The sequence below is a fragment of the Liolophura sinensis genome, chromosome 13 (assembly GCF_032854445.1).
Source record: "Liolophura sinensis isolate JHLJ2023 chromosome 13, CUHK_Ljap_v2, whole genome shotgun sequence".
NCBI lineage: Eukaryota > Metazoa > Mollusca > Polyplacophora > Chitonida > Chitonidae > Liolophura > Liolophura sinensis.
Window position 1 is genome coordinate 7,568,726 of NC_088307.1, and position 72,089 is coordinate 7,640,814.

The following is a 72,089-nucleotide window of genomic DNA, read 5'->3' on the forward strand; positions in this document are numbered from 1 at the left end:
TCTATATGCATGCTGCATACTCACAACGTCGGATACAAACTATACAGAGGTATTTCTCATTAGATTATATGCGACCTTACCCTTTATCTCGATTTTTGGCCGGGAAATGAAGCACGCTGCATGGGATCCCAAAGAGCACAACTGTAGTATAACAAGTCCCATAAGGGAACCCAAACACCAGACCGACGACTTCATGGCCTGGTATCTTGTCTGGTTTGCTCACTGTTGCACGCAGCGGTTTAAATTAACGGAGATCTTGATATTCTATTACCGTTCTGAACACCTGTCCTAGTATATAAGCCAAGGTCATGAGAAGAACACAGCTCGTCTATTCTAGATTTGGTCAGAGCTAATGTGAAGGTCACACCATATACACATGCATCAAGGAGTTGAATGTATTACATTGAGTCTTCAGAAAATGAACAGTTGCCTTAGTTATAACTGGCCGAACGGACTTTAAACTGATTCAGTTTAGAACCAGTTGCCTATAGGTGCAGGTCTAGGTCTTGACAAATCCAGGGTCTTTAGATCGGAGTAGTTTGTATTCTGAATCTGGACACATACGCAACAATCGTGTACATTTATTATACACACCGCGCCTTTCGAATGCAGCATGAAGAAGACACTATGCATGTGACACCCCACTAAGTAGGCGTCACGATATGCACTACACGTCTCGTTCAGTCCTGGTCAGCACCTAAACAAGGACCGGTGGAAACACCATGTACATGACACCTCACGAAGTCGGTGTATACGCTATAATGACACCGTCACGGCCGGTCTTTGACGAGCATCTGTACACGGATAGATGGAGATACCATATACATGACACCTCAAGAAGTCGGAGTCGGTGTATAGACTATACTGACACCGTGTTGGCCCGTCCTTGATGAGCAACCATTCACAGATCGATGGAGACACCATGTACATGAAACGTCACCCAATCGGTGTCGGTGTATACGCTACACTGACACCGTGTTTGTCCGTCCCTGTCGAGCACCTATACAACGATCGATGGAGACACCATGTACGTGGCACCCCACGAAGACACTGTCGGTGTATACGGTATAGTGACATCGTGTCGGTCCGTCCTTAATGAGTACCTATACACGCGGATCAATGGACACATCCCGTAAATGAAAACCCGCGAAGTCGGTGTCGGTGTATGCGCAAAACTGACACAGTGTCGACGTGTCTTTGATGATCAACCATATACAGGAGAAGACACCACATGTAAACATATGATCAACTCTGTCGTAGTCTTCACTACATTGTGCGTTTCGCGAAGTTTTATTGCATTGTCCTTATTAAATACTGCAGCATTTTTCTGCTACATTTCTAATCCCAATTTATCTACCTAAGATGCCTGTGTCAAAACTGATGCTTGTATGACATATGGTATAGTGAGAATTAAAATGAGATTTAAAGGTTTATTTGATTTGATTTATTTGATTGGTGTTTTACGCCGTACTCAAGAATTTTTCACTTATACGACGGCGGTCAGCATTATGGTGGGTGGAAACCGGGCACAGCCCGGGGGAAATCCACGACAATCCGTAGGTTGCTGACAGACCTTCCCACGTACGGCCAGAGAGGAAGCCAGCATGAGCTGGACTTGAACTCACAGCGACCGCATTGGTGAGAGACTCCTGGCTTATTACGAGCTTTAAAGGTAAGTACACAAATGTGTATATATTACGGGGAGTAAATTTACGGGCTGAGTATCAAAGTCTGTGGAATACCAAAGCAACTCGTCGGGTTGACCAAAGTCAACCTGAATTCCAACAAGCGATCTCCATTGTCAAGTGTTTGTGGTCGTGGCATGCTTTATACCACTTTACCCATGGGGATCCTCCAATGGCAGGCTCGAGGACGAGCTACACAGATGGTGTAAATGACAATAGAAGGCATCGTTTTCTTATGTGATGCTACAGTGTATGTGTACTTCATATACGTTTTATGAGCACACATGTTTTATGATAATTGTGGCGCATTAAAAAAGAACAAATGAGTTCACAGCTTTGGGCCGCCTTGATACAGGCGGGAAGTAGTTTTACGAGTTCCCCATTGACAAGATAGAGCGACCAATGACGACAAAATCATTTCTTGCAATTCTTGTCTTTTTTAGAAAACGCTGATGACAAAACGAACAACAAACTTTAATAAGGTGTGAGTATTTATTTCAATAAAAAGTATAAGTTACATAATAAAACAGCTTAATGGTTTTCACACGATGATGGTTTTTCCCGGGCCTTATATGAAGAGGACTAGAGGTCATTGCGTGCAGTCTGAAATGTCCATTATCCGAATATATCATGTATGTAAATAGGAGCCTAAAGCTGAAAAATCATTGGACGAGAAAGGCACTGTTCTCATTGGTCTTGCTACTGATATACCATTCACAAAGGGAATGAAGATGAAAATATGAAAATATTTATAAAACACACCTAAGGAAGATAATCTAACTTAATATCACACGTTTTTGATAGCATGGCGTTTTACATGATCTTCGTAATCGGTCGTGTTACTTTTAATGCTCATCCTAAAACTACATTTACGCACACATCACCCACAGCATGTAAGACAGGGACATAAAGCAATGCCCATGGATCCTATCATAAGTTTTACATGATTTTTACACGTAACAAAAAATTCTTTGCAAGATGTGATTGCTCTAGTAGCCGAGGTTATAAACTGTAAAATAAATAATGACAGACAAATGCAAATTACACTGTAGCACTGGTGACTCACAAAATGTGTTGAAGCACTGAACAGTTATCGAACGTTGACCTAATATACCGATAGGTGTAGCCGAATAGCTCTATTTCCGGCCCGTCGTCGATTCGAGTAAAGACTGTCAGCTGTGCTTCATCCCTTTCCATGATACCAGCTTTTATCAAATAACCCAGAAGTTTAGTGATGACATTTGTTCTAACGGCTCTAGAGCTGTGGTTTGACAGAAAAACTTCCCTGTGGATCGTTATAAAACCATCGCCTGCGTGTTCTGTGCAACCACACACTTCTGATAGTGGTTCTTGCAGTAGAGAATACCGTCAGCCTGGGCATAGTTGTTCAAACTGAAAGTAGAGACACATATATAGTCAATATTTGTTTGTTGGAATCTTTGTTCGGTGTGGGGTGTGGATAAAGTCAATTTTAGCACTATTTCAGCCATATCACGCAAGTGCCTCTTTGTGACAGGTCAGTCCCACTTCCGTTATGTTCATAGTGACTTTAAAGACAAGGCGCACTACACAAAGCGCTACCTTTTCCCGCGCAGTGGCAGCTCGGATCCTAGCCTCACTGAGCCTTGTTCTCTTGTAATATGAACACATTTATTCTAAGTGTTCATGTAAATGTTTTAACAAATAACAGAACCTTACGCGCCCCATAGGGCTATGGCTTAAGCAGGTTTAGGATAAAAAAAGTGCAGTGATGTTAAATGCAACTTATAAGACGTCACTGGTCTCGAAATATTCAATATACTGTTATACATTGCGATGAACATCCATACACCATCATTTACAAACAGAAGGGTATTATCGATCTATCCTTAAAGTAACTACTCAATCTCTGTAATATCTATGCCTGTTTAAGGATTTGTTAATTTACTTGCACGGTGTTGAGCACTGTAATAAAGAATTGTTCTCTTATACAACCAAAGTGTGGTTTATAGTTAGAGGAAACCAAAGTGCCAGGAGGAAACCACCGTCGTTCCTGAAAAACACACTGGCTTAAAACCTCTCCACCAAACAAGCGAGAGCTTGAGGATCGGCTGCGGTGAGATGTATAGATTTATCGTTGCTATACTCAAGAATTTTTCATTTACACGACGGCGGTCAGGTTTATTAGTGGAGTAAACCAGATTGACTTGGCGTAAACCAACGACCTTTGGCAAGTTAGTGACTGAATTACGTGTGACTTTAACAGATACTTTGCCATATTGGGGAAAATGCAAATGGCCTTCAACGAACGTAACACTGTGCAAATACAAGAGCTTCCAAGACCGTTTAATGTTGCAAAAGACCTTTGCGGAAAATTACAGTGGGAAAACGGGAACACATAAAGTAAAAAAAAAGAAAAAAAAACTACCAAAGCACGGGATTGAACTCACTGAGCTACATGAGCAACAGCTGACAACATGGCTGATCTTGAGACACTGGATGGAAATGACAACAAACAGGATGATGAGAACTTACTTCAGAGACATCTTGCACTCCGTACATTTGAAGCAGAGCTTATGGAAGGGCTTCCCTCCGGCTTCAATCCTCTCCTGGGCGTACACGGTCTTCTCACAGATGCCGCACTTTTCTCCACCTCCCTGTAGAAAAGCAGACAGAAAAAAAGTCAACAACTGTTACGGACCTCGGTTTAGCAGCCTACCATATGGTTTGTTATGAAGAATTTGTAATATATTTGATTGGTAACTTTACGCTGTACTTAAGAATTGTGCATGCATATGACCGAGGTTGGAGGAAATCGCAGGGAATCACCGACCTTCGCGTGGTGCCTGATAAGCCTCCTGACCTGAAGCCGTGGCGGAAACTGCAAGAAGTGGATTCGAACTCGCGATCTCAATGGTCAAGTGCCCGATAATACCACGGAAAGATTTAGATTTTGGCAATCTACTAAAAATATTCACATGTCAAAAGGTAAGTCTGCACAAATATATATATATATAATTCAAAGTTTGACCGTTATCTTATAATGACAGCTGCTGTTTATGTCCTTTAGAGTTATCTCCCTTATTCCGCCGAATCATGAGTACCATGTCTCGGCCTACCGCTATAAAATCTTGCTATGCAAAGTTCGCCAGCAGCACTGACAACCCTTACTGATTTGGAAGGCTACTTCACGATATACGACAGAATATAAATTGCAGGCACAGCTTTCACACTGGCCCATTATTAAATCCGCGGATTGAATTAGCAGACAGACGCAGATATGATGACCACACAAATTCATATGGTAATTTATTATCTGTAGAACCATCGTACGTGCCATGGTCTGACAAAGGTAGAATTTTGGTTTTGGCAAATTTAACAACTTTGCTACGCACAGGTAGGACGTTAGTTGGCAAAGATAGCCCTTTTGTTTGACAGTGGTAGGCCTTTCATTTGACAACGACGGGATTCTTTTTGACAGAGGTAGGACTCTTTTTGACAGTGGCAGCACTCTTTTGTACTTTTTATGACAGAGGTAGCACTCTTTTCGACAGAGGTAGGACTCTCTTTGACAGAGGTAGGACTCTCTTTGACAAAGGAGGGACTCTTTTTGTCAAGGGGTAGAACTTTTATTCAGCAATGGTGGATCATTTCTTCGGCAAAGGAAAAAAATTTCTACAAGTGCAAAAAATTTGTTTGACACACGTAGAATTTTTGTCTGACAAAGGTAGCGCGATAGGAATTTCATTAAACAAAGGTAGGACTTCTGTTTGACAGAGGCGAGGGTGCTCGTTACAGAAAGTTAGGGTTTTGTTCTACTAAACGAAAAACTTTCCTTCCCAAAATCATGTCCAACAGCGGAAGAACTTGTTTTGACAGAAACGAGAAAACTTGTTTATGATGTCAAAGGACGCTCGTTGTAAAAACGGAGGTATAATATGCTTCACTGACGTTGAAAATATAATTTCCGCTCGGTGACTTCTACGTCCTCATTTAAATCGTCGAGGTTAAATGTCTAACTGAGAAGCTGTTTTCAACTTTTTTAAGGTGTATATCCAAGAGTTAACCCAGTGTAATAAAATGCAGTTCGTGAAGCGACTGAATCTGTTTCAGCTACAGCTACAAACTGACAAATAAGAGCCGGTCTACTCTCTTCACCTACCTCTGCGCTTCCAACTGATACCACCTACAACATTCTATTATTACTCCCCCTTGGTGAATTGCGAATGCACTCAACAAGAGGGCGTTGTGCACATTTGGTGACCGTCTGTTTGTTCTAGTTCGTGCTCAGAATAATCAAGATATAGAGACATGGTGGGAACTCTTATCATGTATCGATACTTACACATTTACAAAATGCGTATCTATTTCCACGTTAGGATCTTCGTAACAAACATTCTCTCGCTCTGCCTGCCACAAAAAGGGTAAAATTTTCAAGAAAAGTTAAAGCATGGACCATGGCCTGTATGAAAGCCAGATCAGAGCCTCCCTTAAAAAAAATTTTTTTTCGCATCTTTCCTCGTATATCACGCCTTCTTACAACGTCGCTTACGAACAAAAATACAAGAAATCCGATGTTTTGTGAAACTGCAGTACTGATTATTTATTTATTTGATTTGTGTTTTGTTTCGTACTCAAGAATATTTCACTTGGTCATTGTACAGTGCTAGCGCGCTAATCACCTGGCCACGTATGCCCCCAGTAGGGCTACTGCTTAAGCTTTATATGCGGCTTATACTAAATAAATATAGACTATGCAAAGAAAACCAGTAAATGAGGCAAATATGGTCCCGAGTTTCCGAGAGAATCAGTAGAATAAATCCATGAAATATGCATCATTCTTGATGATGGCGAATAAAATGTCAAAATGATGTTTTCGTTTTTCGGTATCATGCTACTGTGTACATGTATTATGAAAAACTTATCTGTAGATCTACTGGAAAGTTGTATACACCAAATTCATCCTTCCATCCTCTGTTTCAATGCTGCTGCCCCTATAGCAGAGTCTTAGAACTGAACACTTCAGATATATAGGGCATACGCTCATGGGTTTTTGCATTTTCCACTGTGATATCAATATCCAGTGCAACAGAATTGGTTACATTGGTTACCATGCCAAGAAAAATATCAGAACCATATGATTTCCTCTCTTGGCTGACATCAGTCTCAGAGTTGGAGCCACAAGCTACATGTAGGTGGACATCTGTACCACAGACATATCTACACTAACAGTGTATAGGTTGGTGAGGTAAATGCTGCCTGCGAAACGTAGACAAATCACCCGTAGGGCAATACGTCACTCTGTGTTACGCTTGATATTTAACGTGCAAAGATCGGCTTCGCTTGGGTTTCCTGGATCAAGTCGATCATTTCCATGGAAAAGGGATGGCATGGAGGCTAAAACGGTCACGGCAAACGCAATCCGGAGTATTTATTTATTTTTTTATTTGATTGGTGTTTTGCGCCGTAGTCAAGGATATTTCAATTATACGACGAAGGCCAGCATTATGGTGGGAGGAAACCGGGCAAAGGCCGGGGGAAACCCACCACAGACGTTCCCACGTACGGCCGGAGGGGAAACCAGCACATGTTGGACTTGAACTCAAGTCGTGAGACGCTATTGTACAGTGCTAGCACGCTAACCACCTCGGCCAATGAGGCCTCGAAATCCAGCATACATTAGATAAACACAATGTGTCAGCGTGACAGAACGAATTGCTTAATTGGCATGTTTGCATATTAAAGTGTTTTTTTTTTCAACAATTTGTTCAACAATTACAATTACAGATAACAACAAACAATTACAGATGACACCAACGATCACAGATTACATCCCGTAGCCATTATCACATTCTTGGACAAGATCTCGAATTGCCATATGTCACTTAATATCAACCCTGAAATTCTATGTGAAGCGTTCGGTTTCATTTGATCATAACATGGCATGAGACTGAGTCAAATAATGATATAATGTAAATGTTGGAAGCCACCTGTAATAAATACCCAGTACTAAGTCGCATGCGAGAAAATAAGTCTCTAAAACGGCATTGGTTGCGTTTATTTGAATTAGGCCCCTATACTCAAAACAGATTTAAACTTTTGTGTTTTAACGTTATTTCAATCTAAACCATTGACATTATGTGGCCCCTTATTTTTGAATCAATTGTGTAGGCCTTGTGGGCTACATTTGCCACTCTGTTATTGATTTAAATTGCATCATAATGTTTCGAATCTCCCCACCCTCACCCCTGAGGATATTGGGTCATAAAAAGGCAAAGGTATTCTGGGGAAGACATTTCCTAAGTGTTATTTAGAAAAATTCAAACCACGATAAGTTTTCAAACAGCTGATTATAGCTGATCCTAATGTGTATACTGTATTCATACAGTTGTTATCATTTAGACTTCATAACGTGTTTAAACATCCAGGCATAGGCCTATATGATTCACATGTCTAACGGACTGTCAGTCGCCATTGAAAAGTGGTCCATTCAACAGCTTATAGGCCTAGGCCTAAGGGCGCCTATGCTTACATATAACTATCGACCCCTATGTCCGCAATCACCCATAAATGTCTATCAGCTATCATTTAATGGTTGAAGTATTTCAATGTTTACTCTGTGTTAACGAATTTGATGCAATGAAGAAAGTGTAGGCTGACACATAACTTCGACCGTGCACCAAATTTTGACAAAAGTTTGAGTACATGTAGGCCTATCTTAAGGTCACAGGTTTAGGAGAACTGAATCAAAAACTATATGTGAGTGCCGTTTGCAGATTCAAGTCATTCAGTTCATTGCCGATTACAGTTTACCAGTACTAAATCACTAACATTGACCCACTGAGTTAATCGATTCGACTACCCAACCTGCGTAAACACTGAAACGGCGGCAGACGACAGCTTGGCAGCATCACGTGACTTGCACGCCAAACATTGCGGAGTGAAAAATAAACAGGTTGTTTTTCCCGACGAGGAAGCGGAGTGACTTTGCGGGATTAAAGAGAGTTGATGATTGTATGCGTGGATTGGTTCCGGGGTTTGCTGCAGGGATCTGTATCGGGAAAACGTTGTCATGGTAACGACTGATGTAAACAAGACGGACGACCCAAGAGATATAGGCCTGTACAGGATCCGTGTATAAATATGATCCCCTTGGCCTTGGGAAGCACCTTAAACTTCACAGGAAGAGCACGAGCTTGAGTACAGACAGGTATATATCAGGGGGCTTCTAGTGAGGAATATAGAACAAAACAATCTCCTGTACATCCCCTGTATAATCCCTGGGGCTCTTTCGGGTGTGGGTGGATAGTGAGTAAAGGCAGTGTGCATGCCCAGGTCTGGTTAGAGACGGTACAGGAATGATACTTAGCTAGACACAAATATATCACCCAGAAACCACCTGCAGGAAACCGGTGAATGCAAAAATGTCCAGCATCATAGGCAGATATTCCGAAACTGTATGGGCACACCCGCTAGCTCTTGGCACATCTACAAAGGCTATACAACACGTCCATGATAAACACAAACTTGGCAACGGCCTGTGAAAGCGATCAGCATACAACCCAGCAATGCTAACACAAACACACAGAAGGGAGGTCATCTCCTCCTCAATCTCCCTATGATGTAATCCCGCACTCCCACAGAGCGCCCCCTGTTCATATAGTGATAAGAAATGGTAAAACAGCTGGACGCAGTCCAACCGATCGGAACTTCAGGGAATGCAGACATTCAGAAATTCAACGCGTGAGCAAATGGACGCCATGAAGAATCTGATCATCTCCATGTCATGTATTTCTGTACTCCACTGAACGCTCACCCTCTGTGTAGTGAAAAGAAATCAAAAAGCAGCTGGACAACCGATCGGATCTTAAAGGAACAACATGAAAAACTGCACAGCTTGCGGGATATAATTGATTTAGGCGAAAAATGTTCTCCATTGCGTTTCAATTTTTTAGGTATTGCCACAGTAGAAAACTACCACTTCAAGATTTGTTGTCAGACATCCATGCATACAGATTTTAGCCATCGATTGGTGAAACAAGCTACCAGTTTCTGAAAATCTCATCATAAGCCTAAACGAGTACCATCTGTTGGTCAGTAAGTGCGGGGGAGGTAAATGAAGATCTGCCTTCTCTCAGCTCTGTCAGACCGGCAAGATACAGCCGTGTGAACTTTGACCTTTCTCTTGTGTAATCCGAGACGCACGCTCGTGAGAGAATGTTGCACAATATAAGCCGGAGCTGTGCTTACAATAGAACAACGCAAGGTTTACCCCTTTTTTGTGTCCACATTCGTGAGGACAATCGGAGACAGACGCAGTAGACATAGCTGAGTGTCATTTTCCTGCCAAATACATGTCGTCACTTGTTTTTCGTTGTTGTTGTTTTTTTTTTTGTTATTTCTTGTTTCAAGCTACACTTGAGATTACTACTCATACGTTTTGGGACACAAAAAGGGATCCAAATGCAACCCAAAACTATGGAAATCCGGTATGAACAACCGAGATATCTTGGCTGTGAGGGTTCTGATATCTGATCACCAAACAGGAATCTACTGACCAGTTGTTCTGGCAACGAATGACCAAAAATCTGACCAACGTTATAACAGAAGGCGATCAACTCCATTCGCAGGTCCTAAGACACACATAGCAGAAACATATGGATATATATGTACATGTATGCATCTTTCAGTGGAAACTGCTCGTAGTGCCGTCTCTAAATGCAAACACCAATACACTTCCTTACGATCACAGTTGACATCATATATACTCTATAAGGTGACAGGCAAATACATTTGTTTACCATCGCAGTTAACATCATATATACTCTATAAGACGACAGGCAAATACATTTGTTCACCATCGCAGTTGACATCATATATACTCTATAAGACGACAGGGAAATACATTTGTTTACCATCGCAGTTGACTTCATATATACTCTATAAGACGACAGGCAAATACATTTGTTTACCATCGCAGTTGACATCATATATACTCTATAAGGCGACAGGCAAATACATTTGTTTACTATGGCAGTTGACATCATATATACTCTATAAGGCGACAGGCAAATACATTTGTTTACCATCGCAGTTGACATCATATATACTCTATAAGGCGACAGGCAAATACATTTGTTTACCATCGCAGTTGACTTCATATATACTCTATAAGGCGACAGGCAAATACATTTGTTTACCATCGCAGTTGACATAATGTATACTCTGAGGAGACATGTAAATGGACTTATATACCAGCGCGGCGCACATAATGTACTCTATGGATGGACACGCAAAAACACTTAGTTACGAACGCTATTTACGTAACATCTAGAAATATCACGTTATTCTAATAATAAATGCCAATCTCCAGCCAAGAGATAATAGGAGTAGCCTAAACATAGAACCTAAAGCATCAGCACTGGCAGTTGTAAAAGTTATCTGAGTAGGTCTGGTCTGATCTAGATAGGCCGAGGCACTGCAGGGAGCAGTTGATTGCATGGTGTCTGACCTTTCTCGTTCTGAGAGGCATCATCTGGTAGCACCGAGCCATTGTAATTATACGGATACATTCACGGATCAGCACTTAAGGTTTTCTCATCACATATATAAATGTGAGTTCCAAAGCTTTGGGCTAACGGTTGATATCTGAGCAGAAGCTCATAAATGTCTTCTGCAGAATGAATGGATTGGTATGACTAAACGGAACGTTTTCAACATTTCCACCGATAAATATTCTTAGCCTAACAAAATGGACTCTTGAAAGTTTACAATTTCATGAACACGCGCAACTGAATGGACGTTCTCCAATAAATCAACTCTCTGAAGTTCACAACCTCATGAACACGTTCTCCTGAATGGAAATCTTCTAAGTCTAGATTCTCAGAAGTTCACAACCTCATGGACACGTACTACTGAATGGAAATTTTCTGAGGCTAAGACTTTCAGAAGTTCACAACCTCATGAACACGTACTACTGAATGGAAATCTTCTCGTCCTAAGACTCTCAGAAGTTCACAACCTCATGGACACGTACTACTGAATGGAAATCTTCTAAGCCTAAGACTCTCAGAAGTTCACAACCTCATGGACACGCACTACTGGATGGAAATCTTCTAAGCCTAAGACTCTCAGAAGTTCACAACCTCATGAACACGTACGACTGAATGGAAATCTTCTGAAGCTAAGACTTTCAGAAGTTCACAACCTCATGGACACGTACTACTGAATGGAAATCTTCTGAGGCTAAGACTCTCAGAAGTTCACAACCTCATGGACACGTACTACTGAATGGAAGTCTTCTGAGGCTAAGACTCTCAGAAGTTCACAACCTCATGAACAGGTACTACTGAATGAAAGTCTCCTGAAGCTAAGACTCTCAGAAGTTCACAACCTCATGAACATGTACTACTGAATGGAAATCTTCTGAAGCTAAGACTCTCAGAAGTTCACAACCTCATGGACACGTACTACTGAATGGAAATCTTCTGAGGCTAACACTCTCAGAAGTTCACAACCTCATGAACAGGTACTACTGAATGGAAATCTTCTCGTCCTAAGACTCTCAGAAGTTCACAACCTCATGGACACGTACTACTGAATGGAAATCTTCTGAAGGTAAGACTCTCAGAAGTTCACAACCTCATGAACACGTACTACTGAATGAAAATCTTCTGAGGCTAAGACTTTCAGAAGTTCACAACCTCATGGACACGTACTACTGAATGGAAATCTTCTGAAGCTAAGACTCTCAGAAGTTCACAACCTCATGGACACGTACTACTGAATGGAAATCTTCTGAGGCTAAGACTTTCAGAAGTTCACAACCTCATGAACACGTACTACTGAATGGAAATCTTCTGAAGCTAAGACTCTCAGAAGTTCACAACCTCATGGACACGTACTACTGAATGGAAATCTTCTGAGGCTAAGACTCTCAGAAGTTCACAACCTCATGAACAGGTACTACTGAATGGAAATCTTCTGAAGCTAAGACTCTCAGAAGTTCACAACCTCATGAACACGTTCTACTGAATGGAAATCTTCTGAAGCTAAGACTCTCAGAAGTTCACAACCTCATGGACACGTACTACTGAATGGAAATCTTCTGAGGCTAAGACTTTCAGAAGTTCACAACCTCATGAACAGGTACTACTGAATGGAAATCTTCTAAGCCTAAGACTCTCAGAAGTTCACAACCTCATGAACACGTACTACTGAATTGAAATCTTCTGACGCTAAGACTCTTAGAAGTTCACAACCTCATGGACACGTACGACTGAATGGAAATCTTCTGAAGCTAAGACTCTCAGAAGTTCACAACCTCATGGACACGTACTACTGGATGGAAATCTTCTAAGCCTAAGACTTTCAGAAGTTCACAACCTCATGAACACGTACTACTGAATGGAAATCTTCTGAAGCTAAGGCTCTTAGAAGTTCACAGCCTCATGAACAGGTACTACTGAATGGAAATCTTCTGACGCTAAGGGTCTTAGAAGTTCACAGCCTCATGAAACTCATATCAACAATTACAGACAGAAGGGCAGCTAGGGTCCTATTTCAGGATGTCTCTGTAGATATTAAGGTATAACTGTATGTTATGTACCGCTTGGGAAAAACCATTGCATGCTCCTGTATTAGTGCTGAGTGTAGTGTCGCAATACAAACAAACAGGCTTGTTTATTGCTATTGTTGTTGTTTTTTTTTTTGGCCGATATAACTTGTCCTCATGAAAACATAGCGAGGTAAAATCGATACGTGCATACCTGGCATAGTTTGTAGGCAACCACGGAATACCTGAGCGGCTGAATGGCGACAAGAGACATGAGCAATATAACACAACACAATTAATATGGGGCAGATGCGTCAACCGTTCAAAAAGTTCGACGAATAATCATGGAAGGGTGATTGGTTGTTTGGACTCGCTAAGTACGCACACATCAGAATGGAGATGACTGAGTAGACGAAGGGGAACTTTCTACCACGTAATAACGCATGCGCAATCTCGGTTATAAGAAGGACGCTGATCAAAAGTTCCATATCCACCATGATCGGTATATTAAAAAAATACGTGTTTTCTCGTGAGACTAAATGTTAACTCTTAATTAGTCAGTTGCGGCCAAGTAATCTTACTTGCTCATTATTTCGTTCAGTTAGCCGTCTTGTGGGACACAATACACTTCACACACAACTTTCGGCTGTTCGCTCTGACTTATTAACATCTAAACTGTTTGTCCCATATGGAAATGAACTTTGTTCCCACACCAGCTATGCTCAATTATACATTTGCTTCACTTCAGTCAATATTTTGCGAGGTGAAGTTCACCTCTAACTGATGTCAACTTTCGGGGCTGATAATTTGGCATACGTAAAGACTCTTAAGCCCAAAACACCGTTACGGCGGCCACTTTTATTTGATTTGTCCATTGAGAGGTAGGATCTTGCTAGAACTTAAAAGCTTTTGGCCTAAAGTTCAATTTGATTCTGAATTCCTAAAGTCAGCAAAACACTTTTCTCTCGTAGGACAAGTGAAACTCCTTCACCGAAGATCGTTTATCAGTCGAACTTCTGAATTTGGACATGAAAAGATAGCTTTTCTGAGGTTCTCTTTAATTTCAAAACGGTAACAGCATGATAAATTTTGGTCACCATCCCAACATAGGCAATAACTGGCGACCTTCTCTTTTGGGCGAGATTTTCTTGCGTACGGGCGCGTGGACATGCGCATTGGAGTGTTGTTGTACAGTGGATAGAAAATCTTTGAGATCCAAAACCCTGCAAGCCTCGGTACAGATGGTTATCAGTCTTGTAGTGGATGGGACACCACCCCATCACCCCGACTACTCACTTCCACCCCACCCTCACACCTATCTTAAACATGGTTCGAGTAGACAAGATCATCAAGGAGCCGTCGTTTGTATTCTGCCTGTAAGCTGTGCCAACTGCAGACAAACCTCCCTCTTCACCAGATGTCGGGCATATCAAATGGCCTGCTGAGAGAAGCTATACCGATTAACAGACAGTGCGCTGGTATCATATCACACGCCTATTCACAACCAAGAGCCACACACCGGAAACAACATGACATACATGTGATCTAGTTTCTCCTAACATTTACGGAGTTTCCCGAGTTTTGCCGACGTCGGTAGAATCAGAGGGTGATGAATTACGGAAGCAGCCGATCTGGAACACCGACATGAAATCCCTAAACCCCATGAGCTATATTTAACATCACTAAGGCAACTTAAAATACGTCTGTATAGGTCTTAGCTTGTTTACATGACGGAGAAATTTGTTGCTCTCTGATGGAGACTAGAGTGGCTGATCATTTACTAAGAGGCAGGAATTAAATTATTGGTTTATTTACTTGTTTGAGGCTTTACGCCATACTCAAGAACGTTTCACTTGTACGACGGTGGAATTAAATCATCATTTAGCTCATGAAAATAAAAACGTTTTTTCCTGACTGGTATTCAGAGAGTTTTTCTTCACAGATAATTCGTCTACACCCTACCTGACAATCCACATTATTGATTCCATTGTCATTGATACCCCGTTCGATTATTTTAACCTGACGTTTCGGCAATTACTTATAATTTGGCTAAACAGGGTTTATCTTTACTGGGAATTCTGGAAAAAGAGACGGTCAGACGACTGCACAGACAGTTCATCACTAGAGGCAAAACAGCACATAATAGTGTGCGAGTGATTGACTGACTTATTTATCGATTTATTAACTGATTCATCAAACAAGTACGTTAAGGTGTAAGTAGTATTGGTTGATACAGGGCTAGGCCTATCCAGAAAGAGTATACATACATGGGGTACAGCTTGAATTTGACCTTTAAACTAGAGATGACATTTATAAATATGCATACACGAAATTTCACATACACTGAATTAAAATCAATGAAATATTGATTTTTTTAGCAACTGCATGAGTAAGCTCTAAACTTAACTCATAATGTGAACTTCATAAGTATATATACGCCAACGATGAGTTTAGCATAAAGTATGTCTTTCGAACCGATATTAAATATCTTGAACGAAGTACAGGTTGAATGAAATGACCTTAATGTGAACTGTGACAGTTCATGTACGTCAATAGCAAATTCAGTAAAGTATGTCAGACTCTTTTCTTGCGGTATAATATTAATATTGAACGAATGGTTTAGGTTGAATGGATTGAGATGGCCCCTCCGTGTGAATGTGGGACCTATGGGGTAGAGGTTTTCACGGACCGTCTCGATTCATTCATGGGACTAGTGTGTTGATGCTGAGCAGGGTGGGGCGGTATGCGTGTTAACTTGGCTCTGTGAGTCATCACCACCGCTGATTCGGACGATCCTGCCTGCAGAGAGCGAAGGAGGCACGGACGAGGGAAAAGCACGGACGTTCAGCTCATTTACAAAGTGGGAGCCTGAAGGTCGCTCGGTGGCTCAGGAAATTGCTGGCACTCCACGCCGCACTCAGCTAGGCGGGGTGCACAATTAATATAACCTATGGTTCTATATAGTATAATTGTTATCATGGTTTGTTGTGAATGCCAGTCTGTTCGCCTGGATTGCCGTATTTTCGCTATGTGTGTACAACCCTCTATCCAACCGCTGATCATAATATGTGTGTTGTTGTGCTTGCCGGTAAACAACCTGGGAATACAGTCGATATATCTGCCTGTGTGACAGCGCTTGACAGTTAAATTGATACAGGTCAAAATAAATGGGAAAAATGGGGGTGGGGGTGTGAGTGTGAGGGTGGGGGTAGTGGGATGGGGGTGGAGGTGTTGAATTTACACCTGTTTCTAAAGGCACCTGTAATCAACGATTCGTCATACCTTACCCATATACGTGTGTATCTATATTTAGGAGAAGAAATTCTTCATAAACGTAATATATAATGCCTATATTTATAGCTTTAATCGCCAATAACGTGTACACGATACAATTAATTCCAGCTATTGTCAGACATCACACAAAACTATTTAATATTTTTTTCTGTTTTGAACCATTACTGTTATGCTTTAATGAGAAAAGAAAGATTGTAACTGTAGTGTTTCTACTGGGCATGTCTACAGAAAGGATGTTAGACATGAATGAACTAAGGATAACAATTACTATACATAAATCCATGTAGTAAATCCAGGATAGATAGCGGTTAAATTAAAAAATATTCCAAATCTATCCCATTTTTTGTTCTCCAAAAATGTAATAAAGAAAACAAAAATATAATTATGGAAAAAACGTGCAAATATAGTGAACTTTAAAAGACTATTGTTACGACCCAAACTGCTTGTATTATAAAGAGATGGCTTGTTCGAAATACACGACAGTTTAGCCGCACAAAAAAGTAACCAAAACCAGCAGGTTTTGTTTTACAACAATTTTTTAGATTTAACAAGAACAGATAACAAGACTTTTACAAAAACTAAAGTACTTAAGTTTAACAAGAAAGGATAGAACTATCTATACAAATACTAAAGTACTTACATGCACAACGGTGTCAAGTCCAAACCGGCGTATATACTCCACAATGCTTAAGAATTGCACAGAGGCAATATTCATAAGAGGGAAAATCCATAGTGTAACTGAGTGTATGACGAAATATACACAAAATTCCACAGACAGGGTCCGTGTACTAATAAGCACTGCATACACAAGAGCACAAATTAAATATACAAGTTCAGACTGAACAAGTGCTCGGTGGAGATAGGATATAACAAAGCCAGAGGCTATAAAGACACCAAAATTCAGCACAAAAGGCCTACTAAGGTAACACACAGCGGAAGCATCCATAATTCCCCTTTCTCCCCTTTTGACCTGCTTTCATAGGTCTCATACAGACTGGTGGAACTGACTAGAATAAGAAAATTCTTGAACACTTGTCGTAAACAAACAGGCACCGAACTGAGGGTATTCTGGAACATTCTAAGGCAGAGGCAGACAGCAGGCCCTGAACTCAGCACATGTAAACAGTGGCAAGCTAAATTTAGAAGCTGACGGCAGTTGTACACACAACACTATATTTGTCAATATACGATGGTGAATTCTCTGGCCAACTTCTTAAAGCTGGTTTAGTGCATATAACTTCTCGTTACAGAAATACTATATCTTGTTTCTGGTATGTACTTTATCAGAGCTTAAAGCGAGATGCGAGGGCTTGGGGGTACATACAGCAAGACTTCAGCTTAGCACACGAAACTGTATGCACTAGAGCGGGTCAAGAGGACCCTCAAGTGCTTGACGCCGGAATGTGTCTTATCGGACAAGATGTTTGGCAAAAATAAATCATCTGATATAGAGCTGTGGTTTAAGAGGGCACAGACACAGGTTTATATGAGATCCTAGGCAATGGAATCTCGCACGTGCTGGGAAGATTTACATGGAGACGTACATTCCAGCAATAAACACGTGAACCACAAATACGTATCCCCCATAAATCTGCGTTATACTTCATCCACCCTCAGGCCAAAAATGTATATCCCCATCTGTACTCGTTGTATAATTTATCAACTGTAGCTTCCATTACGTCACGAATGTATCCCCATCGATTCCAATTGTTATGTCTCAGGTATACATTACAGACAGAAGTATCCCCGTAAATTCACGTTATATACGCTGTATATAAGTTCCCGTTGTAATGTATACTGATGTGTCAGTTACAGGTATAGCATATCCCCAACTTCAGGTTTTCGTTTAGGCATCCAAATTTACCCATGATACTTATCACACATGACGAGGCTGTGATGAACACTACGTGAAGACACCGAAATTATTTCTCTGTAGACACTGCATGACTAAAATAGCGATTGTTGAAAGGAGACAAACAGATTTAGAGATCGGACAAAGTGTTTGATTCAGATCAAATCTTTGTAAATATGTATAGGTATCACGTGCATCATCTCATGGTTAATTCCTTATGCCCCTGGGGCTCATTCTTGGTTATGTTTTTAATTCATAGGCGATTTTTTTTAGCAACAAAAGACCTACGTAAACGTACACTGAAAGGTAGGCTCAAGAAATTAAAAAAAAGTGTAATGATTTTAAGACAAAAATGATGTGACTTCCACGAGTAGATTTAAAGTGGGAATGCCAACAACACAAAAGCTTTGCTATATGTCGAGTATATCAAGTCCATTGCCAGTGGAATGAAACCCTCGTTGTGACGACATTATTGTTTAGAGACCTTTTTTTGTTATATATGCAATCACATAGAGGCGAATAGGTTGTCATTTTTTTTTTTACAGTGTGATACAAACCTTGGTTTAAAATACGAATAGTGATGCTGACAACCAAAAACCTAGCATTGTTGTTTACATGTCTTCTTCATTAAGCAATCGGGTGAATGGGTTATTCTATATTTTTTACAAAAATACGAGGCTTGCCTTCGTGCTTGCGGTTAGACTGACTCCATGTTAACCCACAAGGAACATGCGATAACACTTAGCTTCACTTTCATGCTTCATTGCTGATATATAAATACTTGTTCGGTTATCATGACATATTAAACCCCCAACACTTGTAGGCGGAAATGTATAGTGGCAAGAGATAAGTAGGCCTAGGCTCTATATACGCTACGATGACATGGGCGTTAAAAATTTTAGACACATATGTAAGTTCATATATGGCAATCGAGTAAACTTGCCCTATAGTGGTTTTTATCACGTTAGGTACACAGTGGGCTGAGCGATTTATTACACTGTTAGTATGACCGCATATATCTCCGCGGTCGGTTCACAAAAAGTTACAAGTACAAATCGTTCAGCGCTGTACGCCAACATGTGTATGGGATATAGGCAGATATAATTTATTAATTCTTGGGTTAATTTAGAAATATCAGTTAAAACTTATAACGGTACCATAAGATGATTTACAGTCATGATTTACACTAGTTCTTCAGCATGCATACATGTAAGCCTACACAGCATATGATTTCATCGATCAAAATCACTCGAAGATCAGTGAATGTATCGGCGGCAGCAAACTTCAGCAAGTTGAGAATATCGGTTTCTTGCCTCAACAAGAAGTCTGGTGTGATTCCGTTAATATTTTACCTCCTATACGATATGTATAAAATTCATTAAACATAAAAGTGAACAATACTTACGAATTTCAGTGGCATGATTGAAGAGTTAAAGATATTACACCGGAAAAATGGTCAAAGGTTCGGCAGTATTAGTCCTCTTTGGACAGAGAAGCGAGATGTACGCGCTGACGGAGAAGGCTGAAAGCAGTTACTGTAGGCTGTAACATTGATCCGCTCTCACGGATATGCGATTTTGCACACGACACTTATGAGCTAGGTTGTATTGAATTCTATTGAAGCCGGGATAGGACATTCTGGAAGGTGGCGTTTCCGCTATATGGCCCACACACTTTCGAACAAATGCACACTTACACGGTACCTGAGAGGGGCGAATTGTACACGACCGACCTTTCCCCTTTCACATCAACGAAAAGAATAAAACAGCGTTTGTTGTGAAAAGTATATTTGAACTCTACAGGCCGATGCACTGAGGATAGGCTGTCTCTATCTTACTGTACTTGGGATACATCCAAATATGGCTGGAGTGTGGGCTAGTTATTCGGCATGTCGTATAAATTGTTACTATAAAACCTGGGCTAAATTCTCTCGCGTTCATTCTGTATATTGACAACACTGGAGAAGCGATAGTGGGGAGGCAAGGGAAGTGGGAAGACTGTACAGGAGATCGAGGCGATATTGGAGAGGTGGCGAAAACGTATAGGGGTCGATGGCTAGAAAGAAGGAAAAACCTGCCATTGTGTAGGAGACTTAAGTAAATTGTAAAAGCTGGAGAAACCGTAATGGGATGGAGAGAGGAAGCTGTAGTAATGGCATAACAGATAAAAGAGACACAGATGGAGCAATACAACTGGAGGAAATCTCATTAAAGGAGAGAGCAAGGATCAAATTGGAAAAATCTCAATGGAAAGGTCAGGAAAGCTGGAGCAACCGTCAGAGAGCGAGCAAGACAGATGGAGTACTCGTTAGGGAGAGGGCAAGAAAGATGGAGAAAGTGTAATGAATAGGGCAAGAGATCTGAGGAAACAGTAATGAATATCGAGGGCAAGCGATCCGGAGAAACGGTAATGGATATTGAGGGTAAGACATCTGGAGAAATCGTAATGGATACCGAGGGCAAGAGATCTGGAGAGAATGTAATAAATATCGATGGCAAAAGATCGGCAGAAACCATAATTGATATCGAGAGCAAGAGATCGGAAGAAACTGCAATGGATATCGAGGACAGGAGATTTGGAGAAACGGTTATGGATATAGAGGGCAAGAGATCTGGAGAAACTGTAATGGATATCGAGGGCAGCTATCTGGTGAAACACTAAAGGAGAGGGCAAGACAGCTGGATAGACTTTAAAGGAAAAGACCTCTACAAAGCGAGGTAGGCATCAATAAATAGACCATTTAAAACTATGCATTAATATGCTTTCATTTATTTTTTATATTTTTGTTAAAAAATTTTGAGAAAAAGTAATGGGGAAGGCAAGAGAGCTGGAAACACCATAATGGATATCAGGAACAAGAAAGCTTTAGAAACTGTAATGGATATCGAAGGCAAAAAAACTAGAGAAACCCTGAGGGAGAAGGCAAGAAAGCGGGAGAAACATTAATGGACACGGCAAGAAAGGAGGAGAAACCGCGTGGAGACGCGAAGAGAGCCGGAAAAACCGTAAAGGAGAGGACAAGAGGCATTAGAAATCTCAGTGGAGACGGCAAGCAAACTGGATTTAAAAAGCAAGCGGGCTAGAGAAACCGAAATGTAGAGGGCAAGAGAGCTGGAGGAATCACCTTAATTAAAAAGGCTAGAGAGTAGGGAAAGATGATATGGATAGGACAAGAAAATGGAGTGGACAAGAGAGCAAGAGAAACCGTGATGGAGAGGACAAGAGATCAAGAGAAACCGTAATGGAGAGGACAAGAGAGAAAGGGAAACCGTGATGGAGAGGACAAGAGAGCAAGAGAAACCGTAAATGAAAGAACAAGAGGGCAAGAGAAACCGAAATGGAAAGGACAAGAGAGCAAGAGAAATCGTAATGGAGAGGACAAGAGAGCAGGTACCGCAATGAAGAGGAGAAGAGAGCTGGAGAAACCGTAATGGAGAACACAAGAAAGCGAGATAAACAGTAATGGAGAGGGCATGAGATCAAGAAAAAACGGTAGGCCTACTGAAGAGGACAAGAGAGCCAGATAAACCGTAATGGAGAGGACAAGAGAGCAAGAGAAACCGTAAATGAAAGGACAAGAGGGCAAGAGAAACCGAAATGGAAAGGACAAGAGAGCAAGAGAAATCGTAATGGAGAGGACAAGAGAGCAGGTACCGCAATGAAGAGGAGAAGAGAGCAGGAGAAACCGTAATGGAGAACACAAGAAAGCGAGATAAACAGTAATGGAGAGGGCATGAGATCAAGAAAAAACGGTACTGAAGAGGACAAGAGAGCGAGATAAACCGTAATGGAGAGGACAAGAGAGCAGAAGAAACCGTAATGGAGAGGACAACAGAGCAGGTATCGCAACGAAGAGGAGAAGAGAGGAGGAGAAACCGTAATGGAGAAGACAAGAGAGCAAGGGAGACTGAAATGGAGAGGTCAAGAGAGTAGGAGAAACCGTAATGGAGAGGACAAGAGAGCAGAAGGAACCATAAAGGAGAGGACAAAAGAGCGAGATAAACGGTAATGGAGAGGACAAGAGAGTAGAAGAAACAGTAATAGAGAGGACAAGAGAGTAAGGTAAACCGCAATGGAGAGGACAAGAGAGAGAGATAGAAGCCGTGATGGAGAGGACAAGAGAGTAGGAGAAACTGTAATGGAGAGGGCAAGAGAACAGGGGAAACCGTAGTGGAGATGACAAGAGACGAGATAAACCGTAATGCAGAAAACATAATATAGACCAGAGTACAGCTGAGGGAACCGTGACGGAGAGGACGAAAGAGGATGTTTAACTATAATCGGAAGGACATTAGATGAAAGTGTGAAAAAAAACATTTTTAAGATACACGGAGAAAGCGTAATGGAGATAGGAAGAAAGCAGAAGAAAACGTACGCTGAGTGAGAGGACACGAGAGCAGGAGAAATACAAATGGGTAGGGCAAGAAAATTGAATAAATCATGGTGAATAGAGAAAGAGTATGGAAGCCAGATGAGGATATCTCGCCCCGCGACCCGCGACAGGTACTATTCGCCGTCCTTTTGTACCGTCTTCGTACCACGGCTCATCCGGATTTCGTATAAGAGAGCTGCAGTGGACACGAGAGGAGGATAAACCATAATGGGGAAGACAAAAGAGGAGGATAAACCGGAATACAGAGGACAAAAGAGAAGGATAAACTGTAATGGAGATAGAAGATGAGGATAAACCGTAATGCAGGGGGCACGAGAGGAGGATAAACCATAATGGGGAAGACAAAAGAGGAGGACAAACCGGAATATAGAGGACAAAAGAGAAGGATAAACCTTAATGGAGATAGAAGATGAGGATAAACCGAAATGTAGGGGGCACGAGAGGAGGATAAATCATAATGGGGAAGACAAAAGAGGAGGATAAACCGGAATACAGAGGACAAAAGAGAAGGATAAACCGTAATGGAGAGGACACGAGGGGAGGATCAACCATAATGGGAAAGACAAAAGAGGATAAACCGGAATACAAAGGACAGAGGAGAATAAACTCTAAAAGAGAAAATTTAAAAGAGGAGGAAATATCAGTATTTAAAATGACAACTAAAAGACATTATGGTGATATTCTTAAGAAATAATATATATAAAGAAATTTAATTCAGGATAAAAATTAATTTTGTAGGAAAGTAGGAATAACGAGAGTCGCGCCTTACAAACCAAAGGATGTAACTCATAAACTGTCGAAATCTGAGTTTCTGGGTTGTATCCCTTGTACCAGGCAGACGTGCATTAGCATGTTTTTGGTAACCCAGTTGCAAGTTTCCGGTGCTAGATAGACATATTTTCTCCTCAAGGGATCGGTAGTAACGATTCTGGGATGTTAGTGGACCAGTGGAATTGGCTGGTTTGAAACAATTGCCTTAGCTACATGATTTCTAATATGCAATTTTATATTATAACAAGGGGCCTCCGTGGCTCAGTCGGTTAGCGCGCTAGCGCAGCGTAATGACCCAGGAGCCTCTCACCAATGCGGTCGCTGTGAGTTCAAGTCCAGCTCATGCTGACTTCCTCCCCGGCCTCAAGTGGGAAGGTCTGACAGCAACCTGCGGATGGTCGTGGGTTTCCCCCAGGCTGTGCCCGGTTTCCACCCACCATATTGCTGGCCGCCGTCGTATAAGTGAAATATTCTTGAGTACGGCGTAAAACACCAATCAAATAAATAAATAAATATATTATAACAAATTATCATTATTATAAACGATTATTTATTTATTTGATTGCTGTTTTACGCCATATTCCAGAATATTTTACTTATAGGCCTATAGGGGAATCCCCTTGCATTCTAAGTCGGGTTTCCCTTTAACCAGCACAAGCGACAAAATGTAATCAAAGATGGCGTCGCCCTGTTTAACGCTGTTGGGAAAAAACTTATTTGAGTCTCGTTTCATCGGTTTTGGATAGATTTTGATGGCTGCAGTTCTGTGAAAGTAGATCGCCATGTTAATAGATATATACATCGCAAACAATTCGCCAATGTTTTGTGAACGAAAGTGAGCTTTGGATTGCTTCGTAATCTCGTTGTACAACAACAACATCAGGTTAACGAAACACTTTCCGTGTAACCGGAAACACTAAAACACAGAAGATCCAGGTCTAAAGGTGCGATTATATAGACTTATTGCTAAAGTTACAATCTGAGAGAAAATTTTCGGATTAAAAGGGTATAATTTTATCAGCATTGATCGGGCGAGGTTCATTGTTGCCGAAGACGTCATATTTTGGGATTGAACTGTAGTCTGAATTTTTTGATTAAAATCAGAACTTACGGTAGGCCTATAGCAGATATTGTGATAAGCCTAACAGCATTGTGCAGTTCTAAAAAGAAGTTGGTCCATTTAGATTGAATAAGAGTTTCCATGTGTATGATGCAGATCAGAAAGTTTGGGCCAAGTGAACCTGCACATCTTACGCTACATGTAGTCCTGAAAGATCCCAACTCCTTTTCTCATACCTGTATATTGGCCTCGTGCGATTGGAGTCTCCATGTTAACACTTAATTTCATACTCAAAAAAGGTGCAGGTCGATTGTCTTTCTTATCCAACAAATGTCTTGCAAATAAAAGACACCAATCTAGGGACAACACCCTATGTCCCTACTCGCTGTTGAATAGATAGATAGATAGATAGATAGTCAAAAGGCTGCCACTGCACACATTGCTCAGTCACTGCTGACATCATGAGTTGCTACACACATGTCCTGCTTCATCGTGGAGAAGTGGGAAGATTTCAGCAGCGGCCTAGGACTGTGTGCCGTGAAAGACTCAATGGGCCTTCATTGAGTACAAAATAACACTGTTTAACATTGAAACTCCAGTGATGCTATGAAAAGGTTGTGTTAAAGGGGAATGAAGCTGAACAATTTAAAGCAGATCAGTTATGTTAAATTATTGATTTAGTCAACTGAAGTTTTACATGGTACCTGGTACTCGAGAATATTTCACTTATACAACGGCAGCCATTATTATGGTGTGAGAAAACCAGAAAGAGTTTGGGGAAACCCACAACCATCCACAGGTTGCTGACAGACCTTTCGACACATGCGGTGTGGGAAATTCATAAAAGTGGACACCTTTGCATACTGTTGTGCTCAAGGCCAAAAGCATTACTTTTTTTTTATTAGTAGATGCATAGTCTTAGATGATTATTTTCTAACAACCCTGGCATGTATAGTGAGCTTCCTCAGGTTTCTCATAACTATTACATGTCTCTTGTTATTAGTACCAGTTTCTTGTTTTCTTTCTTAATTTTTTTTTTTTTTTGGACCCTCTTCTGATTAAACTAAGTAGGATCTCTTTGTTGCAGTGATGAGACACTAGATAGTCATCATGGAAGCGTACAACGAAAGCTTAGATGTGGATAGTTTGCGGGTTTCGCATGAGAGTAGGACTGAGTGGGGGATGAGGAGAAGCTTTCTCGAGGCTCACAAGGGCAAATTTCCATTGGATCGCTTAGTTTGCTTGTCGTGCTGTTTCATCAACACTGAAGTGTATGGTAATTGGTACCCATCAGCTGTAATGTCTCAGCTGAAGGAACTGGCCAAGGATCTGCCTCAAGAGTATTGTACATTCAGGCAGAGAAAGTCTGAGGAGTCTATGATTAAGTTTGTGAAATCCATGGATGAAAGCTGCGTAGACAGATCTGCAGATCTTGAGAGCAGATCCCGCAGTGATGATGACAGATTCAAATCTGTCTTGACATTTGTGAAAGCCAACACCGCGTTCCAGAGCACTGATGTGGCTTTCGTGAAATCCGAATTACGGGTTCAGAAACCCATGGAACAGGAGAGAAACCCAAATTATTTTCCCCCAGAAAAGGACATAAATTTTAAGGCCAGTTTGGAAAACTTTCACTCCTCGATGAGAAATTATGAAATTAAATCAGAGTACAGTCAGAAATTTGGTAAAATAACGAAACATTTGCGTGCCATGCAGTCAGATGACAAAAACTCCATATCAAAACTTCATCTGGCTGCAGATAAGGTCAAAGTTTGTATTGATTGCACAATCTCTGACAGTCCAGCTGCTGTTGAGAACGGGCAGGCTATGTTCGTATGCGACCTCAGATTAGACACTGTTCTGACATCATCTGGCCAAGGTCTCAGTAAGAAAGCAGCAAAACATGTGGCTTATAACAAAGCTGTAGACAAACTTAGCATGCCTTACCTGCAAGTAATCGAGTTGGATTCTGGAGAGTTTGAGATGGAAGTTGCGGATAAACCATTCCCTGTGCTGAAGAAAAAGGACAGTAAAATCGCTTTTGTCAAATCAGTGTCGGAAGAAGTAGAAAGTAATGAGGAGTTAATACAAAGCACGCGAAAGCGGAATTATCGTCAATGTTCCCATGGGCTGGCTGAGTTTATCATCATGGAGGCAAGAGAAGTCCAACCTGGCACAAACTCCATGTCCATTCTACGCACCAGCGCCGACTTCAGCAAGATGCTATTAGAGTTTGAGTTCCGCGATGTTGGGTCAGGAGTGCGATGTCGAGTTTTTCTTGAGGGTCAGTTCCTTGAGGAACACTTCGCCCCAACGAAAACCAGTGCCAAGATCGGGGCGTCAGACAAAGCGTTGGAGAAGCTGCGCAGCATCTGCTGGACAATTCTCAGGAAGCAGACAGTGGACGGCGATGAGGGCAATGTCACACGAGAGGAGCTGATGGGAGATATAAGTAAACTGAACCAGGTTATCTCTGGGGATAATATTGGGAACAAGCTGCTTCAGAAGATGGGCTGGACGGGTGGGGGAGTGGGGAAGGAAGGGAACAAGGGGATAGCAGAGCCGGTGACTGTCAATAGCGTCATCAACCGTGAAGGGCTCGGCCTGATGTCAGAGAGAGGCATCCAGATCGACTTCATGTCCAAAGTCAAGACTGTTCTGATGGACTATGCCAGATCGTCCAAACAGGATGATCTTGCGTTCTCTCCGCAGTTTAACAAAGAAGAAAGGGCAATCATCCACAATGAGTGTCGTAAGCTGGGTTTGAAGAGTGGAAGTAAAGGCTCTGGGGATGAACGATTTCTGATAGTGAGCCGCAAACGCACAGCAAATCAGCTGCTGAATCATGTGATACTAAGTGGAGGAACGACAAATAAATATGACCTCTTACCTCCCGGCTGTGACAGACAATCATTGGCTAATAACTCATTGTGAATTTTTTTCTCAATGTGCATTGGAAACAAGATAGATATTTAGGTGAAGGATTATGTTATGTATTGCTACATATGTACAAGAACAACTAAAAAGATGGTTTGTTAAGATGTTTTGCAAATTCTTTATGGAATAATTAATTACAAAATTTTAGAAAGAATTTTAGAAAACTTTTAATTCAGAGAGAGAGAAGTTCAACTTTGTTGTAAGGACTGTTTAAAATTTTAATAATAATATTTTTTGTTTTAGTAAGGAAATATTTCTTGAAATTTGACTCAATGCACAATTTTACCATACGTGTAAGATTACTTCTAAAATGTGCGTTATACATTGAACCACCTCTTGTTTCTCCATTCAGGTGGTCTTCCATGAAATTCATTAGAGATACCTGCCATTCCATGATGTTTGCTGATGTACGTTTGTATGCCACAAAATGACTTCAACCTTTTCACATGTTTGCAAGCTGTGTATTCAAGCATTTTCAGAAGCATTATGCTGTACAAACTAATAGTATTATACTTTTTATGAAGTCCTGAAATTAACCAATCCAACCAATATAATTCTGTCCCAAAAATCAAATTAAAAATGGGCATAAATTGCACTAAAAGTTTTTCCCATTTTTATGCGAAAAGGTTGAGGAATAGGGTTAAATTAAGTTAAATGTTTGTGTGGTATTAAGGCTAAATCAAGGAAATAAATACCGAAATGATTGAAGAATTTAAGTTTGACAACATCCTTGGATGGGATTTGGATTTGATTATCGTCTCTATGTTCAGCACACTCACTACATATTATGAGGGCTAATTCACCTGCAAAGATTATGTCTAGTACCTGGTGAAGTAGAATGGCTTTCCCCAGGTTCAACTCAAGTGTCTTTACCTCACTGCTGTGATATACATGTAAGTGAAATACAGTGTATCTCTGCAGTAATGATACGTGAAAATAAAGGGAAATCCCCTCAGCCGCTGCGTATAGAACCACAGTACAAGTACTGTAATTCTTCAGCCTTTTCGCAAAGTGTTCATTCAAGCATATTCTGAAGGCATTATTCTGTGTAGAACGATAAAATTACTTTTTCTGAAGCCACAAAATTGGCCAATCCAACCAATGTAATTTTGTTTCCAAAATCAACCTAAAAAGGTGTATAAATTGCACTTAAAGTTGCCTTTTCATATGCGAAAAGGGGTTGAATAGATTTGGTATATAGCTTTACTCTTAAATCTACATCACCCTCTGTTCCAAGACAAAGTCATTATGCATAGTGCCCTTTTGTTGTTAAAATACTGGTACCTTATAAGATCTGCATATTAAAATAATAGGAACAATATTGAAACAGATATTGGGATGACAGACCACAAACACATTTTCTGTGTCTGTAGAGTCAATAGGCAGCTACGTCACTAAACTTATGATTGTATAATAAGCTATTAAACTCTTTATACAGTGTTAACGTCAGAGGCAGCCAACTTCATGAAAGGGGAGATAATCCAGGAATTGTCTCCCTTGATGCACACAGGCTTCCATCCACCTGTAAGCCAGACAACCGGTCTATAACGCCACACTCAACAGTTAAATTTCCATTAAGATAATGCATTAAGATACATCTTAGCGTTTTGACTCACAGCACTGTCCCTAAATCTGCAAGGACCGTTCACTCCGGGCCTGATAATCCTCATCAAAACAACCCAAATTATAGGGGATAACCCCATGAAATTTTGTTAAAAGTTCACTAACAGCTGAGTAAGATCAAAATTTCTCAGTCAGAGGCCAGTAAACTTCATCACGACCTTTGCCTGCTGTGCATCTGCTTTTATTTCCTGAAAAACACATAAATTTACTGCTGGGATGAAAGTTTGAAGTGTCTGCTGCAAAATGGCACCACCCAACAAGCAGAAAAGCAAAAAAGGCCAGTCCCAAAAGGCAAAAGAAAATATACTGGTAATAGAAAATATACTGTTAATTAAAAATAGTAGGAGTCGCATTCCTTCCTCGTGTGGCCATATGATAAAGACAAATACTAAAAACGCCGCTGAACCACAGTTAATTGATCTATCAAATAAAATTCATCAAAAGATGTTCATAACAATGGGATAGCCTTTTTACGTTATCTCCACTGGGCTATTTCTTATCTTGCAGCATGCTTCTTTAATTTGTCCCCTGATTAAGAATGTCGACATACAAGAAAAATAATGTATAGGATTGTGTGTAAAAAAAATAAGCGAGTAAACATGAAAATCATGACTTGGTTTATTAAGTCAATCTGACGAGGAAAAATTTCTTGACTTGTTGAAAATATACATAATGTTAGTTCTGTTCATGCTCTTCTTTATTTTTAGATTCTGACATTCACCAGATCAGCAGATAGAAACAATAAACCAAAACAATAAACCCCCCCAAAAAAAAACAACAAAAAAGACGAAGTCATCGACGATGAGCGTGGGTGGGTTGTATCGTAGTTTCAGGGGGGATAACTCTTGGTGCTTTGGTTTAAGCAGTTCTTTATTTATAAATATCATTCTTGATATTTATTGGTCAATAGGATCGATACATACCACCGTATTTCTGTCACGTGTTGGTGATTATTGACTATTAACAGCCATAAAGTGAAGCCTAAATACCATAAATATTGTTCCCGCAGGTGAAAATCGACCAGAAACCGTTAGGCCTTTATAGTTTCTTGACATGCACGGATTACCATTGTGATACGAAAGAGATTCATTTCATTGCAGTTGGGGAGCCTGTCGTGGTCGAGTTGTTTTTCAATCATGGGACAAACAAGGTGAAGGTTCTGCCCTTGCCCCCCACCCCCACTCGCATTGTTGGCGAGGCTTTAGTGACAGTACATGATGGATGACACTCGTGTGGCAGTTTGCACGTATGATTGTCGGTGATATTTCAAACTTCTGCATCTTAAATGTAGACGGCGAGCTCTGTATCTTATTAATTGTCCATTTCTTGAGTTCTAATGGTGGGAGGGGCATCTGTGGCTGACGTGGCTGGCGCGCTAACCCATAAGCCTCTCATGGATGCGGTCATGGGTTTCCCCCGGGCTCTGCTCAGTTTCCTTCCGCCCTGATGCTGGCCACGGTTGTATAAACAATTCTAGAGTACGCCGCAAACTACCAATCATATAAATATATAAGCACCAAGAGCAGGATTTGAGCCTGGGACCTCATGGGCCAAGGACCTATATTGCAGTTGCATCTAGCCAATGGTTTAACAAGACAACGATTTATCGCTTTCTATGATTTGTGACCTATTTACCCTAGCAATTTGCACTTAAAAACAAAATTTAAACGCAAAGAAAGCTAAGAAAAAAATGCTAATGGTGGCGAGGCATTTACATAATATCTTGTTCTCATGTCAAAACACCTGTCTAAGATCAATAGAGAGCTCTGAATCAGGCTTACGGAGTCACTCAGTCTTCGACGTTTTATGCCAATTGCGGTATAATGGACAGTCCTTTGTAGATATTGACAACCATGTATACACTAGTAGTTGTACTCTAGTAGTCTGCCTCCCTGCATGGCTCCAGTGAGCGATAGCAGAGCGGCCGAGCTGTCGCCAGCACGCCTGGAAACCACTGGCCATAATGAAGCTCTTCTCGGCACAAGAGCAGCCAAAGGCACTATATATAGTCAGTGCTAATCGGCTCCCTCCAGGCTGCAGCTAATAAGTAAAAGAAAACCTGGATAGCCGCGAGTCGTCTTCTGCAGAATTTGATTAATAGCTGCATTTACATCCTCAGACCACAGAGCATTGATTACGATGTGAACGGCATTCTGAGCTCTCCGATTTTTTTTGTTTGTATTTTTCGTTCTTGCTGAGGCGCTTAATTTCGGCATGATACTGAACCTGTGGTTGGGACTGGACAGTAACGTAAAATATGGTCTTAGCGTGGAACGGAGATCGAAAGGGACTGTCGGCACCCAAGCTTACTTAACACTTCACACAAAGACGGCTGAATTCTGTTTTTGGTTTTTAAAGTAGCGTGGTAGGTATTTTAGATTTGGCCTGTGATTGTCAGTGAGAGGAAATGATAGACATTACATGCATGATTCAGTGAACCCTTAATGTCAGTGTCGCACTGCGGTTCAGAATGGTCATATTTCGTCTGCACAAGGCTTTACACAGTCACGCATTAAAATATAAAGGGTTTGGCTTCAGTGTTGTAAACAATGACTGTAGAATTTTTTTATTACACAAGTCACATAAAAACTTCTTCAAATTATCGTGTTTATTGCAATACTGTTTACATCTCTGCTAACCGTCTATTGGAGTCTGTTCCCTCCATGATGCGCATACATTGTACTAAAGTAAAGCAAAAGAAGGTTACTCTCGTGGAAATGGACAAATGAGGCGGGAAGTGGGTACGGGTTGGGGGATGGAGGTGAGAGGGGTTCAAAAAAGACTGCAGGACCGCCCTGAAATGGTTTGGTTGTTAAGCTCCAGGCCCCTGGATCATGAAGCAGTCTTTGACTTTAGTCAAAATTTTAAATCACGTTCAAATTGTTATTTCTAATGTAACAAGGTCAAAATATTGCTTGACATCGTAAATTTTTGGTATGTTATTGCACAACAAATTTCAGCTAAAATAACTAAAAGGAACACAACAAATTTAATTTTGTCGTCAGTCCAAGATTGTTTTGTCATCCAGGGTTCAAAACTTTCCGACATCGTTAAAAACTGTTGGCTGCTTTACTTTACAGGACTTAGGTTCTTATTTCTAACACTCTTATAGCTGTTTTGGTGATTTGTATTAAACGGTGTTTTTGGAAATTTGTCTTGCCATTATTGGCCTAAAATGTTCATCATGGCTGGCGATTGGGCCATTGTACGGCTGTCAGTTACGCTTCATCAAACTTGAGTTATGTAATGTCTAAACGTTACAGCAACGGACTCGTCAGTCGAAAATCTGCATTCAAGCCCGAGTTATATCATTTCCAAACGTTACAGCGTCGGCCTTATCAGTCAAATACCTGCATTCAAGATCGAGTTATATGACGTCCAAACGTTACAGAGTCGGCCTTGTCAGCCGACGACCTGTATTCGTTAAACTTGAGTTATGTAATATCTAAACGTTACAGCGCCGGCCTTGTCAACCGAAGATCTGCATTCAAGCCCGAATTATATCGTGTCCAAACGTTACAACGTCGGCCTTATCAGTTAAACACCTGCACTCAAGACCGAATTATACCACGTCAAACCTTACAGCGCAGGCTTTGTCAACCGAAGATCTGCATTCAAGCCCGAGTTACGGTATATCACGTCTGAACGTTACAGCGCAGGCCTAGTCAGCTGATGGCCTGTATTCATTAAGCCCGAATTATATCTCGCCCAGACGTTACGGTATCGGCTTCGTTAGACGAACATCAAACCCGAGTGAATGTCCAAATGTTACAGCGTTCACCTCGTTAACCGAAGACAATCATTCAACCCTGAATTATATCATGTCCAAACGATACAGCGTCCGCCTCATCAGCCTTCATTCATTAAGCCAGAGTTATATCATGTCCAGACGTTACAGCGTTGGCCTTGTCAGGCGAAGATCTGCATTCAAGCCCAAGTCATGTCCACGTTACGTTACAACGTCGGAATCCTCAGAAGAAAACTTCGTAAACGAATTGCTCTTCCAAACATATAAGCCAAATATATTGTATGAAGTATCGACTTTTTGAAGGAAGCCAAGAGTATGTCACGTGATATGAATGTTAATACGCGTGCTATTTGATATGATTGTCATATATGCCATCCCTAAGCGTGATCAAAGAAAAGATAACATGGGAGAACTGAATATACAGTTGTGGTTTCACACTTATCTAGCTTTTAGTTTCCTTCTAGCTTTTGTGTCTTTATCTGCTCCGGAAGCAAAACGCCAATTAGACTGCAGATTGTTAGAATCAGGAAAATTGACCTATTCACGTTCACGTAGTCCACATAGAAAGGTACATCGTCAAGAACTGGCCACAGATGTGACAACTTTGTCTTCATTTTCTCTGACCAGCTTTACAGCTTGATTTGCTGCAAATGACATTGTTGGTGTTTGTCATATATTGTCGGTTTGTATATGTTCGAGAAACTGAACGGTAATATATAACCATCAAGGCGCCAACAGTGTAAAAAAAAGTTGCTCAATTTTGTCTGACAATTTCATCAGTTTTGTTTGCGTCTCCTGCCCTCTCGGGTGTCTGCGATATCGTCCGCCCGCATAGGTCGTAGTAGAAAAGCAAACAGAAAGGTACTTTATCAAGGAGCCAAATATGAGACAAGCTTTCTTTGTGATTTATTTGACAACCTTTACAGTTTGATTTTCTTTTCCTGCCCCCGTTGTTGTCTGGAATATCATCTGTCCGCATAGGTCGCAGTAAAACAGTAAATTAACATGGTGCGGTCACAACTGAAGAAACTTTGCTCTGCTTTCTCTGACAACCTTTACAGCTTGATTTGCCGCGGCTGCCGTCGTTATCATCAAGGTCATCTTCAGTCCCCAAAGGAAGCGCGCAAACGGAAAGTTACGGCATCGCGGGACAATAAACGCCAATTGATTTGTGACGTCTTACTTCACTTGGAGCCGGAGCCTTGGGACCGTGCTAGTTTATCGACCCTAGGAAACGATAAATCTACCACCGGCACCAGTTCAGGGAAAGGATAGTCTGGCATCTGAATCTTCAGTATTTCTGAGCAATGCGGTGAACAAAGGGCCTGTGGATTTAGAATCTTGGCTCGACGTCAGCACGGAAATCTCTGCGGTTTCTGTGTGTTGTATTATAGGACGTATACTTTTCATTGTCATAAACTATAAGAAACGCAATGTTGATGTATAGTTTACTGGCACAGGTCAGAATGGACTCAGTGTACTGTGAATGGGTGTAATGACTGGAGTATTCGGCATCGCATCCCTGTTAAACATCCCTCTGTCAGCAGGTTTTCAAGGTGGAGCCTTTTAGAAACCATTTAGAACTGTGTCAGCAGGTTTTATAGATGAAACCTTTTAGGAACCATTTAGAACTGTGTCGGTTGGTTTTAAAGGTGAAGCCTTTTTGGAACCACTTAGACATGTGTGAGAAGGTTTCACAGATAGAACCTTTTGGGAACCATTTAGAGCTGTCAGCAGGTTTCACAGATAGAACCTTTTGGGAACCATTTAGAGCTGTCAGCAGGTTTCACAGATAGAACCTTTTGGGAACCATTTAGAGCTGTCAGCAGGTTTTATAGATGAAGCCTTTTGGGAACCATTTAGAATTGTGTCAGCAAGTTTTATAAGTGGAGCTTTTTAGAAGCCATTTAGACCTGTGTCAGTATGTTTTATAGGTGTGGCCTTTCAGGAACAGTTTAAATCTGTGTCAGCATATTTTATAGGTGGAACCTTTTATTTACCCTTTAGACCTTTGTCAGCAAAGTTTTATAGGCGGAGCCTTTTGGGAACCATTTATACTTCTGCCAGTCAGTTTTACAGGTGGAGCCTTTTTGGAAACCATTGTTCCCTACTAGTCAGTTTTACAGGTGAAGCCTTGGAGAAACCATTGGCCATCCTCCAGTCTGTTTTACAGGTGGGGCCTTGAAAAAACCATTGGCCATTCTCCAGTCAGTTTTACAGGTGGAGCATTGGAGAAACCATAGGCTATCCTCCAGTCTGTTTTACAGGTGGAGCATTGGAGAAACCATTTGGCCTCTGCCAGTCAGTTTTACAGGTGGAGCATTGGAGAAACCCTTGGTCCTCTGCCAGTCACTTTTATACCCTTGAGTGTTGTTTTTTAAGATCCATTTTGTACACTTTGAAACCATATAACTTGTGTAGCAAATTTATTTGTGAGGCATTGTAAATATTAAATGATAAACTACACTTGTGACCTAACTGCATTAATTCTGAGGTATACACTTAAATAAAGTTTTGAAAATTTAGCAAAACTTGGAAATACCACAGAATTTGAAGCCTTTGCATGATATTATCAGAGGACACCAGTAGGGCATAATCTAAGAAAAGCTTGGAAATAACCTCAGACAACGGTGGATACACGGAATCTTAAAGAGAGTTGATGTAGCTTAGGATCGCAAGACGGCCCAGGATTTCAAAAACACAATCTTTGAGATATCAGTCAATGTATGACGTGATACACGTGAAATATGCATGGATCAGAAACACAACCAAAAATAAGCAGAAAAAAAGGAAATGAAAAGATGAACTTTTTTTTCTCTTGTATCAGGAATGTTTATTGGTAACACACATATAAATAGAAAACACATGGGTTAATTTTCTGTGCTGTGATTGATAAGTGACTGAGATTAATAAGTTGTTGTTGTTGAGGTTATTCCATAATTGTTGGCATTTTCACGAAACTTGACATTAAACATGGAATGTTGACATAACAAACAGAGGTTGTCATAGTAACGATAACTGATAACAATATCGGTAGTTGAAAATAATACTTGTAGACAGTATATGTAGTTAACTTTAATACCAGGAAATGCCATAATCTGAGACATTGACATTAACACTAATTGTTGACATATAATCCAGGTATTGAGCTAAATATCTTGTCAACAATAATGGCTAAATAATACTTATAATTCACAGTCCATATTCATAAAGTATCTAATAAATTTCTTTGTTACAGTTTAAGAAATTCTTAAATAGAAATGTCTTAAAGACTTAAGGCAAAGAATTCTTCAAAGAACAATGTAAAATTTAACTCCAATAACACTGATATGCATCGGCCTGTGTAAATTCTAAAATGGAATAAATTTCCATGTCAGAATTTGTCATAAATATGAGCCAAGGCATGTAAACTAACACTCCTGCATGCCAAGACAAAGCTAGATGTACAAACAGGTGCAGATACAGCTAGCAAATTGATTGGCTTATAATTTTGCAATAATTTTAGGTCCAGAATTGTCTACTTCAGAGATGACAAATGAACCTAACGCTTTTCACAGATTTTAACAAGCAGAACAGGGATGAATATCTGTTCTCCACTGTCATGCAACAAAAAACAAAAAAACGTGGGCACCCATTATAGATTATATGTGGATATATGTCATTTGGTTTATATGGATTTTAAAAACTTTTTAGTTTTAACACCCACTCGTTTCTCAACCTTTAAGAGGTGAGCCTCAAAGCTCGGGTGCAGATTTACTAACACTGTGTATCAAAGACAGGGTTTGTAAAGTTAACACCTGGATGGGTGATTAAAAGTGCCAATGGGACACAACTACTCACCTAAAACAAGCTAACCCAAGTGGCGTACTCCTTTGTTCTTTTCTGTAGTAGGTTACTTTTTCTGAACTTTTGTGCTCATGAAGCAAATTCGTAATTTACATGCAAGTGCAGCTGCGTCGCAGCAGCGCAGAATGGTGTGTTCTGACACAGCTTGGAAGCCACTTGCGATCCAGCCCATTCAATCCATTTCAGAGGATGTAGACAAGCCAAATGAGTCAGATCCTGGTAATTGTTTTATACCCATATTACATGGCCAAAACTACCCAAATGTCAAAAACTGTCCAGCTGCAAATTTCAAAGCTCAGTTCAGCTCATATTGCTCACTTCATACAAATATGTATATTAAAGGAAAAATTAAACATGTAAAAATTCTTGAATGTGTCCAGCTACATGTTTGCACCAAAAACCCTCTGAAACTTCCAACCTGATCCTTCAAATTGTATAATGTATATATGAAAGTTAAGTGAATACTCTTAAAATCTTACAGTATACATCTGTATATATTCCAGATATGCATTCAAAATATTTAATATTCATTGTTATAACAAAAGTTGCTAGAAATATCTTGTCAAATGTGAAAGGTTGTTCATAGCTTGAGGTGGTTTATCCAAGTTCTATGTCTTAGGGTTGTGACTAGGGATTCTATGTATTAGGGTTGTGACTAGGGATTCTATGTATTAGGGTTGTGACTAGGGATGATCTGTCAGGGTTGTGACTAGGGATGATCTGTCAGGGCTGTGACTAGGGATTATATGTTTTAGGGTTGTGACTAGGGATGATCTGTCAGGGTTGTGACTAGGGATGATCTGTCAGGGTTGTGACTAGGGATGCTGTATAAGGGTTGTGACTAGGGATGATCTGTCAGGGTTGTGACTAGGGATGATCTGTCAGGGTTATGACTAAGGATGATCTGTCAGGGTTGTGACTAGGGATGCTGTATAAGGGTTGTGACTAGGGATGATCTGCCAGGGTTATGACTAGGGATGATCTGTCAGGGTTGTGACTAGGGATGATCTGTCAGGGTTATGACTAGGGATGATCTGTCAGGGTTGTTACTAGGGATGATCTGTCAGGGTTATGACTAGGGATCATGTACTAGGGTTGTGACTAGGGGTGATCTGTCAGGGTTGTGACTAGGGATTGCATGTATTAAGGTTGTGACTAAGGATTGCATGTATCAGGGTTGTGACTAGGGATAATCTATCAGGTTTGTGACTAGGGATGATCTGTCAGGGTTGTGACTAGGGATTGCATGTATTAGGGCTGTGACAAGCGATGCTGTATTAGGGTTGTGAATGGGGATGATCTGTTAAGGTTGTGACTGTATTAGGGTTGTGACTAGGGATGATCTGTCAGGGTTGTGACTAGGGATTCTATGTATTAGGGTTGTGACTAGGGATGATCTGTCAGGGTTGTGACTAGGGATGATCTGTCAGGGTTGTGACTAGGGATTGCATGTATTAGGCTTGTGACAAGCTATGCTGTATTAGGGTTGTGAATGGGGATGATCTGTTAAGGTTGTGACTGTATTAGGGTTGTGACTAGGGATGCTGATGATTAGGGCTTTACTGGGGGGTACTATCTATGGATTTAGGCTTTGACTTGGGTTCAAGCATCACACTGAGTCTATCATAACACTAAAGATTTGTTCTGGAGAAAGCTTGGCTGGTAAAAGTACTCTGCCTTGTGAGGTAGCCAAGATAACCAAATGTCAACCAATTGGAGCTAATCAGCCAAGTGTGTCAGTGCTGAGGGCACGTCAAAGGTCGAGCATTGCAGGTGATTTGTGGGCAGTGACTGATTGTTTGATTGATTATACTGACCACACCAGTCCGGAAAACACGGCCTGACAACAGAGTCAGTGTTGACCTTGATCAGTCTGTGTTTGGCAGATCACCAGCTGAGCCACCCTCTAGTGATCATCTACAACCTATGAAACCCTTCTGGAAGGACCTGGAAGCTTTATGCCTTCACAATAGGCCAGAAAATTTAACTAAAAAAAAACTACCGTACATGTACAAGACACTGGCTGGGGAGAGTTCAAAAGTGAATCTCCATGGTAACGAGTGAAAACTAACAATAAATATCTAGCTTTCCTCATTCAAGAACCTATTAAGAGAGCATCCTAATGCTGTAAATGTTATAGGTTTTATAAGGAAAGGTCTAACGTTACATTTGTTCAATACTGTTGTATGTTATTTTGGTTTTTCTTGTTTGAAGATGTCTTTACCTGAAGTCTCACCCAGCATGAATGCACAATGTATTTAAATGTTATTTAGTTGAACTACTAGAAAACAAAAACGAAACAACCATGAAGATAAAAAAGATGTAGAAGAAATAATGGGTGTAATATACAGCTACATGATTACCATTGCGCTTGGAATTCAAATTCTAGTTTGCCTCTAAAAATACTCCTTTGTGTCGAAATTCGAGGTCATTTTGGGTACATGTATGTTATACAGTACCCTAATTCTTCTAAAATTTGGGACAGATATTAGTAGTGTTGAAAGCAGAATATTATTTCTTTTATAATATCAGCCTTTTGGAAAAGTAAAGATAAAGAGTATGTTGTTCACTAGATGGTCTGACCATGTGAGAAAAGAGAAACTCAATATTCCCGCTACAATTCCACATATATTGACTAAAATGAGCACACCAGGTGTTCTAAAGTTTAGGAGAAATAGAGTACCCATGAACAGGATTAATATAAACAACCCAAAACTTCATATTTACATACTGATATTAAGCATGACATACGCCAGTGTATATAACTTTATGGCTAAAAGCTGAAAGTTTGTTTCCAAGGTTGTACTGCTGAATTGGCTTTTATGTCAGCGGCCTGGCTCATCATTCTTTGCTTGATCACTCACTGAAAAATATGCATCTATTCTCCACTACAGGTCAATTTGGGGAATTCCAGTGACATAAATCTTTAAAATTGCATCAACCAATGAAACGAAGCTACACATCAGCTTTCCTAAGACAAATGTTTACCGAGACTGCGTCAGTTATGTCAGCTGGAAACCCACTGGCAGTATGTTTATCCACTTGCTGACTGGTAGGAATATCATACCAATGTTATAATAGTCTGCTAACATAACAATGCTATAACAGTCTTCTAACATAACAATGCTATAATAGTCTGCTAACATAACAATGTTATAATAGCCTTCTAACATAACAATGCTATAATAGTCTTCTAACAAAACAATGTTATAATAGCCTTCTAACATACCAATGCTATAATAGTCTTCTAACTTACCAATGCTATAATAGTCTTCTAACATAACAATGCTATAATAGTCTTCTAACATAACAATGCTATAATAGTCTTCTAACATAACAATGTTATAATAGTCTTCTAACATAACAATGCTATAATAGTCTTCTAACATAACAATGTTATAATAGCCTTCTAACATACCAATGCTATAATAGTCTTCTAACATAACAATGCTATAATAGTCTTCTAACATAACACTGTTATAATAGTCTTCTAACATTTTGGACGAACTGGTTTATCGGCTGTTGTTGTTGTTTCTTTATTAATATCGTTGACAATTCATTTAGATGTCCACCACTCATGTGGTGTCAGTCAGTGTTCAATTCGATCACATGATGTAAACTGTCCAATCATATTTTGTGTATGGATTTTCCCTGTCTCTCAGGCATTTTGGCCATTTGGTTGGCTCTCTGATAACTAGGTCATGAAGCTGTTTTAACTGAGAAGGATGTATCAGTGCGTGATCGAGTAAAGAATGAAAAGATAGGTCACGATATTACGTGGAGGAGTGCATGTTAGTAAGTGATGTAGGAGTGCATGTTAGTAAGTGATGAAGGAGTGCATGTTAGTAAGTGATGAAGGAGTGCATGTTAGTAAGTGATGTAGGAGTGCATGTTAGTAAGTGATGTAGGAGTGCATGTTAGTAAGTGATGTAGGAGTGCATGTTAGTAAGTGATGAAGGAGTGCATGTTAGTAAGTGATGTAGGAGTGCATGTTAGTAAGTGATGTAGGAGTGCATGTTAGTAAGTGATGTAAGAGTGCATGTTAGTAAGTGATGAACTATCTAAATAATTAAGTTACAAACTGTTACAACACAAAAAAATTAATATCCAGAACCTCAATAAAATGGAAGTATCAATATCATATAATTAACAATATCTCCTTCATATATAATAGCTATGTTCTTACGATGCGATTTGTTCGCCTAACGTGATGTAGATGGTAATCAAATAGCAATGTGTGAATAAGCATTGAAAGCTACTAATCTGTTTCTTTTTTTTGATAGTTTGTGAAAGTTGTTGCCTGACATCGTACAGTATAAATGATTTTATTTATTTTACTTATACAGTGTAAATGAAGCTTAATACTAATGGGCATCATTAAAATTCCAAACTGACGACAGAGAAATCATCTGCCAATTGGTCATATTTTAACAGCTATCAATCAATGAGGGCCTGTTAGCCAATCACAGGGGGTCTTTCAAATGTGAACAATCAGTCAAGGAGGGCTTATTTTAGGCAATCAAAGAGGGTGTATCAAACGTGAACACAAGCACCTGGAGAATGTAAGAGTGTTAAACTGGAGTAACACACACAAATATATATATATATATATATATATATATATATATATATTAGAATATTATTATTATGTATTATTTTAGATATATATATATATATATATATATATATATCTAAAATAATACGGGATTTATAAAAAATTTGCTCTGCTAAAACTTAACTGCACAAGCATTTTCTTCCATATAATGTGTATGTATTGGGATTCTTGGCTTTCAATGTAATAATAGTCAAAAAAAAAAAAAAAAAAAAACAGTGGGAAAATAATGTAAGCTAGTTTTCATTTCTTTAGTAAATTTTCAGTATTTGTTTCTGCCAGTAAGTATGGAACCAAATAAATAAATAAATAAATAAATAAATAAACTGAAATAATGAATAAATAAATACAACAATAGCAAAGAAATGGCAAAATGTCACTCCAACAAATCAAACCTATACTCTTTGTTTTATAAAGAAATAAATTAAAAGAAGGAAGAAATAAATAAGTAAGAAAGCGATCCCAGATTTACCTTCAGTAATAAACTCATCCTACAAACCATAAGACATTAACAAACTATTATTTGTAAACATGATGCTCCTTATGAAAGTAAAAATGCCTCCCCACACCCAGTCAATTAACAATTAATAATTTTTCAACATTCTTACAGTGAGAGACAGGACTGTTGTATAGTTGGGCATGATTCACCAGGCATCAACATCAATGTCACCAGCCACCTGCACCATAGAATGTCAAAGGCCTCCCTCTCACAAGACAATAGGGGAGTTTCCAGTTTGAACTCTTTTGTGATTAAAGGTAAAAACAGTACTGCTGTATTATGTGATTTGTAAAAAATGTCAGGCATCCTCTGTTGGCATTAATTTACGGATCACTTGCCTTTACTGTGTCAGAGAGACACAAATGACACCTCCTTCCTTCAACTTTAACTTCCCGAGTTCACAAATGTTCAGCTTCCCAGTTTTATCCATCTGTAATAAATGTTTTTTTTCCACACCCATCTTTTAGTATGTGATCAATATTAGTTGCCTAACATATTTAACACAATACAGTAGGACATTTTTTACCATTAGCGAAAAAACAGTTTGAACTTGAAATTTATTTTATTTCCTTATTTGATAGGTGTCTAATACCATTTGTTACCGTACTTTTACTGCGATGAGGTTTTAGTGTGTGCAGCACAATTACCTTATTTCTTTTATCCTTTTTGCATATTCTCAAGAAGAACATATTATTTTTCCATTTCATTAATATTTCTTAAAAATTTCTTCCTAGGCAGGGTCAGTCAAAAAGATCAAGTTTTCAATTGGAAAATATCAGAACAACATACAGCTTTGAATTCATGGAATTTTTCCCCCACTAATCTCTCTGCCGTTGGAAAAAAATCATGTGAAATTTTATGTGTTTAACAGTATCGCACATCACTACACATGACTTCACCTACTTCCCACCAATCTATGTTATAGTTCGTACTACAGTCATGTGACTAGTTTGTGATTTGTCTACAGTGAGATCAGTTTATAATGAAAGTAACTCACAGAAACCTAACTTCACATCATTTTTCACCAACTTATCACCATTCCATGCAACAGTAATTCATATAACAAGGTGGGACATCTGGTCTGAGTCCCAGTCCCACGCGAGAAAAAATACTCTGTTAACCCCCACAAGAGGCCCACACTACACTAAAGCTTCTAACAGATTTCATCTTTGCAACTCAACTGTCTATGATCTGATGAAATGATGAAGGAGGTCAATGGGCAGGGGGAAGACAATAGTAGAGTTCTTCTCTGCAGATATCGAGTTGAGGGTCTGGAGATAGCGCAACTGTATGGCAGCCGGAGAATCGTTTAAAATGTCCGCAGCTTCTTTGAGTGCCCTTGATGACTTGTGTTCACCCTCTGCAGCAATCACCTATAGCGGTAACAAAACAATAGGCCAATCACATTTCTGTTTTGACCACTGAATGACCATATGAATATTAAAATTATAATCTTCGATATAAAGTCTTCAAATCTAGGAAATGCATAACCATTGCATTTGTATAAAAAAATATACCAAAACAACATAGATACAGCTTGACAGATTTCTAGACAAAGAATTGGGGAAACGATTTACTACTGCTGCTTCTTTTACCAGCATTTTTGTAAATTCCTTCGTGCCAAAGGAATTCAATTTTATTGATTTATTTGATTGGTGTTTTAGGCCATACTCAAGAATATTTGACTTATATGATGAAGATCAACTTTATGGGAGCAGGAAACCCATGACTATCAGCAGGTTGCTGCCAGACATTCCCACATGTGACCTGTGAGGAAGCCAGCATGAGCTGGGGTTGAACTCACAGCGGCGGCATTGGTGAGAGAGGTGAGTTACATTTCTGCAAGGGATAATTCACCATCTAGTCCCAAGTGATAGGGTTGGCATTGATTAAAAAAAAAAAAACAATCCAGCCAAAATTTTGTAAACATGGTGATGGCCAAAATCTAGAATCCAATTTTCTCCAGAAGATTGATCATTCTACAAGAATCCCAGATGACCAACATTTTTTTATTTCTATCTTTTGACAGTTTCCAGAAAATGTCAGAATCTTTTAATATCTCTCGGAAGAATCACAAAGAAAAAAAAAGCATGGTTTCCATGGTTACGCATGCTAGATTCTTCATAGCTCCTTCCACTGGGGAACTGTTAGCCATAAACTCATATGAATCAAAATTACAGGATTAGATACTGGCGTTTGTGGCTCTATCCTGATTTGATAACATGAAGCTAGTGGGCCCGGGAAATCTCCCAGTCCTCACGATATTTTTTTGAAACAACATCAAACGTTCCAAAAGCACAGTAACGTTATACCCGTGTTATTTTCAATAACGCTGTCAGGCTCTCGATGTGATCCAGAATTATTGTATTCCAAGATGTCATTATTTATTTATTTGATTGGTGTTTTACGCCTTACTCAAGAATATTTTACTTATATGAAAGTGGACAGCATTATAGTGGGAGGAAACCGAGCTGTGCCGTGTTGGTGTGTTAAAAATGGAGGCCCAAACAGATGTCATTAAAACAGGATCTCCATGTTAAGTCTAAGTGTTAAACCAGATTTTCAAATACACATTGTACGTGAATAAAAAAGGATTCATGCATAAAACAAAACAGGAACATTTATACACTGTATCTGGCTTTATACAGACAAAATGTGATAGGAATGACTGGCACTCACCTTAGCTCTGGATTTATACAGACAAAATGTGATGGAAATGACGACTAGCACTCACCTTAGCTCTGGCTTTATACTGACAAAATGTGATGGAAATAATGACTAGCACTCACCTTAGCTCTGGTTTTATACAGACAAAATGTGATGGACACAACTGGCACTCACCTTAGCTCTGGCTTTATACAGACAAAATGTGATGGAAATGACGACTAGCACTCACCTTAGCTCTGGCTTTACAAAGACACAATGTGATGGAAATGACGACTAGCACTCACCTTAGCTCTGGCTTTATACAGACAAAATGTTATGGACACAACTGGCACTCACCTTAGCTCTGGCTTTATACAGACAAAATGTGATGGACACAACTGGCACTCACCTTAGCTCTGGTTTTATACAGACGTAATGTGATGGACACAACTGGCACTCACCTTAGCTCTGGCTTTATAAAGATATAATGTGATGGACACAACTGGCACTCACCTTAGCTCTGGCTTTACAAAGACACAATGTGATGGACACAACTGGCACTCACCTTAGCTCTGGCTTTACAAAGACACAATGTGATGGACACAACTGGCACTCACCTTAGCTCTGGCTTTACAAAGACACAATGTGATGGGCACAACTGGCACTCACCTTAGCTCTGGCTTTACAAAGACACAATGTGATGGACACAACTGGCACTCACCTTAGCTCTGGCTTTACAAAGACACAATGTGATGGACACAACTGGCACTCACCTTAGCTCTGGCTTTACAAAGACACAATGTGATGGACACAACTGGCACTCACCTTAGCTCTGGCTTTACAAAGACACAATGTGATGGACACAACTGGCACTCACCTTAGCTCTGGCTTTACAAAGACACAATGTGATGGACACAACTGGCACTCACCTTAGCTCTGGCTTTACAAAGACACAATGTGATGGACACAACTGGCACTCACCTTAGCTCTATCTTTACAAAGAAACAATGTGATGGACACAACTGGCACTCACCTTAGCTCTAGCTTTACAAAGACACAATGTGATGGACACAACTGGCACTCACCTTAGCTCTGGCTTTACAAAGACACAATGTAATGGATACAACTGGCACTCACCTTAGCTGAGGCTTTATACCAACAGAGTGTGACAAATATTACGGGCACTCACCTTAGCTCTGGCTTTACAAAGACACAATGTGATGGACACAACTGGCACTCACCTTAGCTCTGGCTTTACAAAAACACAATGTGATGGACACAACTGGCACTCACCTTAGCTCTAGCTTTACAAAGACACAATGTGATGGACACAACTGGCACTCACCTTAGCTCTAGCTTTACAAAGACACAATGTGATGGACACAACTGGCACTCACCTTAGCTCTGGCTTTACAAAGACACAATGTAATGGATACAACTGGCACTCACCTTAGCTGAGGCTTTATACCAACAGAGTGTGACAAATATTACGGGCACTCACCTTAGCTCTGGCTTCCCTTGTGGCTTCAGCTTCAGCAGCCATAGCTCTCTGTAACTGTACAGGAAGACGCACGTCCTTACTGTAAAGAATTTTGTAAAGTTCTGATCATCAAGAAATGGAACATCATATGAGATCAGGCAGGAAGAAAGGCTTTTATGAAACGGCGTATATTCCCAAAAAGTCTGCATGTACCTGACTATACAACGATAAATAAAATAAACTATTCAGGTTGTAGGCGAATGTAATACAATGGAAACATCATGTTGCCTTTGATATCAGATTTTATACAACTCCATAGAGTATGGGTTTTTGGCCTAAAGGAGATTAAAAGCCAGAAGTTCCCACCTGGTGCTTTCACATGAAATTGAATATTTTCCAAATTTTTAAATGCAGACAAAAACATATTGTTTCTAAATAATCAACAGTTTATAGCTTCAGCTACAACCTCCATTCCTGAAAAATTGTAGCTGCATGCATGCATGGTCAAGGACAAGTCATTTAGGGTGAAATGGTTTGTAACATGCCAACATTTGAGACATTTATGTAAATAATGGTCTTAATTATAAATGGATGAGTGTATGTACCCGTTACATACTTGTAACTACTGTGTTTCTTCAACCTTTCTGCATGTTTGCAAGGTGCCCATTCAAGCATATTCTGAAGAGCATATTATTCTGTATAGGATGATAAAATTATACTTTTTGTGAAGCCCGGAAACTGGCCAATCCAACCAATGTAACTTTGTTTCCGAAATCGAATTTAATTGCATAAATTGCAATGAAAATTTCTCTTATATATGCGAAAAGGTTGAGGAAGCAGGGTACCTGCATATAACTCATGTTAATGTCATATCTTTAAATCAATTCCCTTAAAAAGCTGCTTTGGTGTCAAAACATCTATGTCTTAAAAGCAAGGTGAATTGATAAAGACTGGGATAGCCTAACTTGCTTTCTTAAATTGTGGAAATATTGCAGTGAATTAAAACCGATATTGGATGTTTGGTCAGAGTATACGGAAACAAAATATTTCTGTCCTTTCACTTTGCCTAGTGTGACGTCACCCACGAACACATGACATCATCAATCGCTGATGTATATCCACAAATGACACTGCCCTTACAAACGCTCTTGACATCATCCCAGCATAAATGTTCAGACATGTATCCGGCTCAGACATGTATCTAGTTCAGGCATGTTTAGCCCATGTTGAAAATAAATGTATAGCCATGCGCATACCTGCATACTAGTCATGTTAATGTCATATCTTTTAATAAGTTCTCTTAATCGTTTAACTTTTTTGTGCTGTTATTGTGTGTTCAGCTACATGTATCTGGTTCAGGCATGTATCTGGCTCAGACATGTATCTAGTTCAGACGTGTTTAGTCCATGTTGAAAATAAATGTATAGCCATGCGCATACCTGCATATGAGTCATGTTAATGTCATATCTTTTAATGAGTTCTCTTAATGGTTTAACTTTTTTATACTGTTATTATGTGTCCATCTACATGTATCTGGTTCAGACATGTATCTGGTTCAGACATGTATCTGGTTCAGGCATGTATCTGGTTCAGACATGTATCTGGTTCAGACATGTATCTGGTTCAGACATGTATCTGGTTCAGACATGTATCTGGTTCAGGCATGTATCTGGTTCAGACATGTATCTGGTTCAGACATGTATCTGGTTCAGACATGTTTAGTCCATGCTGAAAAGATTGTATAGTTATGTGCAGCAATTTAAATGTACGCTGCCATATAAATTACTCCTTTCCACACTCCAATTCTAGAGAGGTACATAAACAGATCCAAGCTACAACTTTCAACACAAGTGTCCAAAATTCCTCTTTGATATCATTAAGTTTTAAAGACCAGCCAGATGAAATGGAGAAACAGTTTCAGGCTGTAACCATATGACTGACTTACATTTCCACTCTCTCAACGCGGATCCCCCAGTTGTCCGTGGCATCATCCAGGGTTGTCTGCAAAACCATGATAAACCAAGATTATCAGGGCGTCACATTTTTGCTTTTAAATATTTATTTATTTGGTTGGTGTTTTATGCTGTACGCAGGAATATTTTACACTATATGACTGACACCTTCCAGCATTATGGTGGGAAAAAACAGAGCAGAAAGTACCAGAAGCAATTAGCAGAAGGAAGTTAGCAGTTTACTGGCAGACCTTCTACATGTAATGTATGACTGGAGAGGAATTAAGTCAACATGAGTTACACTTCAACTGACAGCATTTACCCTATCGGTAAGACTGAGGCCCCAGGGCCTATGTGCTGCGCTAGCACACTAATTTATCTGCCACAGAGCATTTTTGTTTATAATTGTACCCTACATGTACGTGCCTCCATACCTTCTTAAGTTTGTTACTCTCTACAAGTAGAATAGCAAGTCATTCACTGTTGTTTGAGCACTTATGAAAACATGGTCATTACCAGCTAGATCTCCGATCTTGATACGATGTACATGTAGTTTACCTGTAGCTATAAAATAGGAGGCCAGCTTTCAGGTAAATGGTGAGTGGCAGAGGGTTTTTATGCTCGGAGCACTACATTTTCTATATTCTACTCTGTGCCCTCCTGCCATCACTGAAGAGAAAAAAATTCTTGAAGCCAGCATCAACACCATTCGTGTAAATAATTAAATACAAGTTTCTGTTCAGTTAAACATAAGGGTTTGAAGAATGTTGACAGTCTACAGCCCAAAGTAAGACAATCAATTCTCTTTCATGCTCATCAGGCAATGTTGGCCCAGAAACCTGATAATTTGGCCTGACAGAAAAAAAAAAAAATTAACACGCTGACAGCTGAAAATGAGATATCTTGTAGTAAAAGGTGCAGAGCATTTTGCCAAATACAAGTAAATCAAAATCTGGTAAAAATCTTTAAAAGAGGGTGTTCTATGTCTGAAATCAAGCGTTCCAGCTATAATCTGAGTTATTGGGACATGCTCTCTGGCCGCTGCTAGTAATTATAGGCACCAGAAAAACTGTCTCGCTCACACCTCTCCCGTCTCCCAAGTATGGAAGAGGTGGCAAACATCTGCATCTCCTTAGTTTTGACATCACAAATATAAGGTGGGAATCGTGAAGACACATAAGTGTGAATGTCAAAAACAAAAAGCTGTAGAAATTTTGCACCCCCAAGTTTTCTTCTCACATATTTGCATTTTTGCTGCACACATCTCATCGTTGGACTTCCAATGTGTTGACTTTCACCCTTTCATGTTTTCAAGCTATACATTTGTAATGTTGAACTAAGAAAACACAAGTGACAGCATCGTACTTCCATACCCAAGACATATTGATCCCGTCTCAGGAGAAACAATCACGTTCACAGACCTAGTCCCACACTCTGGTCACGGAACCAGTGTAATGGATAACTCATTGAGAGCTTCATATAAAACCATATCAATATCACGAATAGACATCTTCAAAGAAAATATACACGCATTATATCCCACTGCCTCCTAGCATTTCTTCAGGTTATTAAATTAATGAAATATACAGTTTTACAAGATTACATGAATGCACCTGAAGTGTTTTAAAGTATATTTTAATATTAAACCAAGAGCCGATCACTAATACGGCTGCTGCGAGTTCAAATCCAGCTTATGCTGGCTTCCTCTGTAGCCGTATGTGGGAGTTCTGAGTTCTACCTGAGTTTTGCCTGGTTTTCTCCAACTATAATTCTGGCCTCCGTCGTATAAGTGAAATATTTTTAAGTACACCGTAAAACATCAATGAAATAAATAAATATTTTAGTATTTAGAAATCTGCTTTCAACTTCAAACACTAAAATATGGATGTCATAAAGGAAATAACTGTGGCCAAACAACGAAACCACTGTGTAAGTCAATGACTGCCTTTGGTTTTGGTATCTATTTAGCAGATCACCCAGTCTTGGCCATGTTTTGTCAGCTCGGTCCCTTTGTGACCTCTGTGACAAAAGATAACCTTGACAGGGTGATCATCTGGCTAGAACACCTCAAATTCAGGAGGTAACTAATCACGCAATTCTCCTCATACCCCACAAAGGGCAGTCTCCCACTACCCTATTCCTCCTGCTGGATGGGACAGTTGTATTCTTGTTTCATGTCTATACGTAACTTCTCTTTTCAAACTACATGGTGCTTTATCTTGTTAATATGTACTGACGTATTTTTTGGATTGGACTCTGAAGTACGTGTTTCCCATATATTTGTTTTCTCTGTGAAGGCCTGGGGGAAGAACAGCTTCATTGAGCTACCTTTGATAAATAAAGATATTCATCTTCCTGCAATAGGATGTGTTGTACCAATTACAAAAAGCCTATTTAATATGTATTATGTTTACTGGGATATTCGTCCATTAAGATTATATATATCAATTATTGAAATGATTGCTCAGTTAAAGGGATACAGAATCGACGCTGATTGGCTGAGGGTGGAGATAGGGTTTCCAGCCAATCAGAATCGATTCTGTATCCCTTTCATGGGAAACTCATAAAACTGCCTATAACAAAACGGTCCAAAGCTGTGAGCTGTTTTGTTCTTTGCTTTATACTGTCACAATTATCAGTGTATATGTGCTCATAAAACACATATGAAGTACACAAGCACTGCAATATCGCAGAAAGAATGACATGTTCTGCGATTTGAACCTTTTGCATACATCATCCAAAAGTCTCTCCAATACAACACCTTGGTCGTGACGCTTAAGCTCTGTGACAAAAGATGACCTTGACTACGTGAACACCTCAATGTCAGGCGGCAACCATCATGTTATATCATCTCGAAAAATGATACAAAGTTGTTTACATTAATTATATGACATTTACCACAAGCTTTATACACTGTAAAATTTGCCTATTAAGATTATACACATAAAGATTACATACATCAATTACTGAACTGATTAATTGATTACTGACCTGATTTATTGATTATTGAACTGATTAATTGATTACTGACCTGATTAACTGATTACTGAACTGATTAATTGATTACTGACCTGATTAATTGATTACTGACCTGATTAACTGATTAGTGAACTGATTAATTACCTGCATGGCCTCGCTGACAGTCTCCCTCTCGGTTAGGATCTGTGACAGGTCTTTTGTCCCCAGGATGTTCCTCAGTGTTGTCTGTGCGAGGAGGCGAGTCGAGTGATGAGCATTCTCCACATTAGCCACGGACACAGTCGCATTCGACACCCGGTAATACACCACAGCATCCACCGAAACTGTCACACTGTCCTTTGTCAGAATCTGAGGAGGAAATACACAGAAATATCAGTTTATCAATTAGCTTGATTCCGTGGTGGTTTATCCAGTGATTAACAAAACATAGAAATACTGGAAGTTAAACCTCAATCAAGGCTTGCTAAAATGAACTTTTTTTCTTTCTTACTGTGTTTAGTTGTGTGTTATGTTACTGAAAGTAAATAGAGGAACGTGGAAAAAGAAAAAAAAAGTGGAAGAAATCTGGCAGGATTTGAACCGATGACTTTTCAATAATACTAAATGATTAAGTGTTAAGTAACCATAATAAAAACTCACTAACTACTATATCTGAGCTGGAGCGGTAGATCCAGGGTCAATCTTGGGTCGTGTCACACCTAAGACCTTAACAGAGGAAGTTGTAACTTCGTCGCTTGGCATTCAGCATGAAGGGGATAGCGCAACGACTGGCTGAGCAGTAAATAATGGCTCGGGCGGGGCGGCTTACTTGCCTTCGGTAAAGCGTCTCAGTTAAGCAGTAATACATATAAGAGCGATGGAAATCCGTCCTGCAACAAGGAGGCACATTACATGCACTCTAAGGATTCCTTCGTCGTCATATGACTGGAAAATTGTTAAGTATGACCTTAAACAACAAGCACTCACTCACGCACTCACTATATTTGAGCTAAACTTTCGTCTATGACCCAGCTGCACATTTTGCCTGATTGTAACAGCTGTATTGATGTTAGGTGTTTTGTTTTTTGTTTGGAAGATAGGATGTTCAGAAAATTTTTAATCAACAAAAGTTAGACTTTAAAACCACCTTTATTTACCTCTAAAATATGTCTGTGGACAAATTTTTACAGGAAAAAGTAAGTATACAAGTTGAAATGTTTACTGAAAACAAAATGGAGACAGAAAATTCATGCATCTGATGACCGATAGCTACAAAAACCGTCAATGGCTCCCTAAAATGCACTCCAACTCTAGCTCAGAGTGTCACTGGAACTGGAGTTTGAAATTCTGACAAAAGAAATAACTTAAAGAGACAGAATAACTTGTTTCCTTGCTTTGCTGAAAATCACATTTGAAATTAATGACCTTGCTTATACCTCTATACAATGGAAACAACATTATATAGCGGTAGCTGTGCACAGTTTCCTCCCACCATAATACTGGCCGCCGTCGTATAAGTGAAATATTCTTGAATATGGCGTAAAACACCAATCAAATGAATAAATAAATAAATGGAAACAACAGATGCTTTTTTTATTGAAACTACAACAAGAAACGGACAAAAACAACTTTCTTCCTTGCTTCGTAGAAAAACACATTTGAAACTAATGAAACTGTTTATATCTCTGTGTATATTGGAAACAAAATGCTTTCTTAAATGAAACCATTACATAAAGAATTACATTTACCATTGTATTACAAAATGGCATTACTGTTCATTATAACACATTAATTAATCTTCGCCTAATTATTTTTTTCAGAGGATGAGAGACATGACAACGATAATGAATGAATCATTTCCTTATCTGAGCTACAAGTAAGGTTGTTAATGTGTATACTGACATGACATTATGCATGCTGCCCTATTTGTGTATGATATATGTTACTGGTTGTGTACTAAACGGCTTTCATCACTGCATGGCTTTTACCAACTGATTTATTTATTTGATTGGTGTTTTACGCCATACTCAAGAATAATTCACTTATTGGACGGCGGCCAGCATTATGGTGGGAGGAAACCGAGCAGAGCCCGGGGAAAGCCCACAACCATCCGCAGGTTGCTGGCAGCCCTTCCCACGTAAGGCCGGAGAGGAAGCCAGCATGAGGTGGACTTGAACTCACAGCGACCGCATTGGTGAGAGGCCCCTGGGTCATTACGTTTACTAACTGGCTACCACCAAGCCCTTGATCTGTGAAGATGCGTGTTCAAATCCAGCACAGGCTGGCTTGGACTGATTTCTTTAGTCATGATGTTTTTCAGGTTGATGGTTTAAAATACCTCTACTTTTGATTAGTACATTTTAATTGATAACTAAAATCTACACAACATTTCTGGGGCTACAGGCTCAAATCTAGCTATTGCTTGATCTGCAGCTGACAGGCTTTATGTCATGATGTCTGACATGCAACTACTTCATGATGTGCAAAGGCTTACTTATATGTATTTATTTGATTGGTCTATGCCGTACTCAAGAATATTTCACTTATATTTCACTTATACGATATTGCGACCAGCATTACATTGGGATGAAACTGAGCAGAGCCCCGGGGAAAACTACGATCATCTGCTTTTGTTGCTGAAATACCTTCCCACTTTATAAAGCCCGGAAAGGAAGACAACTTGAGCTGGACCTAACAGCAACTGCATTGATGAGTATTTGTTTTTTGCGTCACCCTGGTATGTTAACCACCTTGGCCAAAGAGGTCCCCCCTGTGGTTTACAATACTCAGAACACCCTGCTCTTCTATATCAATGTTTCACTTATTTATCTGATTGGTGTTTTACACTGTACTGAAAGATATTTTATGTATATCCAAGGTCAACCAGCAATTTATGGTGGTCGGAAAACGGGCAAGACACAGGGAAACATATAACCATCTGCAAGTTGCCGCTAGACCTTTCCATGTACATGACCTCATGCAGAGAGAAAGCATGAGCTGGACTTGAACTCATGGTGTCCATCAGTCTTAAAACTTACAATATCACTCTTGTGTAAGTGAAAAAAAAAAAAAAAAAAAACACAATAGAGAAAGTTGAAAACTCATCAAACAAAAAATAAATAAAAAGCAACTTTTCAAACTTTGCTGTCACTACAGGGTACATGGAAACTGAACTGATGAGGCTAAGAACTTTTATTGTCTAATCTTTTTATCATTTTATATGCAAAAACATACAACAGATGCCAATATAGAATTTACACTTTTTGGTCCGTGCAGTTTATGTTTCCATTGCATACACAATAGCAAAATTCCAGGCTAGACAAATTAAATGCTGCCCTGGTATTATGATCTGCAGAGCAGTGGTAAGCAGTAATGGTGTATTGATTGAGTGCTCCATATATATACTACCAGAATCCACCATAAATGATCTAAAATTTCGCCCCAAAAAGAATAATATCTAGGGTAAATGTCGTAAAATTATTACCTTTGCAGCTGAATTTCACATTTTCCTCGCTAAAACCACATCCTACCTTTCAAAAACCTATCTGCAAGGTCAACAGAACTCTTTGAATCAGGCCAAATGTACAAGTTAGCCACTGCTAAAGTTTTGGCCGTTTACTGCCGCTTGAGATGGTGTAGGGTGAGATGGGCTGAGAGTTGTCCAACAGACCTAGCCAATAAATCACCCGTGGAGAACAATATAAATGTACCAGGCTGGCCTTTTGGTCTGAGGACGTTTTTATCAGCTAGAGTCTCCTTTCATGCCATATGGATATGGTATCCAATGTTGGATGAGCAATACTCCATATTCCCTTAACCAGTATGAAGTGGCATTTGACTTTAGTACTTAAGCTACACTGTTGCTCCCAGCTTAATGGATAGGACAACAGTTAATAACACCTTGAAAATTTTGAAAGAGGGGTGGAAACAAAATCAAACCACCATTCTTTTTTCACATGCTTGGTAACTAAAAATCAACTTTTAATCTGGCAATCAAACACAACCATAATGAAAGGATACAAGACGTTATTACAGAAACCAGAAACCTGAAACATGATGTTACTTGACTCATACCGCTAAAAGGCAAAGCCTAGCTGGCTCACATGTTCTCGGGTTACAGAAATACCCGCCCACCTGAGTGGTTAAAACTTATAACATATCACCGCTTTTGATTTTTTCATGTGCGCAACTTTGCTCACATGTTACACTGCAATATTTCTGATATGCAACATCACAAGATAAAAAACAAAAGATATGCCTTTGAAACTATTAAAAAGAGGGATGCTTTATTGATGCATACATATATACGTGTATGCATAGTTGGTTTGGGAGATTCACATGAATTCGTCACTGACCATTTTCAAGCAAAGGGTGACATAACACTGACCAAGAAGACACTGTATGCACAATTAATATACTCACAATGTGAGTCTGAGAGAGGATCTCAGAGAGATAGAGTGCCATGTATACATGCCAGACAGTCAAACTTTGTCAGTATAAGCTATCGATCAATTTTCAGTTCAGAATAACCAACCGTTCAGGGAAAATTTAAGCCCGAAAACGTGTACAAATATACACAAAACATCCCACGCTCACACTTGATTTGAATCTTGTCATAGTAAAGCAATGCTCCAAATTTCACTGCAATGCAAAAACCTGACAGACATTTGTATCACAATAAATTGTTGCAGAAAACAACAAGAAAAACTGGCTGACATGACGTCACAAACTGCTGCCAACATGTACAAAACTGCACTGTCCCGATTAAGACCACAACACAGTATTCATGTACAGGTGTTTGTCAGTTGTCATACCAAAAAATCATGACTCCTACAAGGTCCTACACAGATCATAGTTTACAGTGCTGCCTAAGTGACAGAGTAGTCCAGGACACCAGATTTGACACCCCCTCTCTGCATGTGACACAAAAATTAAATGTAGAGTGCCAGCCTAATATATGGTACTATATTAAAAATGGCTTAATATATCACACAAAAAATTTCATTTCTGGGACAAATAAATATCATAAAATATTACTTTCGGTGGTAAAACCTACATTTTCCAGTAGGATGTTATCCTACCTTCCAAACAAACTTCAACCGCCCTCCTTACATGTCTACGATCAATATAACTCTCAGCAAAACCGCTCAAACTTAATCATAGGCCAAATTTGAGGTAATTTTAATGCTGTACATGTACAAGTTTCAGCATCATTGATATTAAACAGTTTTAAAAGTTTTAATCTGGTATTGGGACAGAAAAAAAAAAGAAAAACAAAACAAAACAAAAAAATCCTTAAATTTCCCCCTAAAATATATTTTTTCCATTTAATACTATCTTTACAAGGTATGTGGTCAGGTCGTACAGAACGACACTATTTCTTCCTAAACTTGGGACACCTGATCTGCTCACTTTAGCCAATATATATGTAATTCTAGCAGGAATATTGACTTCCTTTACCAGGACCTGCTTTCACGAAGCACTCTTAACGTTATGTTCACTTAACTACCATGGTATTAGTACTGCAGGCATTACATGTACAGGGGCCTCCATGGCTCAGTTTGTTAGCGTTCTAGCGCAGCGTAATGACCCAGGAGCCTCTCACCAATGCGGTCGTTGTGAGTTCAAGTCCAGCTCATGCGGGCTTCCTCTCCGGATGTAAGTGGGAAGGTCTGCCAGCAACCTGCGGATGGTTGTGGGTTTTTCCCAGGCTCTGCCCAGTTTCCACCCACCATAATGCTAGCCGTCGTCGTATAAGTGAAATATTCTTGAGTATGGTGTAAAACACCAATCAAATAAATAAACAAATAAAAAAATTACATGTACAGGGGCCTCCATGGCTCAGTTGGTTAGCATTCTAGTGCAGCGTAATGACCCAGAAGCCTCTTACCAATGTGGTCGCTGTGAGTTCAAGTCCAGCTCATGCTGGCTTCCTCTCCAGCTGTACGTGGGAAGGTCTGTCAGCAAACTGCGGATGGTTTTGGGCTCTGCCCGGTTTCCTCCCACCATAATGCTGGCCTCTGTCGTATTAGTGAAATATTCTTGAGTATGGCGTAAAACACCAATCAAATAAATAAATAAATAAACATTACATGTACATGTTGGTGGTCACTTAGTTGAGAGCTCATAATGTTACAGCAGAGCTTCATGAAACTAAGTCCTGACCTACATAATGCAAAGAGTTGCAACATACATGACATCTACTCATGTGTATGCGTATATATAGATATGTACACAAACCACACTACGTCACATGCTATGTACAGCGTACTCTATAAAAACAGGCAGCTAGTCCTAGTTCATCAATAATTTAAAGACCGTACACTCAGACTTATCTGACAGTACATGTGAGTCACACTCAGGCGAACTTCTGACAGCCGTCACCATTCACGTGCTTTTACTACTGTATGAGCAAACCTACTGCTAATACCACCTTATGACAGAGATAACAGCAGAAATGGCCGAGTACAAGGGTTTCAGTGGATCGCACGGGCCCGTTTCAACCAACGACCAAATGGGCTACACATGTAAGTACATATACTGACTTAAACTGATTCTTTCACACATTAGCTAGGTACCACATATATATTACTGTCACACTTTCACTGCTCAATTTTCTCAGGGTTTATACATGATATGTTCTCAACTCCCATTAATCAACTTGGTTATATACATTCTTCATGAAGTCACACATATGTGATACCAGTACTTTTGTTTTATCACATACGTGTACACTAATATGTATACGAATGCGCGTGTAAATTCGTCACCCATGCACATAACTGCTTTCTGACATTAAACAGGGCACCTCTTTATGTAAAATCACACATATGTTTTTGCAAACAAAACAACAAGCCTACTACTGTATAAATTCTTTACACATACACACACTTCTTTCAAGCATTTATCAACAGAGCTTCTCCTTCACAAAAGTCATACACACTGTTTTCTGTCTTCACAAAAAATCAACAAGGCAACTTCTTCATGCTTCACACTCACCTCTTTCTCAAATCAGTCAACAGAGCTACTCCTGCATAAAGGCACTCATACCATTTTTTTACAAACAAAAACAGGGCCTCAGGAAGTCACACATACTTTTTTGTACAAAACAGACCAACAATGATATGACTGTATAAATTCTCTACAAAGAAGACATGCAATGAATTACATACATGAGCAATTTGAAACTTAGATTCAGTAGCAAAGAGTTCACCTGTAGGATATCCATGAACGCAAAACTTCAGCTCAATATATGAAGTTATGAAGTCACGAATTTGGTAATTTACGGTAATTAGTATGCGTATAGGAGCATCAACCATGTAAATTCCCCTTCGTGCTATTGTGCTTTATATTAATGTAAAACTTGAGGTCAATACCAGCAGTACTTTTTGAGATACCACCCCAATTTTCTTCAACAATACAGATTTTATTACACAACTCACACTATATAATATACGGTATTTCATAATGCACACAGCAAATCAATGATGGAACAACCCCTGTGTTATTGTGTTCTACATGTGTGCAAAACCTGAGCTCAATACCAGCAGTACGTTTTGAGATACCACCCCAATTTTCTTCAACAATACAGATTTTATTACACAACTCACACTACGTAATATACGGTATTTCATAACGCACACAGCAAATCAGTGATGGAACAACCCCTGTGTTATTGTGTTCTACATGTGTGCAAAACCTGAGCTCAATACATGCAGTACGTTTTGAGATACCACCCCAATTTTCTTCAACAATACAGATTTTATTACACAACTCACACTATATAATATACGGTATTTCATAACGCACACAGCAAATCAGTGATGGAACAACCCCTGTGTTATTGTGTTCTACATGTGTGCAAAACCTGAGCTCAATACCAGCAGTACGTTTTGAGATACCACCCCTAACATTTTGTTTAACTTCAATTCATGCTTATACACAACAGACACTAAGTCATGAATGTTTTAATTGATGGTAGTTCATATGCACACAGTGAATCAATGATGGAACATCCTCCTTATGGGATTTTTAACAAACCACCCCAAATATTTAGTTTAACATATTGCTTTCCCTGTTATCACACGCCGTCGCTCGGGGTACGACATACAGTGCAAGCACATTTGTGAATGCCTGTTCAGGGTATGGCATAAACCCATTTGTGTACGTCTGCTCAGGATATGACATAAGCCCATTTGTGAGCGCCTGCTCAGGGTATGACATAAGCCCATTTGTGAACGCCTGTTCAGGGTATGACATAAGCCCATTTGTGAACGCCTGCTCAGGGTATGACATAAGCCCATTTGTGAACGCCTGTTCAGGGTATGTCATAAGCCCATTTGTGAATGCCTGCTCAGGGTATGACATAAGCCCATTTGTGAACGCCTGTTCAGGGTATGACATAAGCCCATTTGTGAACGCCTGTTCAGGGTATGACATAAGCCCATTTGTGTACGCCTGCTCAGGGTATGACAGAAGCCCATTTGTGAACGATCTATGTATGAAAACCTGCAGGTTTATATGGACATTTTAATACCATGAATGTGTATATGTTTTACTCATTGGTTCTTATAATTAATATATCATATTACTAATTACATGATGACTCAATATAGGGAGGGTGTCAGTAATCCTCACAATGCTACAGGCATGTCCTCATGAGGATTACTGACACCATATATTTGCGTATCCTATCACGGAGTCACCATGTAAAGAATTTATCATGCGAAGACCCATCAGTTCAGTGCAGAAAACCGATGCATAAGTGAATCGCTTCAGCGATGTGACCATTGTTGGATCCCAACAAAGGGAGATAACCTACTCAGCAGACGCAATTGACGTCATCTGCAGGTTCGAGAATATATCTGTACCCCATGTGAGTGTTGTTGTCCAATGAAAAGAAGAGTATTTTGTCTGATGCTAGATAAATAAAATTATCAATTTGATATGCTACTTTAACACAAATAGCTGGGCTACTACACTGTGAATCAGAAGAATAAAATGAACAGGGTATTTCCATGGTAACAGACTAAGTTTGAACTGTGCAAAGTTGGTGATCTTGCCCGATCAGTGACACCTCATTTGTCAAGTCTAACAAATATACCGTTCATGGGAATTGGGCGATACATCTTGTCAGTATATATAGCCTCTTCAGTCACACTATATCCACTGTGCGTTCTACACAAAGGGTTTACGACGGTCAGTGGTTGACTTCCCTTTCCTCCCCCAATATAATAAGATTATCTACATATACATGAAAACTTCTAAAGTACGAAGTTTAACAACAATCAAAATAAATTTAAATAATGGAAAAGATTTACTTTGGACCCACATTTACCCTAATTCTTTAAACGCCTCTGCAACCAACATTTTGAAACATTCTATAGGGTCTAGAGTAATAAACTGCACACTTTTATGAAGCTTACATGTTTAACGACACAAAAAAAATCATTTTTAGTGCCACACGGATAATAATTTTATGCACATTGAAAAAAGTGTTTTAGTTGCTGAAGACTCTGCAGATGAACCAAAATGATTATGGCGCAACTTCAGAAACTCTTGACTTGCAAATAACCAGTCGAGCCCTGGCTACTATCTAACAGTGATAGCACATGTACAGTACACACGTACATGTAACAGTATGTACATGGCTGTACCTGTACACTGTGATAATCAAAACTATGTACGGTTGAGAGGTAGATCACATGATCTCAACAATGTATGACAATGATCTTTATACATGTAAATGGATCATATGTTTACCTGAATGATGTCGCCAGGTGTGAATGTCCGTCTCAATCATGTCAAACCACTGCATTTCTGTCATTAACCCATGATATATTGATCAATGCAAACACTATTTCACCTGAAGTTTAACCTTTCACAGGTGACACATTTTATCTTGACTCTGAATACGGCCATGTAACACTTTTAGTGAAATTTGATTAATTTTTTTTTAAACAAAACCTAAGTGTAGTTGTTAAAAATATTATTTCAAGGCATCTTCTCATCTCAAACTGTAGATCAGACCTTTAATTTCGTCATTTTTGTAGGACTCTAGACTGATCTGCTTTGTGGGGAATCCATACAAAATCTCGTACAACTCTAGTACCACAAATATGTTCCTACAAAGATCTGAATGCACAGTCAACTGATTCGGGCGATTCCGTCTTTTACATTTATACATATATATCCTACATGACAATAAATTTCGGCCATGACTAACTTGCCCACTTTACCTGATTCTGAGAGTTTCTGTATTTATGGACATACAGGTACACTGTAAGTGTACTAAAAACAGGCTCAGTGTGAATATAACAGATCATGTCATGTGGTTTGTGCATTCCCCAAAAGTGCAACTGTATCTTTTGCCTGCTCAAGAATATTTAACTAACATGAAAGCGGTCAGCATTGTGGTGGGAGGAAACCAGAAAGAGCCCTTGGGAAACCCACAACCATCTGCAGGTTGCTGACAGACCTTCCAAGGAACGACTGTAGATGAAGCCAGCATGAGCTGCGCTTGAACTCAAAGCGACCGCATTGGTGAGAGGATTATGGGTCAGATAAGCAGATAGTTTTGAGAGTGGTAACAAGAGTTCACGAAATGTTTTCTATTTATTAAATCACTCAAGCGCTGTTAAAGGCAGGGGATTGACTTGTCCATCTAAATGGACTTAGTGTGCTATTTTATTATTTTGACATTCATGGTAACACTGAGTCGCACATCTGCGCACTCCAACTCGATGGGGCCCATTTCAATGATACCCATCCTGACAGCACCCAAACTTACCTGTACTAAAAATACATGTTCTTTTTTATGCCTTTTTGGTTTGAATTACGAAGGTTGAAATTCTTTCAAACAGTACTTGAAATATAATAGTTTTAAACCCACATGTAGGTCACGTGACACTTCAAAATGGCCGTCTACAGCAAGGCACTCGGTACTGGTGAAGTTCTAGCAGTCAGTGTGACCAGGTAGCGAACAGACTAGCTCAATTGGTGTGGATAGTAAGTTAACAGAATAGCATTACAGATTCCACCAGAAAATCACAGTCTAGAGGTCATATACCACAGTCCTGAGGTCATATATCTTATATTTCCACAGAGCCTTGATCTTGAGCATGGTCAGCCTGTTTATTACATGACCTTAGTATCACCATTAAATAAAGTCAGATCCATAGCTGAATCTTTTATTAGAACCCATATAGTAGCCACTTTTTATCAAAAAAAAAAAAAAGAAAAAAAAGTTACAAAAAAGGTAAAAAAGAATTTTATAGTGAACAAAATGACGGCCCACATTAAACGACAATGAACATACTGTGAAGAATAAAAACCCAGTAAAACAATTTCAGCGCATCTCAAGCCGTCTAGCATCCCAAACAAACTCAGTATTCACACTTTTGAAGATTCCATAAAGTAAACAATACTAAAATTGTCAGCCTTGCCATGACTTGAAATTTTGACATGTGGAAGAGACACATGTTTTAATCCCTTGAGGTGGCGAAAAAAGAAGACCTTGAGAATGGATTGTAGCGTTTTTTTTTTTATACCGTTACAATGTAGCAGTTTCTATTGTAATGCTGTAATGTCTTTAATGTGACATCCTCACCATGAACCAGGAAAGGTGCTTTTGACGTCATCAAAATGAGGTCAAACTCGTGCTGCTGGGCCTTTAACAGGTTCCCATTTCATTCAACAACTTTTAACAACTTGGAAAAACCTGCGCAGAATTCAGAAAAAAAACTGATAAAAATGTAGATACAGAAATGTACACCACACTGGCGTTGGACAAGTTGTATTCAAGACACTTTACAGACAGTGCAAACATGTCCACTGCATAAAAATTCATTGTCCAATCACGGGATTGAGCCCATATCTTGTGCATCCTACTGAATGATGCGTTCCTGACCTGATCACAACCTTATCCAGGCTGCAGTGTACTGAACCAGCACATTTAGAGCGTTAATCTGATGATTTAAACACAAGTGTATCAGTCATGCAGCCACCCAGCTAGGATTAACTGCAAGTTTGTCATTTTGAACATCTCACTGGTCAAGCACCAATAGTCTTGAACATATAGCTACCCGAAATAGGGATTATATCTGTGATTTATGTGTGCTTGAGTCATCTTTATGACCCTCAACCTTGTCACGCTAATAGGCCACTTCATCAATGTAAACTGCTGTCATTATCACTTCATCAACGCCTCGGGAGGCGGTAGATCCAGGGTCAATCCTGGGTCGGGTCACACCTAAGACCTTAAAAAAGAGTAAGTTTTAACTCCTCGTTTGGCGTTGAGCATTAAGGGGATAGTGCAATGGTGCAATGGTATCATAATGGCTCGGGTGGAGCAGCTTACTTGCCTTCGGTGAGTTGCTTTAATGAAGCTCTAAGGGCTCCTTCGATGTCATATAAATGAAGAATTGTTAAGTACGACGTTAAACCTCAAGCACTCACTCACTCACTCACTTCATCCATGGCCAGAGGAGCTCTGTGTAAATGCTGTATGTTGTATAGTGCAAACATGGCTGATGTTGTGTTTCTGATTTATGGGTGATTTATGGTGATTTATGACCAACTCTGCATGCTGTACTGCCAATCATTGACAGGCTTACCATCCACTACCTGGAGGAATTCTTTTCTGTTTTCTGTTTTATTTCCAAGTTAAATATAACAGGTCATAAACAACAGCAATGCAGTAAAGGAAAACTTTTACAGCGTTTGGTCAAAAATTTATTTATTTATTCACCTGGCTTTTGTACATGCCACTGTCAAGAATGCTCCATGTGTAAGAAGGAAACATCAAGGTTAATTACCTGGGCCCAGTGCACTAGGACTTAAACCCGGTATTAACTTTTGTCCAGACTGAAGTGTCATTTGCTTTGTATTAGGATGAGACTGGTATTAAGATTAGAGCCTGGCTTAACTTTAATACACTTTTGAACAAATGACCCCAGAGTATTAGGCCCAGTCTAACCCTCCACACTTCTCCAGGTAACATATAACCCTCCACACTTCTCCAGGTGACTTATAAACCTTCACACTTCTCAAGGTGACTTATAAACCTCCACACTTCTCCAGGAGACTTATAAACCTCCACACTTCTCCAGGTAACTTATAAACCTCCACACTTCTTCAGGTGACTTATAAACCTCCACACTTCTCCAGGAGACTTAAAACCCTCCGCACTTCTCCAGGTGATTTATAAACCTCCACATTTTTCCAGGTGACTTATAAACCTCCGCACTTCTCCAGGTAACTTATAAACCTCCACACTTCTCCAGGTGACTTATAAACCTCCACACTTCTCAAGGTAACTTATAGCCCTCCGCACTTCTACAGGTGACTTCTAAACCTCCACACTTCTCCAGGTAACTTATAACCCTCCACACTTCTCCAGGTGATTTATAAACCTCCACATTTTTCCAGGTAACTTATAACCCTCTGCACTTCTCCAGGTAACTTATAAACCCCCATACTTCTCCAGGTGACTTATAACCCTCCACATTTTTCCAGGTAACTTATAACCCTCTGCACTTCTCCAGGTAACTTATAAACCTCCACACTTCTCCAGGTGACTTATAAACCTCCACACTTCTCCAGGTAACTTATAAACCTCCACACTTCTCCAGGTGATTTATAAACCTCCACATTTTTCCAGGTAACTTATAACCCTCCACACTTCTCCAGGTGACTTCTAAACCTCCATATTTCTCCAGGACCCTTATAAACCTCCACACTTCTCCAGGACCCTTATAACCCTCCACACTTCTCCAGGTGACTTATAAACCTCCACACTTCTCCAGGTGACTTATAAACCTCCACACTTCTCCAGGAAACTTATAACCCTCCGCACTTCTCCAGGTGACTTATAAACCTCCACACTTCTCCAGGACCCTTATAACCCTCCACACTTCTCCAGGTGACTTCTAAACCTCCACACTTCTCCAGGACCCTTATAAACCTCCACACTTCTCCAGGTGACTTATAAACCTCCACACTTCTCCAGGAGACTTATAACCCTCCGCACTTCTCCAGGTGACTTATAAACCTCCACACTTCTCCAGGTGACTTATAACCCTCCACACTTCTCCAGGTGACTTATAACCCTCCGCACTTCTCCAGGTAACTTATAAACCTTCTAAATTAAATCTGCAGCTGTACAAGCCAAAGCTGGATACGAAGTGTACCGATATATTGTTCACTGTCATGACTGTAGTTAGAGGCCCATGAGCTGGATCTGGTGAAGGAATCTTACAGTTCATTTGAGAAGGCCACAAAGACAGGAAAATCAATAAAAATTACTGGTATGCACAGATTTGCAAACTTTTTTAGAAGAATTTTGACACACACACAAAATAAGCCCCCAAATATGTGGCAATAATTCAGGACATTCGAAATTATGCTAAAATCCTACCCGCTGTTAAAGGGTCTATACACAAATGGCTGTCAAATAGCTAGAGCTTCCGCGTCTATTCAGAACAGACGTGGTGTTCCCCGAAGTCTCTTGGGTCATTGGCATTTCTAAGAGTAATAACTCCAATGTAAAACCCCCCTCCCCCTTTCCAGCAGCCAGAATTCCATCCCGGTGTTTAAGCCGGCAATAAACATATGTAAGGCTTGAGCATGCAAGCTGTTGATAAAATGGTTATTCACAGCCTCAAGGTTTTGTCTGCTTGTTTGTCATTTTAATGGTGTAATTTGTGGCAGCCATTTTCCACTGTCAAGTCAGCTTATGAACTCCAGCACTGACAATAAGAGCCGAAATCCACAGAATATATTACTCTAAGTCATCATGGTTATGGTGAAAGCATGGAAGTCTCATCATTTATTTCGATGGTAAAATGTTTTACAACACAGGAAAGCACATTTCTATCAGGTAAAATATTGAAACATTAACAATATTTATGTCCAAGTCATGTTATGGGAATTAATGAAAGAAAAAGCCAATAACGTTTATGTTTCCGTATTTACATTTCTGATATCACACACAAATAAGGTAATATTATCAACTGGCTAAACAATCTTGTACACTGGATGATAACACCAAAAGACTGACATTAATTTACATGTACATACTTTTCAAGTTAGTTACAAATTTTCTGTCTGATCTGTAAGATGGTCGGTTTAATTCTTAAGAGCTGTAACTGTAACCACAAATTTATGCATAAATAACAAACCTATACATACATAACTACCAATTTATACATACATAACTACAAATTTATACATACATTATTTGTATGCATGTCGTTAAAAAATTGTTCTCTTCTCGTTTGAATAGGTATGAATAGGTAAAACCGCACAGAGTCCTCTAACTAAAAATATTTTCTTTTGTTTTTTTCATGTACACTTTACATGTGTATATCAACATTTGAACTATTCATTGGATTTCTACGCCATACTCAAGAATATTTTTCAAATACTCTTTTTCTTCAGCCTTTTCGCATGTTTGCGATGTGTTTCTTGAGCAGATTCTCAAGGCATTATTCTGTACTGATTGATAAAATTATATTTTTTGTGAAACCCTAAAACTGGCCAATCCCAAAAATGTAGTTTTGCCTCCAAAATCAAATTGAAAATGTGCATAAACGGAACCTTAGAAATCAGCACACAAATATATCATGGTATATTCCAGCCATGGCTATTTGTGTAGTCCAAGGATCGTTGGAGACTACTTCCACCAATACGGTATACGTGAATGTCTGCACATCACACAAGGGCACGTGTCAGTAACTTTAATTTCCAAAGGTCTGTGGTTTTACTCCTGACACTTCACCCATAATACAGACTGCCATTGTATATGTAAGCTACAATCAATCAAATAAATAAATAAATAAAAACATAAATAAAAAAATAAATAAATATTTGAATCTAAGATTGCTCTATCCAGCTAAATGACTCAGTTGATATTTCTGAATAGCTGAACACACTATTTCTCTACATGAACCTGTCAGAGTGATACACTAAATTGACAGACATGTACTTATCAATTATGCACTATGGTAAGCCATCAGTAACTGATAGACCTGAGGGTGAGCAGTACTTACCCAACTTCTGGGAGGGGAACAGTCATTATTCATACCTCTTGAGAGAAGCACTAAATTTTCAATTTTTCTCAGGGGAGCTGTCATTACCCAAAATCTGTAATCTAGTTGAGCAGTCATTATAAATTCTCCCAAGGCAGTGGGCAGGTGGGTGGGTGGTGGGAGGTGTGTGTGTGTGTTCGTGTGTGTGTGTGTGTGGGGGGGGGGGTGGGGGGAGGAGAAACATAGCATCCATTGCTGATTCTCCTCAAGGGCAATGATTACTAATTCTTCCGAGACAGACAATGTACATGACTTAAATATGACTTACCTCCTGGGGTGGGACATCAAAGGATACGGTCCTTAGGTCCACTTTGCTGTAACTCTCGATACAGGGAAGCACAAAGAATATACCTGAAACAGAGATCACAACAGGTGAACAAACTCACTTCTTCTTCTTCAGGTGATGTCACCACCGCATGGAGACTAAATAAAGCCAAACTCTCAATAATGATTTTAATGAGCTTAAAATTAAGTTTGATCCTTTGATATTCTTCCACTGGTCAGCATACTAATGGTCTGTTAATTAACTTTTCCTTTTATACATATATGCATTTGTATTCATTACCTGCAAGCATTACAAAGTTTGGTTTTTTAAAGATAGAAAAAATGGGTAGAATGAATTTTTACAATAAAAGAAAGCAATACATTAGCCCTGATTATATGAACACTAAACACAACGCTTTAAAAAATATACAGTTTTCGTGGATTTACGTTGCAATATAACTGTAAAATAAAATATGACATGATTTTTGTCTGATCAAAAAATACTCCTTCGAAGTAGAATCCAGGTGATAGAGTATCAAGCAAGTTTAGTAATTTTAGCTGAAAGGATCTTCGACAGACTAGCTGCCACAAAATCGGTAGTAAAACAAATATGTAAATGTAACCCTGGTATAAATGGTTAAATCTAAGCTGATATCCTTCATGTGAGTTGACACGAACCTGGGCCTTTTGCTCCCCCTGGTAAAAGACGACCTAGTCGGAATATAACAGCTCTCTCATACTCCTGGACAACCTGAAAAATACCAAATAAAAATGTGAATATTGTTATGTCTGATAAATTTATTTCTATTACGCATAAAAAAAAATTACAAGAAAAAAAACGTGGTAATTTTGGGATATATACATATATATCTGTACATATACCTTTAAGAGATCTTTTCATTGATGCTTTAATGCTTCATTTTTTTTTATTCTTTCAATTCAAATTATTGTATTTTTTTAAAACAGTTAATAGGATCCATTCTTGAGAAAATAATTTGGAAAAAATGATGAATAACCTACCCTTAATTTAAACAAATTTTTTACAAAAATTTTGCCCTACAGGCAGATGCACATGTCTTATCAGATATGCGCTTCAGAGGGAATGCAATTTAGCACGAATGAAAAAAAAAAAAAAAAATTCCAGCAAACTGATGTGTTTTCTGTCAGGAAAGTGTTTGCAACTGAATGCATTTACAATGATGACAAATCGACATGAACGGACAAAAAAATCTTGCTAAATGGGAAAGCCGCCTAATGGTCAACGAGAGGGGTAGCGTTATCAATGGCAATCCAATCTGACTATTGATTGTTAGCAGGTTGCACCAAACCCCAGGAGATCTGTCAGTGTATAGACACAACAAACACCAGAAATTTTTATTTGAAGGAGATTGTGAATGATTTTTTGTATTCACTATAGGCGCCTGGATAGACATAACGGGATTTCAGCATCATCTGCTTTTATCAGTGACGCCGACTCAAGTAGAGTTGACGAGACAAAGCGCATTCAGGTGTGTCAACAAATGTAGGAAATCTACAGACATTCACAGGTAGTCTTTCATGTAGTCAGAAATGATGACAGACTGATCAATAACAATTAACACCTACTAAACGGTCTGGTAAACCCAGCTGGTAGTTATGAATTTTGGACACTTACTTACTGCCACCACTATCACCATTAAAATTAGTAGTAGGTTATATTATGTATGTATGTGTGCCTTGCGTTTTATGCCATACCTAACAATTTTGCAGTCATATGATGACAAGGAGTCATGAGGTGTATGTACATATACTATGTTTACCTGTGGCAGAGTTGAAAGTAGTCCTTGCTGCCAAAGTGCTGAAGAATAATGCTGAAGACACCAAACATGACACCCCACCCAGTCACACCTTACCTCACCAACCCTGTTAAAATCCTTGCTATAACCTCTCAGTGCTGAGTGCCAAGCCAGACAGCAATGGGTACATGTACCATCTCCAGGCCCAGTTTATTTAACGCAGGGATAATAAACCCTTAAGAGTATTTGTGCTTCTTATTTCATCAAATAATCAATTTTTTACATTTAATCTTAAATGTATTACCAGGTGCCAAAGTATGAACTGATGTTTACCAATTAAAAAGCCACAACTTTTAACAGATGACACACCTGTTGGTGTACCCACTAGTCAAGAGTATGCTGGCTTATAGGTTGAGAAATATTTAGATACACCACAATCACGGCTGATACACTTCGTGTCTGAGACCCAACCGTTTATCAAAGTCGTGAAGAACAGATGACTAGCACAAAGAAGCACTTCACAAACTTCTAACTGGTTAAATGCACATCTCTCCATCCCGTCGCCCCACAAAATTTTGACATGTTAATCCGAAAAAATCATTTTCAAGGGGAAAGCATCCAAGCCATGTGATACTGCCGTGTTTTTAAGACGGGTACCATGGAATTGCATAGGTGAATCTAACTTTGGGAACGCTGAGCGCTTACCTTTATACAAAGACACATAGAGAAGGGGAATGTAAGGATAACTCCACACCAAGAGAAGATCGTCAGCAGCCAGCCACACAGACCAACTCCATCCTCACTATCCACAGCTAGAACAGAATAAAAATACAGTCATGTATATATATCAGAATAAAATACAGGTTTATGTAACAGAATAAAAATACATAAAGTACAAGAGAATATAATGCAGCTTTATGTAACAGAATAAAATACAGCTTATACCTCACAGTAAAAATACAGCTTTATACCACACAGTAAAAATACAGCTTTATACCACACAGTAAAAATACAGCGTTTAAACAGAATACAGAAACAGCTTTCAAACAGAATAAACATACAGGCTTTTAAGCAGAATGTAAGAACGGATTTCAAACAGTATAAAATAGCTTTCAAACACAGAATAAAGTTGTATAAATATCACAATGTATTAAAATGAAGAAGCCTGATAACAATGTTTGGATGTAAGCATAAGTACATGAATATGTACATAATGTATATTTTAAACACAATAGAAAAAAAAAATGAGACAACTTAAACAAAATTGTCTGTAATTTTCTGCTTCTGTCCTGATGGGATTGCTAAATTTAGGTCCCCTGTTTTTGTATTCATAGCAGGCTGGCATCGTAAGAGCAGTAACCTATTGCACACAGGCACTGATGGTAAATCTACAGGACTATAGCATGCTTACACATGTATATACCGTCACATGTAAATCCGGAATATTGCATTTTGCTCCTGTACTGACTGAACTTCCTTGTTCTTTTACTTTAAGAAATCCTCACAACCTATTACATCCTTGTGGTGTTATTTTTTAAGAATAATACTTTTTTATACTGAACAGACATCAGATTATTGGGTAAGGCTATTATTTACTCCACACTTATACGTAAATGTAGTCTTTAAATCCACACAAAATGAATTTCCTTGAGTTGAGTACGCACTCTATACATGCAACTACGTGGTAACATCAGGGTCATCGTGACATTCAGCCACGGCCTTTTTGCCGCTAACATATTCCTTGACACAGTTCTGCTTTCTTCAGTCTCTCAGGTATACGTTGTAGTGTATTCAATTATTTATTCGACTGTAACTTTACATCAAATTAAAGAATATTTCAATATTTTAATATACAACAACTACAGCATTATATATAAAGAGGGAAACCCATGACCATCCACAGGTTGCTGGAGACCTTAATTTCCCATACATGTACGCCTAGAAAGAAAACCAACAAGCTGTAGTGTAAAAGTATATTACATTCCACAACCATTTCACATATGAAAGAGCAACTTTCAGAGCAATTTATGCCAATTTTTAATTTGATTTTGGAGACAAATCTGGATTGGTTGGATTGGCCAAATGGAGGGCTTCACAAAAAGTATAATTTTATCAGTCTAAACGGAATAATTTATAATAATTAATAATTTATCATGTTCATACAGTATAAGTATTAAAACATGTTTGAGCATGGAAATTTACCATCTCTTCACCACTGAAATGAAGACAATTTTATACTTGAAAAAGTATATCTCGACATAAAAATGCAAAAACATGAGTTTCAGACATCCTAAAGTAATTTCCAGTCCTATGTTTCTCCATTGGTTAGTTGATTGTTACTAGGTATATACACCACGGCAACTCATGTTGACCATATACATGTATATACCATGTTGCCATATCGTACAGTTATGAACAGCATAATAGCCTAGGCAAGCTTTAACTGTGAAACAATGCCATGAAATCATAAGCATCAACAACTGCTCAAAATGTTCAAGAAATAGGTCATTGTCTGACCTACATGTCATATCCCCACCTGTTTTGAAATATTTGCAATTAGCATACGCTTTAATTAATGCCTTTGAGATGCTCTCACACGCAACCCTTCTTACAGGAATAATATGTACATGTATAGGCCTATAGGGAAAGGTCTGAGATCAAGTCCTTGCCGGTCCTTCTCTCCGCTATGTCACCTCATAATTTAATACCAACATTGAGTCTAAGTCACAAACAAACTGCTCTAGTGTAACTCACTTTCGAAATGTCAGAGATGAAGAACTGTGAAGATGCATTTTTAACAAGGGAAGCATTACTGACCTCAGCCGGCTCAGGTATGTGTGTGAATATTAGGTACGATACCTTACTATTATCGTAAGACATTTTTGATTTGATTTGATGGCGTTTTACGCTGTACCCAAGAATATTTCACTCATAGGACAGCGGGCCTTTCGCAGGTTGCTGTCAGACCTTCCCACTTACACCCGGAGAGGAAGCCAGCATGAACTGGACTTGAACTCACAGCTACAGCTAAGATTTCTGTTCATGGGACCAAAATCAAAATAGTCAAAAATGC

The 72,089-nt window shown here is 39.4% G+C and overlaps 4 protein-coding genes across 5 annotated transcripts in view; 2 read left to right on the plus strand and 2 right to left on the minus strand.

Annotated features, from left to right (window-relative positions):
* Positions 1 to 2,158: 2,158 nt before the first annotated feature.
* On the minus strand, positions 2,159 to 19,906 carry LOC135480403 (uncharacterized). 2 transcript variants are annotated; one of them, XM_064760234.1, is made up of 3 exons: positions 19,770 to 19,906; positions 4,200 to 4,321; positions 2,159 to 3,077 (listed from the first exon to the last, which is right to left on the minus strand). In XM_064760234.1, the coding sequence occupies exons 1-3, from the start codon at positions 19,782 to 19,784 to the stop codon at positions 2,981 to 2,983; spliced, it is 234 nt and encodes a 77-aa protein (XP_064616304.1). In that variant the 5' UTR covers positions 19,785 to 19,906; the 3' UTR covers positions 2,159 to 2,980. The 2 variants fall into 2 exon arrangements, with proteins under 2 accessions (XP_064616304.1, XP_064616303.1); XM_064760233.1 differs by lacking the exon at positions 19,770 to 19,906 and adding an exon at positions 17,153 to 17,329.
* A 5,789-nt stretch (positions 19,907 to 25,695) lies between these two features.
* LOC135480516 (uncharacterized) lies at positions 25,696 to 28,424 on the plus strand. The gene has a single exon (XM_064760362.1). It carries the CDS (start codon positions 25,699 to 25,701, stop codon positions 27,520 to 27,522), a length of 1,824 nt encoding a protein of 607 aa, XP_064616432.1. The 5' UTR covers positions 25,696 to 25,698; the 3' UTR covers positions 27,523 to 28,424.
* A 13,472-nt stretch (positions 28,425 to 41,896) lies between these two features.
* Positions 41,897 to 72,089, minus strand: part of LOC135480429 (band 7 protein AGAP004871-like) — a 62,135-nt gene continuing 31,942 nt past the window's right edge. Inside the window, exons 2-8 of the mRNA XM_064760259.1 lie at positions 69,722 to 69,828; positions 67,920 to 67,992; positions 67,246 to 67,328; positions 51,055 to 51,258; positions 47,925 to 47,980; positions 46,001 to 46,079; positions 41,897 to 43,226 (exon numbers count right to left, since the gene is read on the minus strand). Of these exons, the coding sequence (XP_064616329.1) occupies positions 43,038 to 43,226; positions 46,001 to 46,079; positions 47,925 to 47,980; positions 51,055 to 51,258; positions 67,246 to 67,328; positions 67,920 to 67,992; positions 69,722 to 69,828 (791 nt within the window). The 3' untranslated portion in view covers positions 41,897 to 43,037. The remainder of the gene's footprint in view (positions 43,227 to 46,000; positions 46,080 to 47,924; positions 47,981 to 51,054; positions 51,259 to 67,245; positions 67,329 to 67,919; positions 67,993 to 69,721; positions 69,829 to 72,089) is intronic.
* LOC135480430 (mechanosensory protein 2-like) overlaps positions 57,172 to 72,089 on the plus strand; it is an 82,459-nt gene continuing 67,541 nt past the window's right edge. Inside the window, exon 1 of the mRNA XM_064760260.1 lies at positions 57,172 to 57,416. Coding sequence (XP_064616330.1) covers positions 57,326 to 57,416 — 91 coding nt within the window. The 5' untranslated portion in view covers positions 57,172 to 57,325. The remainder of the gene's footprint in view (positions 57,417 to 72,089) is intronic.

Bases quoted from the DNA above. Each gene is read 5' to 3' on its own strand.
- LOC135480403 (XM_064760233.1), bottom strand. From the start codon at position 17,227: ATGAATATTGCCTCTGTGCAATTCTTAAGCATTGTGGAGTATATACGC. The intron at 4,322-17,152 runs GTAAGTACTTTA...GCTTTTCTACAG, and splicing joins GACTTGACACCGTTGTGCAT to GGAGGTGGAGAAAAGTGCGG. The intron at 3,078-4,199 runs GTAAGTTCTCAT...CTCTACTTTCAG, and splicing joins GAGTGCAAGATGTCTCTGAA to TTTGAACAACTATGCCCAGG.
- LOC135480516 (XM_064760362.1), top strand. From the start codon at position 25,699: ATGGAAGCGTACAACGAAAGCTTAGATGTGGATAGTTTGCGGGTTTCG.